General features: G+C 41.3%; 6 protein-coding genes across 7 annotated transcripts; 3 read left to right on the top strand and 3 right to left on the bottom strand.

Annotated features, from left to right (window-relative positions):
- Nucleotides 1-13565: 13565 nt before the first annotated feature.
- On the bottom strand, nucleotides 13566-15775 carry LOC134877988 (keratin, type I cytoskeletal 13-like). The gene is given in 7 exon segments (XM_063903724.1): nucleotides 13566-13659; nucleotides 13857-13978; nucleotides 14347-14508; nucleotides 14584-14740; nucleotides 14825-14907; nucleotides 15402-15469; nucleotides 15472-15775. Coding segments are annotated over 7 exon segments (990 nt in total).
- Nucleotides 15776-19210: 3435 nt separating this feature from the next.
- On the top strand, nucleotides 19211-21711 carry LOC134877869 (keratin, type I cytoskeletal 13-like). Its single transcript, XM_063903541.1, has 6 exons — nucleotides 19211-19531; nucleotides 20178-20260; nucleotides 20345-20501; nucleotides 20577-20738; nucleotides 21212-21337; nucleotides 21493-21711. Exons 1-6 carry the CDS (start codon nucleotides 19211-19213, stop codon nucleotides 21709-21711), a joined length of 1068 nt encoding a protein of 355 aa, XP_063759611.1.
- Nucleotides 21712-32278: 10567 nt separating this feature from the next.
- Nucleotides 32279-35116, top strand: LOC134877989 (keratin, type I cytoskeletal 13-like). The gene is made up of 7 exons (XM_063903725.1): nucleotides 32279-32626; nucleotides 33273-33355; nucleotides 33440-33596; nucleotides 33672-33833; nucleotides 34307-34432; nucleotides 34588-34802; nucleotides 35023-35116. The coding sequence occupies exons 1-7, from the start codon at nucleotides 32306-32308 to the stop codon at nucleotides 35114-35116; spliced, it is 1158 nt and encodes a 385-aa protein (XP_063759795.1). The 5' UTR covers nucleotides 32279-32305.
- Nucleotides 35117-40015: 4899 nt separating this feature from the next.
- LOC134877875 (keratin, type I cytoskeletal 13-like) lies at nucleotides 40016-42853 on the top strand. The gene is made up of 7 exons (XM_063903550.1): nucleotides 40016-40363; nucleotides 41010-41092; nucleotides 41177-41333; nucleotides 41409-41570; nucleotides 42044-42169; nucleotides 42325-42539; nucleotides 42760-42853. Exons 1-7 carry the CDS (start codon nucleotides 40043-40045, stop codon nucleotides 42851-42853), a joined length of 1158 nt encoding a protein of 385 aa, XP_063759620.1. The 5' UTR covers nucleotides 40016-40042.
- Nucleotides 42854-45806: 2953 nt separating this feature from the next.
- LOC134877864 (keratin, type I cytoskeletal 13-like) lies at nucleotides 45807-50246 on the bottom strand. Its single transcript, XM_063903535.1, has 7 exons — nucleotides 49810-50246; nucleotides 48841-48923; nucleotides 48100-48256; nucleotides 47551-47712; nucleotides 46884-47009; nucleotides 46215-46435; nucleotides 45807-45975 (listed from the first exon to the last, which is right to left on the bottom strand). Exons 1-7 carry the CDS (start codon nucleotides 50194-50196, stop codon nucleotides 45882-45884), a joined length of 1230 nt encoding a protein of 409 aa, XP_063759605.1. The 5' UTR covers nucleotides 50197-50246; the 3' UTR covers nucleotides 45807-45881.
- Nucleotides 50247-53549: 3303 nt separating this feature from the next.
- On the bottom strand, nucleotides 53550-57942 carry LOC134877862 (keratin, type I cytoskeletal 13-like). Of its 2 annotated transcripts, none has more exons than XM_063903530.1 (7): nucleotides 57344-57942; nucleotides 56292-56374; nucleotides 55955-56111; nucleotides 55583-55744; nucleotides 54687-54812; nucleotides 54313-54552; nucleotides 53550-53794 (listed from the first exon to the last, which is right to left on the bottom strand). In XM_063903530.1, exons 1-7 carry the CDS (start codon nucleotides 57827-57829, stop codon nucleotides 53630-53632), a joined length of 1419 nt encoding a protein of 472 aa, XP_063759600.1. In that variant the 5' UTR covers nucleotides 57830-57942; the 3' UTR covers nucleotides 53550-53629. The 2 variants fall into 2 exon arrangements, with proteins under 2 accessions (XP_063759600.1, XP_063759601.1); XM_063903531.1 differs by having other exon boundaries at nucleotides 53550-53795; nucleotides 54308-54552; nucleotides 57344-57920.
- Nucleotides 57943-70625: the final 12683 nt, after the last annotated feature.

A 70625-nucleotide genomic window follows, 5' to 3' on the forward strand; every position in this document is an offset into this window, starting at 1 on the left:
GCTGTGCGTAGAGGTGAGCCCCACCAGATCCAACTGGTAACGCTCCCCCTCCCGCACAAGCTCCGGCTCCTTCCCCCCCAGAGAGGTGACATTCCACGTCCCCAAAGCCAACTTCTGCCGCCTGAGTCTGGTCCGTCGAGACCCTCTGCTTTCACTGCCACCCTTCTGGCAGCGCACCCGACCCCATCGTTGTTTCCCGTAGGTGGTGGGCCCGCGGGACGGAGAAGCGGAGGTGTTGCCCACGTTGCTTTTTCGGGCTGTGCCCGGCCGGGCTCCGTGGCAAGCCCGGCCACAAGACGCTCGCTGACGAGTCCTCCTTCTGGGCCTGGCTCCAGAAGGGGACCCCGGGCTTCCTCCGGGCTGGGTATCCTCGCTTCCAAGTGTGTTCATTCATGAAGTCTTTTTGAACCAATCTTAGTCTGGCCCCTTACCTGAGACCAATTTGCCATGGGAGACCCTACCAGGAACACCAGGTTCCAGACAACACAGCCCCCAGGTTCATCGGGGCACACAAACCTCTCCACCACGATAAGGTGCTGGTTCTCGGAAAGGAAAAGTCAAAATTATGAGATAAAAAGTCATAATTATGAGATAAAAAGTCAAAATTATGAGATACGAAGTGCGCATGCGCCTCAATGGCAGTTTTCAATGGTCCCTTCATTCATCATCTCGCTGCCTAACCACGCTCACAATATGCAATCCTAAATGAGGTAACTATAGGTGACTTTAGTTAGATCGGATGTTAGACGTAATCGTTAAGTCTTTTACTCTGTCGTTGCTGTTAATTTAGCTTCGGATATGTGAATATGTCATTGAACCCATAAAGTTTCGTTGTAACGTTCACGCCACTAAATGGTGTCCCTGAAATGACAAGTGTGTGTTAACCGTGTGTTTACTGCGGCAGTGAGTAGCTTTATTTTACTCGAAGGCGGTTACAATACCATAGCAGCCTAAACATATCTCTGTAACCAAGAGTTGGTAAGTCAAATATTGTCATAGCTATATCCTACTGTTAATTAAACGTGACGCTGTGAAGACCTAAAGCATGCGGCAATACAGATATTTTAACGTTACGTGTGCACTAGGGCTTTGACTTTTGCCCAAAAATCATATTCGAAGTTCGTTTGTTTATTAATATTAAAGTTCGAATGTATTCGAATATTTATTAATAATATTTTGACCATTAAATGTGTTCAGTAAGACCAATATTAGTATCACACTTCAGTTCGATGTTCTGTCCACCAGAGGGCAGTGTATCAGTCAATGGCGGGTGTCCGTAATATGTACAACATTAGTGTGGGTCCCACATATGACAGTTAACGCTCCATCGGAAATACACGAGCTTACAGGAACCTTTCGTGACGTGCACCTAGTCAGTCAATGATGCTTTCGGAAGAAAAACACAGTCACTTGTTTTGGTTTTTTTAATTGTATTATTATCAGACTCTGGATTAAACACAAACAGTTTTATCCACTGTTCTCATCAAAAATAAATAAAAAAATAAGCCAGTCAGGCTAAGTAGGTTAAGGCTTACTCCTCATCAGGCGTAGTTGTCGTTGGCGCGGCCATTGTTTTAGAATATTGTTTTAAAATAAGCGCGATTGCGCGAACCAGGAGGATGCCAACGTCATAGGTCTACAGGAGCCCAGATGACCAATAATAGCCTTGATAATGAGCTCGCGGTTTTACTTCACCAGGCGTGAAAAAAACCTTGGAATCTGAATTGAAAACAACACTAATAAAAAATAATTCCCATATAGGTTCGAATATTAAGAGCTCCCTGAAATTCGTTCGAATTTCTTTATTTTTTTAAACAATCGAATTATATTCGAACAACGAAGTTCGAGGTCAAAGCCCTAGTGTGCACCGAGTTGTCCGTCGCTTTGGATGAAAGCGTCTGCTAAATGACTGTAATGTAATATAATGTAATGTAATGTCCCCTGTTGCACCCACAACACTTAAGCATATACTGGCTCGCTCTTATGGGGCACTTGCTAAAGCCATACCGATTATTACTCAGTAAAAACATCCCGTATGAATGAATAGGTGGCTCGCTCAGCTCGTGTGGATAGTTTTGATTATTGCACGGTTATCTTGGCTAATTGCTGAATCTAGTAATCAGGCTGATAACTGAGTCAGCATCAAGCCGAACAATTTCTTATAAACTACAGTTGCTACCGGTACTAGATCATCCAGTGTTGTCATAAGCTTCTTCAAAATTACATCAAATGGAGTGATTATTTATGAACTTACTAAGTATCGAAAGTTACATCTGAAAACCAAGAGACTGATTTTAGATATTTAAAGAAAAAATAAATTGAAACAATGCTCCTTTTCTTCTTAGTTGAACATTTAGACCATAATGAAAGGTTTTGTCTTATTTAAACATGAAATAACTGAAGATGCTTGGATACCAAATCCATAAACATCAAAGACTTTGAAAATCAATAGATGATTGTTTATTTATTTGAGGTCACATTTAAGTTTTAATTTTATTCTACAGAGTTGCAGAGGTTTCCTGAAATGTCACAAGATGGATGAGCTAAGTGACTACTTAAGGTCACGACATGTGCCTCAGGAAGACATACAGCGAATGGAGCAGGAGAAGGTTAGCCTAGCAAGCTAAACCCCTACAGCAAAAAGCTGTACCGGGGTCTAGTCTAGCTCGAAGGCAGTGTGGGCGGGATCAACGGTTGTCTGTCAAGTTGCCTCTGCACTCAACGCCACGCAATAGGATGGCGAACAACCAATCAGAGCTATGAAGAAGGATTACGTAGTCCGCGCGACGGGAAGTACATGGTGGAGTGTAGTCACTAGTAAACCGAACTTTGTGAAACATGGAACTGAGTGATTGTTGCCGTTTTTGCAAAAAAAACTTGAGAATATCTGGCGTGCTTTCAAATTCGGTACTTATCTTCGACAGACAGAAAGAAGACAAAACGATTGCCGAGAGATTAATGCAGGTTGGAGTGCCGGTATTAGAAACACAGGCAAATGTTCAAGAGTCGCTGCCAAAGCCAAATCGAAAGACGCTAGGAATTCGCTAGGATTAGCCATTGGGATCAGCCAGTTTACCTCTCTCTAAAACTACACACTGAAACGTCGCACCTCTGTCGTCACTAGGTAGCCCGGCCCCCGATCTCGCTCCTCACGATTTGATTGGTCCGAACCACCGTGGCCCGAGCAGCCTTGCTAACTGACGAGGGTTGACTAGACCGCCCCAGCAGCAAATTCAATTTGCGGTCGCTAGGGGCGTCTAGATTTCTAGGCTAGGAGAAGGTAGTTAGTATAGGAAATGCTTAATTTTGACAAATCAGGAATTAAAAAAAACAAAGTTTGAAAGAGCTTTGTATATAATATCTCGTGCTGTATATGCATTGTTATAATTTAAGGCACTTGACCTCAGAATTCATGAAATATTTCTTAATTTTAGATTGACTCCAGTGTCATACACCTCATGACAGATGACCAGCTAAGAGAGTATCTGCCATCTTATGGTGATCGACTGGCTGTTTTTGGATACTGCAGACGGAAGGAAAAAGAACCCAGTAATCGCAAGTCAAAAATCTTTGAGCGACTTCGAGGAAAGTTCTCAAGAAACAAAGGGGATCATGTGCCTGAGATAGAGCATCAAACCATTTCAAAGAATGCTCAGAAGAACCAGAGAAAAATAGAATTGGGATGGCTGCATTCCAGAGAGGGGGAATTTGTGCAGGTACGCACAAGAAAGGGTGGGGGAACCAGAAAAGACAGTGTGCCAAAGGACAGTAAAAAACAGAACTTGATTGAAAAGGCTGTGCAGTTGTTTTTTCCAGATGGGAAAAGTGCAGAGGGGAGTCTTTCTGATTTTGACATAGATTTAACTGACTTTCAGCAGCATCCATTAGTGGAGAGCGTCACAGTTGGGGAACTGTATGAAAAGACAAAGTTACCGCTGTTACGTTTCTATTTGACAACCAAGAAGCGAGACATCACCAGTGACATAAATGTGGAGGAGGAGAATAGTGATGCAACTGCACAAGAAGGTGACAAGACACATGACAGACAAGATACCGATCACCACACTCCAAGCACTGCAACAAACACTGTGGAGATTAATACCTCAGATGTAATTTATGTTGGAAGCAGCACAGTATTTGCAAATGCAAGCAGTGACAGTGTTTCCCTTCTTTACACCATAGTCGACCCAACTGATACATGTGGGTCTACTGAACATGAAACGTTACTTCACATGGATGCTTTAGAGGATAGTGGCATTGTAACTTTCCACACAGAAAGCATCGCTGGGATGGAGTACTCAAGTCTTGAGGATACCTTGCCTTTCTCTCAGGAACTACCTTTTGAATCACCTTTGCCTCTTCCCACAGATATGTTGCAGGAACAAGCCAACAAAAATTGTTGCTCTTCATCGTGGACAGATTCTCAAAGAACTTATTCAAGTGTTTTCTGAAGAAAGTATCATGGAGGGTCATGTTCACTTTCAAGTTATTCTTCCTGATGGAAAGCTTGAAAACGCTGTAGATGATGGAGGTGTTTTGAGGGATGTACTGTCAGAATTTTGGAATGACTTCTATGAGCAGTGCACCATGGGAAATGGATTCAAAGTGCCATACCTACGTCACGATTTCGGTAAACAAGAATGGGAAAGTGTAGGCCGAATAATCACATTTGGCTGGCAAAAGGAGAAGTACCTTCCTGTAAAACTTGCACCTGTACTTCTGGAGCAAGCTGTTTTGGGCTTTGTGGAGAGTAATCTTGTGGACTGCTTTTTCAAGTATGTATCAGAGTCTGAGCGAGTGATTTTTGAATCTTGTCGCTCAGATTTTGAAAGTGTTGACCAGGAAGAATTGTTGGAAATCATGGACATTCACAACTGCCGGAGACTTCAAACAGCTGATAACATTGAGCAAATCTTGAGGGAATTGCTCACCAAAAACTGATTCAAGAGCCCGCTTTTGTGATTGAACAGTGGACCAACACACTTGCACCTGTTAGATCAGAGCTGAAAGGGATCTCAGCAGTCTATGAAGAGCTACAACCAACATCAAGGAAGATTATGAGGTGTATTATTTACCCCAGTACCCAGAATGCCCAGGAGAAACAAATAGTCAAGTATGTAAGTGCATACCTTAGAGAGTCAGACACCCAGCACCTCTCCTTTTTCCTCAGATTTTGCACTGGATCAGACTTGTTCACAGGAAAGAGCATCACTGTCAGCTTCACACAAATTCAGGGATTTCAGAGAAGACCTGTTGCTCATACATGTGGCTGTTACTTGGAGTTGCCAGTCAGTTATGACAACTACCCAGATTTTCGACATGAAATGAACCAAGTCTTGGAAAGCAACGTGTGGGTAATGGACATAGTCTAAGATGCAAAGATTTCAGCCAACTGGAATTTGGACTGCCATCACAGGTTCATGTTTAGGATTTTTCTTTTTCACTTATGTTTTGTTAAACATTGTTTTCTGTTACAGAACACATTCTTTTAAGCAGTAAGATTGATGGCTTATATTGTTAGACCTCACAAACAACCAATGAGTTATTTCAGACAACAAAGTGTTGTGGTTATTAAGAATCACATCTGGTAATGCTGAGGGTAATTTGGGAGAGAACAATTGAGGGAATTTATTTACAACTATCAAGTCTGAATCTAGCAGGGCATTGCTATTTCAGAGAACATAGTGTTATGGTTATTCAAGGAATCAAATATTGTGATGTCAAAGGTTAATTTGGGATGAGAGAAAATGTAATTAATTTGAGTCTATGTTTACTTGATAGATTTAGAACTTTGTGTTCACAAAGTTCCCTCTTCTCTCATATCACATAGTAATCCTATCTTGTTATAATTTCCGTTTTCTTTTTCAAATTTCATATTTCAAGCACAACATGCTTTACATCTTCATTTCTTCTTTGTAACTTCAGCAAGGATTTAGAAAAAGGCCTAGTGGAAAAGAAGCAGGGCAGTCCTTTCACTGGTATTGTCTGTAGTCTCCGAAGGAAGAGGCGGGCATTGGAGCCAATGTTTCAGGTGCTGATGTTATGTACCAAAAGACAGCTTGGCACTGTCAACCTTTCCATAAGACTTTTAGATGGATAATTGTTTAAGGATCCCTACTTAAGCAAGTTGAATGCATTTAAACCAAAAGCAAGTGCAGTTTTGTATGCTGTGATTGTTTAAGTATTTGAATAAAAAGTTCATTTAACACGTGAGAATTTTGCATTTTTTTATAGTCAATGTAAAAACAACAGTACTTTTGTGTGTACATACATTTTGTTAGACAGAACTGAACATCTTTGGTACATCTTTAATGTCTCTAAAATAGCTACAATTATATTTGTCTCAATCACAAGTTAAAATATGTGTGAATATATGACAAATTTCAGTCAGTGCACAAGTTTCAGTTTGTCCTGGAATGAAACAAATAGAAAATGTGACAGGCCCAGGTAAGTTAAGGATCTACGTCTAGTTCATTGGATATCAGCTGTCTGAGTTCAATATACAGGGTAACTGTTTCAAACACATCATTTGTTAGTATCAGATTATGCTCTGACATTAGGTCCACGCAGATATGGAACACATCTTCATCACATGGGAAGTCCTTGAACACACACTCTTCAAGGCATACATTAACCTTCTCCAGGTCCACATGGTGCAAACAACCCCTGCCTCCATACAGTTGAGGGACTGCACGCAATATGGAGGGACGTCCATGAGGTGATCGTGAGTTGTGGACCTGGCGGACTCGGTGGTTGTTCCAAGTCAATACAACCTCATTAAGTTCTACCTAGGAGGTAAATAATATTCAGTCAGACAGAGTGTGTAAAAATATTGGGGATTGTTAATTAATCCTGGCACATGATTTGCTTCATTTTAAGCTTTGTCGTCTTGTTGTAATATGGTAGGTTGGCACACAATATTAATACCTGTTAAATGTATTTTTCTGCAGTGCAGCTAATGTTGAAGAGTGCACTTGTGTGCTTGAGTAGGACCAGTGCTTAAGTGTTGTGGGTGCAACAGGGGACATTACATTACATTATATTACATTACAGTCATTTAGCAGACGCTTTTCATCCAAAGCGACGGACAACTCGGTGCACACGTAACGTTAAAATATCTGTATTGCCGCATGCTTTAGGTCTTCACAGCGTCACGTTTAATTAACAGTAGGATATAGCTATGACAATATTTGACTTACCAACTCTTGGTTACAGAGATATGTTTAGGCTGCTATGGTATTGTAACCGCCTTCGAGTAAAATAAAGCTACTCACTGCCGCAGTAAACACACGGTTAACACACACTTGTCATTTCAGGGACACCATTTAGTGGCGTGAACGTTACAACGAAACTTTATGGGTTCAATGACATATTCACATATCCGAAGCTAAATTAACAGCAACGACAGACTAAAAGACTTAACGATTACGTCTAACATCCGATCTAACTAAAGTCACCTATAGTTACCTCATTTAGGATTGCATATTGTGAGCGTGGTTAGGCAGCGAGATGATGAATGAAGGGACCATTGAACACTGCCATTGAGGCGCATGCGCACTTCGTATCTCATAATTTCGACTTTTTAATCTCATAATTTCGACTTTTTATCTCATAATTATGACTTTTTTATCTCATAATTATGACTTTTTTATCTCATAATTTCGACTTTTTTATCTCATAATTTCGTAGAGTTTCTCCCTTTATCACTTTATTCTCCTTTTTGTGTGTTTTTTAATGTTTATTTTTTGGTTAAAGCAGTTTGGTATATTAAAGTTTATCCTTACTCATTGATCTAGCTAACACATACTTTTAATTGTGATTCTATAGATACTTTATAGAAATATACTGTATCTATTCATGCTGTTTCATAAAGCACATGAGAGATAGAGCTGCAGTTTCCTCTGCTGCCACACAGAGGCGCTCTTCAGAAACGTGACATTAAAGGGTCCTCAACCAGGCAGTGTTAATCAATTATAAAATGTACGCATATCAAATAATTCAAACTTGTGTTTGTCACACATACACACATTATACTCTTTGGAAAGTAATATAACTTCTTTCCAAAAATAAGGGATGTAAACTATAAAAAAACATTGTTGTAATTTATATTGGTGTTATGTAAGAATACAATTACAAATTAAATGGGAAAACTCAAGACACTGTACAAAAAATGTTATTTACAAAATACAATAAGATATACAAATTAAATAATACAATTCCCTCCTGGAACTGTAAAAAGATGTTTGTTTCCCATGGGACTCTTTCAACTGCGTACCTTGGAAGTAAGAGATAGGAAAGCACAGGTAAATGTTCATCTCATGATACACTGTGAAATATAGGTGTGCGTACATGTACTGTTCTGAAGGGTGCCTTCATATGAGGGGGTGAAAGGGGAAAAGTGTGCTGATAAACAAACAAAAATCACATCACTTATTATAACAGTTGTAGCTCAAGAAGCTGACTTTTATAGGTTAGACAAGAACTTGACCCAATAACAGCCTTCCTTGGTTTGTGTTGCCACTGTGGTCCTGGAAGTAAAAAAAACCCATTTCAACCATCCTCTCAATGTTTTACTGGTATCCCCAAAACCCTCTAATTCAATCCAGGAGAGCCCTTGCCCTTGTCCTACTTCTTGTTTCTGGTGCGCGCAAGAGAACAGGTGCATCTCACAAAAAAGTTGGTTGATTTCAGTAATTCAATTTAAAAAGTCAAACACATATATCATATACATTAGATTAATTAAAAATGAATTATTTCAAGCCAGGCTTGCTTTTGATAGTGGCCTTCCGCTCATCTGCATATTTGGGTCTCGTGTCTCTCATCTTCTCTATGGGGTTCAGTTTGCTAATTCCATGGTCATTAAACTAGGCATTGGTACTTTTGGCAGTGTGGGCAGGTGCCAAGTCCTGCTGGAAAATGAAATCAGCCTCTCCTTTTTAGAACAAGAAAACATGAAGTGCTCTACAATGTCCTGTTAGACGCCTGTGTTGACTTTGGACTTGAGAAAACACAGTGGATTTCAAGTGACTTACCACTCTTCCTCAAGACTCCAGGTCCTTGATTTCCATATGAAATGCACAATGTACTTTAATCTGAAAGAGCACTTTGGAACACTGAGTCTCTGGTTCAGGAGTGGCTTGTCACGAGTCAGTTGTAGTCCATGACCTGTTGACATTGCTGTAAGCCAAAATTATCAAGATAAAAACAAATAAATGCTTGAAATAATTCACTTTGTGTGTAATGAATCTATATAATTGGTGGATTTCACCGTTTAAATTGGATTGCTACTTTTCCACAATATTCTAATGTATTGAGATGCATATGTAGTCAGAGAGGTTGGGCTCCAAATCTTGAATGGGCTGACCAAGTGAGTCAATCGTTTTCCTGATATTTTCCAGGATAAGATCGAAGGCCGTGCTCAGAGCTTCTTTTATCATGATGGAAAGTGTTGTGCTTCGATCCACAGATCTATACAGATCCTTCTTTCTAGATTCGCAGGCAGGATTGGGCTAGAGTCAGGCCGTTCTTCCAGAATTGCCCCTATTGAAATGTGTAATTAACATGATCTGTAAAAGTTGTAAAACGAAACCAGAGACAACGCGTGGTGAAGACATGTCAATCACAAGGGAGCCTCACCATAAAGCTTACACTGCTTTATCATCTATTTAACTCTAAATGGGACCATCATCTATCAAACGTATTGTGTGCATGAGCCAACCATGCATCCAGCCTGCTGCTCGCTTTTTACTATTTTCGACTTTCAGCTTTCTTATTTGATCTTACTTACTTATTTTTTCTCTTAGTAACTCCTACCTCCCCTCCTTTACAAGCCTATTAATCATACCTTGTCCCATTCCTACATTTGGAAATGCTTCACCAACAGTATTTATGTCATCACCCACACCCGAAGCACAGCAGGGGGTAACTGATGAAATGCATTCCGCTCCTCTTCATAAGGAATACAGTGACAGCCATCAATCAGCACGGGAGGCATTGTGCCAAATTCCAACTCTGTAGGCCAAACCTGTAAAGTAACCTCACCTTATCAGCAGAGGTGTTACCGAGAACTGTAGGTTATATAATATCTGCACGGTTATTTATTAATAAAGCAGCTGACAGATTATGACTGTCTTCGCAACTTAAAGTCAGCTGCTGTCTAGAGAAAATGACAGTGGTGCTCTTTTATACCTCTAATAAAATGCACCTCATAGTTTAAACACTTGAAATGGAATGATCTCTGTTGATGCACGGATACCAATCAGGCTGAAGAGATTTTTATGTTTTGTTCTCCCTCATAAAATAGGTCAGTCAATACCCCACTGGTGAAAGCCTGAAACTTCTATGAGTCTTAAAACAGTGTTTGATAATAACAAGTGACTAAATGAGGCTACTAAACATCTCATCCAACAGTAGCCATGTTTAGCTTTAGGCAGCATGCTGGGTAAAATATTAGCTAGGGTTCATTTGATTTCAAGTCAATTTTACCCTTTACAAACAAAATGTCTGTGTTTTATGTGAATTTTATAATTATTATGTTGGGGTTCTGATGTTAACAACACTCATGCTTATATTGTGTTCATCTTTTGAAAGTAACTTCATATTTTATTTTAGTTAGTCTGTTATTGGACATTTTTACTTTAAATGTATGTTTTTTATTATGATATTTTGCTTTTTAATTTAACCTTTTATCGCACATTCTTACTTCTATTTTCTAATCAATATTTTATTTCATTTATCTTTAATTTAATTTAATTCTAAAACAGGTAATCTATCATAAATGCAGTTTTTCCTAGGATAATGATTCTGATTCTGACCAAAAATATGCTGACTTTTTATATATATTTTGTATTCATATTTTTGGTTTGACGCTATGACGGCCCTGCCTATGAGATTGAGGCATGGTATTTAATAATATTATTCTCAGACACACCTAAAAAGGTTTGGAGGATCAGTTCTTTATATATAAATGTCATTCGGTTTATTAACGTGTATTCTTACTTAGTCTTTATGTTTTATCTATAGATATTCCATAGAAATATATTCATCCACACTGTCATAAAACAGATGTTGAAGAGATGGAGCTGCAGTCTCTTTTGCTGCCACACAAGGGCGCTAGTCATAAACACCTTACATCAGGCCATGAACCTTTAATGACCGTTAGTGACCTTTAGTATGTGCTACAACAATATTATGGGTCAACAACCAGCTTCTAATGCTTTCAGAAAAACGACTAACTGTCAGATAAAATGATAAATGTCAAAATGATTGTTCACGTAACTCTTGCAGAGAGATATTGTGCAAGAGGGAAAAATGTTTTCTACGTTGTTTGTCTTATATCAGTATGATCTGCTTACACATTTTGATATTTATCATATAAGTCATAATAAATATGAACCATGTTTCTTATTTGAATTATTATAAAAAACATGATTGATCTTATTGAATTGATCTCTATTGAATAACCTCTGTAAAAGTCTGATCCTATACCAACAGGCATAAATGTTGACTACAATGAAATAAATATTCATAGAGTTGCTTCACCTGTATATGAATACAAATTTTGATTTGGAGCAAATACTCCAGTCACGTTGCAATTGAAAAAAGGTTTATGGTACAGTAAGTGCATGAAGATGTGCAGCCGCAGTTGTCATCTGAGCCACAAGGTGACGTCATAGAACTTGATCATTTCTTTTTTTCCCTCTTCATGAAGACTTTAGAGATGACCTCATGTCAGCTGGAATAAAAACAGTCAAGCACAGAAACAATGTCAGACTATATTTTTATTGAAACAGAGCAGACAGACACATTTTACAGCTGATTCTGACTTATAACGTTTCCGTATTCGTCCACTTTCTGCACGATGGTGAGCACCCTAGTGATGAGAAGTTGATGCTGCAGAAAAACAAGACACATAAAAGAAATACTTTTTTGTGAATTTGGATCTTTTTCTGTTTTACTTTTGTTTGCGTGGGTGAAATGGGTGAACAAAAGTATATCCTGTCCCTATGCAAGCATTATGAGACACTGTTTTTAAAAAATGATATGTTCATCAGTCTCTCACATCCCAGCCCTCGCTCTGAACCACAGGGTGTCACTTATGGACCATAAAAAAACTACAATTCACAAGACAAAAAAAGTCATCTTTTTATGCAAATACCTTTATGAGGAAATTCCTCTCCAGACTCCAAACCAATGCAGCATAATATTACTACAATCACGGACTATCAAACCAAGTTCAGCTTGAGGGTCTTTATCTGGTGCAGAAGTGGAGATAATCATTGGCTGTACCGCTAGTGTGCAGAAGCAGAGTTTTTTGGCCCTCAGCAGGTCTCAGACTTGCCAGGATCCTGTTGGATCCTCCAGAAGTTAGAGATGCCCTTGTCACAGGCATGAGTTCCAAACCTGCATATTTCTAATCCTTGGTTTTATAGAGACAGAGGATCACCGTTGAGCCTGGGAATTGTTTTAAATAATAACAACACCATTACCAATTCTGGTACCCTTACCTTCATACCTTTTTCCTTACTCAATCCAAAAAAACATTTAGATGCCTAAATCTATGGATGCAATCGAGTGGACAGAGTCCTTACTCACTATGAAAATGCAACACATCAGAGTTGGAAAAAAGACTCAGTTGTTGGTTGATTGCTCTGTTGGTGTCCTGCAAGGCTCAGTTTTAGAACCTCTTTGACTCTGTTGAAATGTTAATAATCTGCCACTTGTATGCCCTGAAGTCGAAGCTGAGTGTTTGCAGGTGTTGTTCTTGTACATGCTAGAGACAGAATCTTGCCTGACACTTAACATGTACTTGTAGTTAAATAAATAGGGAGTCTACTATATATATATTTGCAACATGTGAAATTAATCGGATTCACATTTTTTAATATTTGGGAAATTACTCAAATTGACTCGCAGCTGTCCTTTAAGAAGTATGTGAGGCAAGTACTGTAACAATGTATCTAAGGAACATGAGGTTTATGCGATACCGGCTGCCCTTAGATGCAGCAAAACTCTGCAAACACTTAATGCTTCCTTGACAAAGCTCATACTGTATCACAAACTGGAAGAACAACTCTTGCTCAAAGCTAAGACTTAAAGCAAACACTCAAGGCTTTCATGTTACACATCTTTGACAGCTTTGTGTATTTCTGTGATGCTGGTTTAGTCAAAGATCATCTCTATTAAACCAACAGGCTTTTGGAGCTCAGTACCATAGGATATGGTATTACTTTAATGAAAGACAAAACACAAATATTTAAGACAAGGGAATAGACATGTCAGATAACATTACAATCACTTAAGATAATATGTTCGAGAACATTGAACATGTCAAATGATTGTGTTAAATAATGGAAGAAAGATAAGTATAAAATATAAAATTGGGAAATACTTTAAATGGGATTGACAGGTTATCATGTTGTCCGTGTTTTTGTCTATCAACTTTAACCCTTTTCACAGTTGGTGTACATTCATCAGTGTGTAAATAAAACACATGGAGCTCAGGAACAATGTTACACTTGATTTTTATTGAAGAAGCACAGACAGACTCAGCTCAGAGTTTAAATCTAACTGCTGTTGATCACATTTCCAAATTCGTCCACTTCCTGCGTGATGGTCATCACCCTGGTGGTCTTGATGGTCTTTGTTGTGGTGGCAGGACTGGGAAAGAACACATTCAGTTAATACACTTCTATTTGTTACTTGTTTGTTTTTCTTCAGCACGCTAAACTCAGATTCAGTAAATGTAGGAAAAGTTTGTTATTAAAGTTAGGATTGATATCAAGATTTCAGACAGCAGTGGGATTTGGACATCGTCGAGCGTTAGAGCATGGTAGTACAATAACCATTAAAGGAACTCAGATGGCATGATGATGATGATGATGATGATGATGATGATGATGATGATGATGATGATGATGATGATGATGATGATGATGATGGATAAGTAAGTCTGGGAGTTTTTCACTGAGCAAAGCCACTACACACCAATAGTGTTTTGTGCTGGTGTTAGGAGTAGGTGGACTTCACATCCTCTCGGGGGGTTTTTAACATTTTAAAGTGAATTGCATTCATCTGGTGCACTTTGAGAGCACAATTAAGATGCTTGAATATAACGTTGGAGTCTTGGTAAGGAGAGGGGTCATAACTCTCAACACTAATATGAAAAATATATCATTCAATCAAAATATTAAAAATAGCATAACCAAGACAATTATGTGAAATATTTCACTGAAGCCCACCAAAAATAGGCCTAGCTACGCCACTGCTTGAAAGCACAATAAAAAGTAATACAAATTGTTGATAAACGTTAACAGGAAGTACTTGTGGTTTAGGTTGAGCTCTCACCTTGCTCTGGAACCAGGACTCCAGGTCTTTGCGGTTCTTGGAGGCCACGGTCTCGTAGTGTTCTCTGATTTGGGCGATGACAGCGGACAGGTCCTCCTGAGGAGCGGCGTCCACCTCCACGTTCACCTGACCTCCAATCTGGGCCCGCTGAACCAGCAGGTCCTGCAGGAACACGGCACTTAGACTTGTGTCTTTTTACCTTTTTATTGCTATTTCTGTGTGGTTTCAGGGTCTCACCTCCTCGTGGGTCCTCTTCATCATGATCAGGTCGTCCTTCAGAGCCTCGATCTGCATCTCCAGGTCAGCGCGGCTCAGGGTCAGCCCATCCAGGACCTTCCTCAGCCCGGTGATGTCAGCTTCCACAGACTGCCGCATGGCCAGCTCGTTCTCATACCTGCATCACAGCAGAGTTGAACATTTAACCAGATTCAATCAGGTTATCTCAAGAGTGTTGAAGGAAACAGAGTCTCTCACTCACTTCATTTTGAAGTCCTCGGTGGCCAGCTGGGCGTTATCGATGGCGAAGACCAGGGCGGCGTTTCCACGAGCAGCGAAGTTTATCTGAAAGATCCAAAAGTTAGAAAAACTGAAAACCTGAAAGGAAAAAATGAAACAACAAAGTAAAAATATAATGCTAAAATGTTTTTCATTAAGTATGTTATCAAAATCTCAATTAGTTAAAATATAAATAATGTAAAAAAGTTATACAGTTTTAAAGATATACAATTTCTATCTTTAAACCCCCTCTTAAGAAATCCAAAAATGTATACATATATTTGTATCTTGTGAAATTGAGGTTAAAAAATGAAGAAAAAAACAAAACGTTAATATTGTAAAACCCAGAACCCCAAAACGTATTAAATGGACTATTAATGTAAGACTTGTTACTTATATTTGAAAATTCCTGCCGCAAAACCAAACACATTTAACTTTTCAAACTATCACTTCAAGATGGAATATAAATCTAAATTTTAAACCCCCAGCACCTTAGAGGACCTGAGCAGCCTGAGTCTGTGTATTCTGTGGTTTCGTTCAACTCCTGTCTCCGTTCTCACCTGTTCCCGCTGGTCTGTGATGGGGCCCCTGAAGGCGGAGCAGTTGTGGGCCTCAGGTCTGCTCTTGCTCTGATCTTCAGCTCCAGGTCTCCGCTGGCTTTCTCCAGGCTGCGCACCTTGTCCAGGTATGTGGCCAGGCGGTCGTTGAGGTTCTGCATGGTGCCCTTCTCGTTGGAGGATGCATCCATGCCGTCTGCCAGGTTGAAGGGCCTGCCGGGAGAGCAGTAGCTGGCCAGGGAGACACGGACTCCAGACCCTCCGGCTCCGCCGTACACACTGCCGGCCCTCATGCTGCCGGCCCCCATGCTGCCAATGCGGCGGGATGAGGAGGTCACGGAGGGGGCCCTGTTGATGCTGCGGTTGTTGTTGTACATGGCTGAGTGTCAGTTGGTCGTCGACTCTGAGTGAAGAGTGAAGAGCTGTTGGGGCCACTGGCTCCTTTTATGAAGCCGGACAGGGGTTGGGCAGGGGCCACCGTGAAGCCCTGAGGCCCTCAAACCAAACCTGTCCGAGCTGAACGGGAGGTGTCCAGCGGTCCACACACCCATCCAAAAGCAGGATTTCACTGCTTGTACTTTCGAGGTGGGGCTCATTTTAAACATTCTTCAGTAATATATCTCAAACTACCAGAGGTGGGAGTAGTACTCAGTTCTTGAGTAAAAGTAGAAGTACCAGAGTGTAGGAATACTCTGTCACAGTAAAAGTCCTGAATTCTAAATATTATTCAAGTAAAAGTAAAAGGGTATCAGCATCAAAATGTACTTAAAGTGGCGACAGTAAAAGTAGTCATTGTTTGATTGGTCCATTTCAGAATAATATCTCTGATATGTTTTATAATTATTGATCATTAAAGTGTTCTCAGAGCTGGTAAAGGTGCAGCTAGTTTGAATGGCTTTGTATACTGCAGGGTAGCTGCTGGATTTACTCCAGGTGAACTAAAGTCTGATTTAAGGGCTGATTATATTTACCATCAGTAATCCAGATCTGTAAAGTAACTGAAGGTACATAAAATGGAAAAACTCAAGTAAAGTACAAGTAACTTAAAATTGTAATTAAGTACAGTACTTGAATAAATGTACTTACTTTCCAATGCTGCAATGTACTTTGATATTCGATGAGAAATTGCAACACAATAATGTATTTTAATGCTGTTTGGGGCATCTCAAATACAGAGATTTGCTGATTTTCTGAGTTTAGTGTGTTATACATCTTTCAAAACCTGGCATTTTGATTGTTTTCTCACATTTTAAACACCAAAAAGCAGACAATAAACGAAACACACAATCTGCAGTTAAAACATGACAACATGTTAAATGTTTGGATCTGGACAGCTGTCTGTAGCTGATGGGCCAGTCCGGTCAGTCCACACAGAGACATCCAGTCGCTGCAATTATTAAGGTGGGACTCGTTTTTAAAATGTGTACATGTTTTTTGTAACTTTTCAAAGACGTTAGTGAACGTTTTTGACAGAAGGCCAACTTTCAAATGTTGTTTCTCTATCTGATGATAAAACTGGCCATTAAAACACAACATTTACAACAGGATAAAAGAGTTTAGAGGAGTATGACAGAATCATGCAGGAAGGGCAGAGATAATTAGGTGATCAACATATAATCTCATACTACTTTGAACATCTAATATGTGGTTAGTTATTTCTGATGCAATAATGTCTCTAAATGCTGTTGACAGTTTCTCAAATACAGATGTTCATTCTTTCTCTGTTTATATAATATTAAAGGGAATATGTTTGGATTTGGTCTAACTAAATTACATTTAAGAAAACCACTTTACACTGTGTAACCCAGGATTTCCTTCCAGGCTCTGTGCTCACAATGAGGGCATCAGTGACTCTTCTACCCGATGGCTCTGCATTATAAGGTATTTAAAAAATGTTACGGCATAAGGCAACTAATTGCTGCAAATAAGAGATGGATGCAAGAATAAATGTTCGTATCACACCTCTGTGGACTGATACCTGTGAACACCTGATGGACCGGACCTGTCAGTCCACATAGACACATCCAGTCACACCACACACACCTCCAACAGCAGGCTTTTACGTTTGAATTGTGGCAAAATTAAAACATTTATTTTACACATTTCACAAATGTGCCAGTTTGCCATTTTTAAATGTTGCTTGACATGATGTTGAAAACAGCCACTAATGTCAAACTACTATAAAAATCGCTCGGTCATTTCTGATGCGATGATGTCTTTTAATGCTGGTTGCAGCAGGATTTATGATTGTTCAGTTTTGTATCTTATACATATTTAAAAACCTGGCATTTAAATTTGTTTCTCACATTTTATACATCCAATCATGAATTGTACTAACTTGCAGCCATATGCAAACTTTTAAAAAACAGCCAATAAATAAGGCGGACAATCTGCAGTTAACACAACAACATGCTAAATGTTTTGATTTGAAAAGATGTCTTTAGCCGATGGACCGGTCCTGTCAGTCCACATAGAGACATTGAGTCACACCACACACACACCTCGAATAGCAGGCTTTCACTGCTTTTACTACGGCTCATTTGAAACATTTTTATGTTAATTTTCAAAGACAGATTTAATGAAAGTGTTTGACAGAAGGCCAATTATCACGTTGTTCCTCTATCTGATGCTGATACTTTTTATAAATGTTTTTGTTACTAAAGTACGATGCGCATTTAATGGTTAGGGTTAGGCTTAAAACATAAGAGGATTTAAAAAATGTGGTCCCGAAAATGGCCATTAAAACTAATAAAACTTCAAATAAATGGATAATCGATTAAGGGTTAGTGGAATTTTAAATGCAAAAATGTTTTGTTAATGGTGCTTGCAACCTCTAATATATAGACATTGTCTGTTTTATGCCTTTTACACAAATGTTTCACTTTTTACTGACATTTTATACATCAAATTATGAATTGTTAGTTACCCGTAACATCAAAAAGGAAAATCAGAAAGCAGCAAATACATTTCAACGATTGAAACCTCACAACATGAATCACATACATAATGTATTTGAATGAATATCTATGGGACACTGTTGGAAAGTTTTTTCACAAATGTGTGATATTTTATACAATACCATGATTAAGGAAACTCATCCAGATATTATTAAATGAGGAATGTCATTGTTAGTTGCAGAAGTAATGCAAAATAGGGCGTTTTAAAAGTAGCCAATAAATACCAACAATGTGATGCAGATGATCAGAGGAAACCGATAAAAAACGAGACAGAGATGCAATCTGACCAAAAGCCAAAAAACAAGAGCAGAGACTGCTGTTACCTAATGATTATTATCATTTAAATCAAATAACCAAATAGCACACATTTCCAATTCTCTATCTGGATACGCGCTCTGTGATCAGGCTGTAATCATAGAGCGCGGATTGAGATGGAACATGATAACGTATTTGGATATTTCAAACAGATATTTAACGTATAACAATCGGGATGTCTCTGTGTGGGCTGAACGGACTGGCCCATCAGGTATAAACCGCTTTTGGGCCCCTCATGCTGCTTGCAGGCCCTGGGACATGATCAGAAAAAGTGTTATTCTGGAACAGCCCCGCCCCGCTGGACACCGCCCACTCAGCTCACACCGGTTTGCTCTGATGGCCGCGGGGCCTTACGGTGGCCCCGGCCCAACCCCTGTCCAGCTTCATAAAAGGAGCCAGTGGCCCCAACAGCTCTTCACTCTTTGCTCAGAGCCGACGACCAACCGACACTCAGCCATGTACAACAACAACCGCAGCATCAACAGGGCCCCCTCCGTGTCCTCCTCATCCCGCCGCGTCGGCAGCATGGGGGCCGGCAGCATGGGGGCCGGCAGCATGAGGGCCGGCAGCGTGTACGGCGGAGCCGGAGGGTCTGGAGTCCGTGTTTCCCAGGCCAACTTGTCGTTCTCCGCTGGCAGGCCCTTTAACCTGGCAGACGGCGTGGACGCGTCCGCCAACGAGAAGGGCACCATGCAGAACCTCAACGACCGCCTGGCCACATACCTGGACAAGGTGCGCAGCCTGGAGAAGGCCAACGGAGACCTGGAGCTGAAGATCAGACTTTTCCTGGAGAGCAAGAGCAGACCTGAGGCCCACGACTGCTCCGCCTTCAGGGGCCCCATCACAGAGCAGCAGGAACAGGTGAGAACGGAGAGACAGCAGCGCTGCAGTCTGAGCGAAACAGCAGAATACATAGACTCAGGATGCTCAGGTCCTCTCAGGTGCTGGGTTTTATCTGATTGGTTCCTCTGAAATGTTAAGTCGAATTCTATAAAGTTTAGAAAATAAATACATGAATACAACGCAAAGGGAAAAAGTGCCTAGCAGTGCAAAGAAGGCTTTGGAAATTTAGATCATAAAATATCAAGATAGTCTGTAAATGAATAAATCAGGAGGAGGTTAAAGGTTTTCGGTGGGTTGTGCTTGTAGATTTTCCATTACAAGTGAAAGTCCTCTAGGGGCTCGTGGTGAAGGGGAGGACAGATCCCAACTGAGAAACAAGAAAAACGATTAGATAAACAGTATATTATATGAAACATTTTTATAAATAGGCTTTAATTTTGAATTAACTTAACACATTTTACTTTTTAATATTTAAGTTTTAAAGGTTTAAACGTTATTGTAACTTTTCTTAACAATACTGTCTTTCTAACTTCCCATTTTTAGATTATAAGGATATTTAATAATTGAGACTAAGTTTTACAACATAATGTTTTCTGCTATGTAGATTGAACTTAAAACATTTCTTTTGAAAGTTTTCAGTTTTTCTAACTTTTGGATCTTTCAGATAAACTTCGCTGCTCGTGGAAACGCCGCCCTGGTCCTCGCCATCGATAACGCCCAGCTGGCCACCGAGGACTTCAAAATGAAGTGAGTGAGAGACTCTGTTTCCTTCAACACTCTTGAGATAACCTGATTGAATCTGGTTAAATGTTCAACTCTGCTGTGATGCAGGTATGAGAACGAGCTGGCCATGCGGCAGTCTGTGGAGGCTGACATCACCGGGCTGAGGAAGGTCCTGGATGGGCTGACCCTGAGCCGCGCTGACCTGGAGATGCAGATCGAGGCTCTGAAGGACGACCTGATCATGATGAAGAGGACCCACGAGGAGGTGAGACCCTGAAACCACACAGAAATAGCAATAAAAAGGTAAAAAGACACAAGTCTAAGTGCCGTGTTCCTGCAGGACCTGCTGGTTCAGCGGGCCCAGATTGGAGGTCAGGTGAACGTGGAGGTAGACGCCGCTCCTCAGGAGGACCTGTCCGCTGTCATCGCCCAAATCAGAGAACACTACGAGACCGTGGCCTCCAAGAACCGCAAAGACCTGGAGTCCTGGTTCCAGACCAAGGTGAGAGCTCAACTTAAACCACGAGTACTTCCTGTTAAAGTTTATCAACAACTTGTTCGGTTTTTTTATTTGTATAGCTGCTGAATTTACTCCAGGTGGAACTACAGTCTGATTTAAGGGTTGATTATATACATTATGCAATATATATAATATTCAGATATACATAATACTTTTTTTTCTGCTGTTGTTTTTTATTTCTATTTAATTTTATGATTTATCTCATTGTTTTAACTTTGAAATGTTTTTTCAAAGTATTTGAATTTTCACCATTTTTTTGAACTTATATATATTTTTTTGTTTTTAGTATGACATGTTATAATTAATATACATAAGTGACTTTTCATTTCATTTTTGGGGTTTTTAAGGCTTTATAATTTTACTTGGTTGTTCTTATGCTCGGCGATGTCCAAATCCCACTGCTGTCTGAAATCTTGATATCAATCATAACTTTAATAACAAGCTTTTCCTCACAGACAGCCGAGCTGAACCAAGGTGTGTCTGTGACCACTGAGACGCTGCATACCACCAAGTCTGAGATCGGAGAGGTCAGACGATTAGAGCAGAGTCTGGAGATCAAGCTGCAGGCGCAGATCAGCAAGGTGCATTATTTACATCCAATAATAAATACAAACATTGCTGATTTAAAGTTGTTTAAACAATCATGAAAATGGATGTATAAAAGTGTTCCCTCTGTCCTGACAGTTGGAGGAGTTTTTAAAGTGTTAAGTGAGTCCTCCCTCTTCTTCCTGAACAGAAAGGAGCAGTGGAGATGTCTCTGGCTGAGACCCAGAGCCGCTACTCCATCATGCTGGAAGGTTACCAGAGGCAGGTAGAGGCTCTGGAGGATCAGCTGGGCCAGCTGAGGGGCGATCTGGAGAGGCAGGGACAGCAGTACCAGATGCTGCTGGACATCAAGACCAGACTGGAGCTGGAGATCGCCGAGTACAGGAGGCTGCTGGACGGAGAGAGGTGAGCCCAAGGAAAAGGGTCGTCAGTGCGTCTGACACTGACGATGTGGAACGTGCACAAATACAAATTATATGAGTTTAGTGTTAGCATGCTAACATGAGCTAATTATTAGGAAACATTTACTGAATCTGAGTTTAGCGTGTTTGCATGCCAACATGAGCTGAAGAAAAACAAACAAGTAACAAATAGAAGTGTATTAACTGAATGTGTTCTTTCCCAGTCCTGCCACCACAACAAAGACCATCAAGACCACCAGGGTGATGACCATCACGCAGGAAGTGGACGAATTTGGAAATGTGATCAACAGCAGTTAGATTTAAACTCTGAGCTGAGTCTGTCTGTGCTTCTTCAATAAAAATCAAGTGTAACATTGTTCCTGAGCTCCATGTGTTTTATTTACACACTGATGATCAGCTGCTACTCTGACATCATTAAAGAAAGTCATCTCTGAAACATTTGGATTATTTTATATACATTTTCTTTCCACACAATGTGTTTCAATATTAGTTTATTAAACATATATATAGTAGACTCCCTTTTTCTTTAAAAACAGCTACATACAAGCCATTTTACTTATGTTAAGTGTCAAATCAGGAATTGAGGCATTGCTGGTGTTCATTTGGCTGCAACTTTATGTCTGTCTCTAGCATGTACAAGAACAACACCTGCAAACACTCAGCCTTCGACTTCAGGGCATACAAGTGGCAGATTATTAACATTTCAACAGAGTCAAAGAGGTTCTAAAACTGAGCCTTGCAGGACACCAACAGAGCAATCAACCAACAACTGAGTCTTGTTTCCAACTCTGATGTGTTGCATTTTCATAGTGAGTAAGGACTCTGTCCACTCGATTGCATCCATAGATAATCTAAAATCATTGGCATTATAGATAACTAAAATGTGTGATTTGGATAGACTAATCAAAATGAAATCATTTGTGTAACCCAATATCAGAAAACACGTTTGTCTCAGTGGGCTGTAAAGATTAAAAACAAACAACAAAATTGTAAAAAATAAAACTACAGCAAAAAAAAAAGACAAGATAGTGAGTAAGGGTAAGGGGAAAGGTATGAAGGTAAGGGTACCAGAAAGGGTAATGGTGTTGTTATTATTTAAAACAATTCCCAGGCTCAACGGTGATCCTCTGTCTCTATAAAACCAAGGACTAGAAATATGCAGGTTTGGAACTCATGCGTGTCTGTGATATGGGCATCTCTGACTACTGGAGGATCCAACAGGCTCCTGGTACGTAAGAGACCTGCTGAGGGGGCCAAAGTACTCTGCTTCTGCACACCAGCGGTGTATCTGGTGATTATCCCCACTTCTGCACCAGAAAAAGACCCTCAAGCTGAACTTGGTTTAATAGTCCGGGATTTGTTGGTTCACCTTCTAGGGTATGTTGTACCTCCAATAGCTTGTGGGGGATTAAGCCAAAGGCCTTGGTATGATGAAGCCAATTATCACTTTTATTGTTTGGAAAAGGCCAGGGAATTTCAAATACTACTTGGCAGATGATGGGATGGGTAATTGAACTTTTACCAAAGCCAGTTGGGAACCTTCAGTGCCATTCTTTGCTCTTCCTTCAATAAAGACATTCCCTCCAGTTCTTCCATAACTGAAACAAATGCAGCTATCCTCTGAAGCAGTTGGCAGTGGTTCCCACCATGAGGAGTTAGGACCCCAAAAGTGATTGCTAGATAGATTGGTCAGAGATTGACTATTGCATTTCAATATGTGTGGTTTTCTTTAACATTTGCTTTTTTCTGTGAAGTTTGGTCCATTTCAGAATAATATATCTGATATGTTTTATAATTATTGATCATTAAAGTGTTCTCAGAGCTGGTAAAGGTGCAGCTAGTTTTAATGGCTTTGTATACTGCAGGGTAGCTGCTGGATTTACTCCAGGTGAACTAAAGTCTGATTTAAGGGGTGATTATATTTACCATCATTAAGCCAGATCTGTAAAATAACTAAAGGGATTAAATACATGTAGTGGAGTAAACTAAATGAATGGCAACAATAAAACCTATAAAGAAAGTGACTTATATAGCAACAACAAGAAAATGACCAACAATAAAAGTATCTATAGGCGTCAGAACCACATCAGCAGGAGCAGCCACGATTCATGAACCAATCGTGGCTGATGGCTTTGTAAAGTTCACTGAGTGCCTCCTCTCTGTCCTTGTTGTTGGGGCTCGGAGGGATATAAACATGCACCAGTAGAATGGTAGAAAACTCCTTCGGCAGGTAAAAAGGACGGCACCTTAGAACCATAAACTCCACCAGCGGGGAACATTCAAACTGTAACATGCATTTATTCATGTGTACAGATAAAGAGGAATAAGAGGAGAGAGGATTTCTGTGTGAGCGCCTTGGTGTCAAGAGAGGAGCAAAACAGTGTGGACCCAAATGCAGGATATTTTGTCCTCACTGCAGTGTAGCAACTGTAGCTATACAACTAGCTAACTCTGATGCAAAATGACGACAAGTCGTAGTGAACGTTTACTTGCTGTTTACTGTGGCTTCCAAAATCATCTTACATGACAGAGTGAAAACTGTAACAAAGGAATAAAGTTCGACTGTTTTAGCATAAATGGAATATAGTTGTAAATATATGTAAATAAAACGTTGTACCTATGTGTAGTCTTTCCTTTTTAAACAGTATTTTAACATTAACTTATTAACCTAACAATGAATTTGTACTTACGACATTGCTTCTAGTGCTAACAACCGATGTATTTGACGTGTATAGATTCTGTCTGTTTACTTTCCACTTTACAGGAAAATGGCCGTTTCTTACCCCAAACAGCTTGTCAAAATAAAAGTCCCTTAAACATTTAGCCTTAATGGCAACACACTCCCCGCCTGGCCTCTGTGAGGTCACTATACAAACAAATTATGAATCAACTGAACTACACATCACTCTTTACTCAGAAGCAAAACCAGTTCTGTAACTGGTCTTAGGTAAGTTTTTGAATGTCCTTGATCTGTGGTCTTCAATTCCACCTTACGGACTTTACCATCTTCTCCAGGAGTAGCCTTTGTGATTACCGCCAAAGGCCAGTTATTGCGGACAGCTTGGTTGTCTTTGAGAAGGACAACGTCTCCTTCTTGCAGATTTTGGTGGGACTTAGTCCATTTTTTCCGGCTGTGCAAAGTTGACAAGTATACTTTTCTCCAACGGCTCCAGAACATGTTGGACTAGGCTTGTACTTGTCTCCACTGCTTGGTGAGGAGGTCTCTGTCCGTAAAGTCTCCTGGAGAAGGTGGGACGCAGACTTTCTGAGTTAATAGGAGGGATGCTGTGAGAATGAATGGATCCTCTGGGTCACTTGAAACCGGAACTAGTGATCTTGCGTTCATAATTGATGCCACTTCTGCCATTAATGTGCACAAGACTTCAGGTGTCAGGTGAGTGCCCTGTTCAAGAAGCATTGAATCCAGGATCCTTCGGGCTACTCCAATGAGACGTTCCCATGAACCACCCATATGCGAAGCATGTGGTGGGTTAAACACCCAGGAACACCCTTGTTGGTGTAGGTACCTCTGCACAGTGGTGTCTGGTTGGTCTGCATTGGTTGTTAATGTATCCGAGGACCACTTTGCTCTCCGTGTAGAACTTAGTGGAATCTAGCTTCAAGTCCAATTCATCCTGAATCAGTTCAGCCATTTCAACAGCCAAAACCGCTGCACAAAGCTTGAGTCTCGGTATGGTTGGCTCAGATTGAGGAGCAAGTTTAGACTTCCCCATGACAAATCCAATGTCAACAATGTCTTCTTGGATGGTCTTCAAATAGGCTACAGCACCAATGGCCTTAGTAGAAGCATCACAGAACACACAGAGTTCCACTTGTTCGGCCTTGATTAGAGAGATGCCTGTGTACATCCTCGGTATATGGAAATGCTTCAACTCTTGAAGGGAGTTTCGCCAAGCCTCCCACTTGCCTAATTTATCTTCAGGTAATGGGGTGTCCCACTCTGATGTCTCAGAATTCAGCTCTCTGAGAAGGGCTCTTCCTTGGAGCGTGACCGGAGCCAAAAAACCCAAGGGGTCAAAAACACTGTTCACCATGGAGAGAATTCCACGGCGGGCTTACTGTCAGTTGACACAGAGAAGGTGAATGTGTCACTCGCTATCTCCCACAGGAGGCCTAAGCTGCGTTGAGTTGGCGACTCATCTCCACTGAGGTCTACATCTTTCCTAGCTGCCACACAGTCCTCACTTGGGAAGGCCGCCAAGACAGCCTGACTGTTCGATGCAAACTTGTGAAGCCTGAGGTTGGACCCAGCAAGTGAAGCCTGAGTCCTACGCAGCAAGTCAATGGCTTCAGCATCAGTTGGGAAAGACCAAAGACCGTCATCAACATAAACGTGGCGCTCAACGAAGGTGACAGTGTCTGCTCCATGTCTTTGCACACCCTCTCTGATGGCTCTTCTAAGCCCGTAGATAGCCACTGCTGGAGATAGGCTATTTCCAAAAACATGGACCTTCATCCAGTAGTTTATGACTTCATTCGTCACATCATTGTCCTTGAACCATAGAAATCTCAGATAGTTCCTGTGCTTTTCCTCTATGAGGAAGCAGTAAAACATCTGCTGTATATCAGCCATGATAGCAACCTTTTCCTTTCGGAACCGCATAAGTACTCAGAGAAGGGAGTTGTTAAGATCAGGGCCAGTCAAGAGCACATCATTTAAGGAGATTCCGGAGTGTTGGGCACTCGAATCGAACACCACCCTGATTTGACCAGGTTTTTGTGGATGAAATACTGCAAAGCTTGGTAAGTACCAGCACTCTTCGTCTTCCCCTAGTCCTGGCGCCACCTCAGCATGGTCATTTTCCAGCAGTTTACCCATGAATGCCACATATTGATGTTCTACCTCTGGCCTCCTCCTCAGGTTGCGTTGAAGTGATTTAAACCGTGTAAGCGCTTGATCACGGTTGTTAGGCAACCGTTGTCTAGGCTGCCTGAACGGTAACGGAGCGACCCAACTGAGTGAATCATTTCTGTAGACTTCTTTGTCCATTTTTCTCAAGAAGATCTCATCTTCAACTGAAGGTGCCAGCCTGTTGTCTTGTTCGGTGCGGTCAAATGCATTTTGACCCAGCCGATCTCCTTTAGCCCTGCTGGGCCCTAAGACACCGTTCCTAGGCTCTTTGCCATGAATCTCTTCTCTGACATGCAAAAAGCTTGTGCAAGGTTGGAGGAGAGAAGGCCGACGACAATCAAACACTGTTGTCCTGTAAGTGCTGACATTTGGTTTGTGTGCGTTCCCTAGACAGACCTCTCCAACTAACACCCATCCTAGGTCAAGGCGTTGAGCAAAGGGGGCGTTGAGAGGGCCGTTTATTTGCTCCCTTACCTTATGCGCTCTAATTATGTCTCTACCAAGCAGCAGGAGGATCTCAGCAGTGGGGTCCAACTCCGGGATGTGTTCTGCTACTTTGACGAGGTGAGGTTGATGAAGAGCGGCGATCGGCGTGGGGATTTCAGCCCGGTTGTCAGGTAAGTCGTTACATTCAATAAGCGGGGGGAGAGATTGTAACTTTCCCATTGAGTGCTTCGACCATAAAATCTTCAGCCCTTCTGCCAAACGTTTCTACTGTGCCGGAACATGTTCTCAGTAGGTAAGGATAGGACTCACACTGAATGTTGAACAGGTCAAAGAAACTGGACCTAGCCAATGACCGGTTGCTTTGGTCATCTAAAACAATGTATGCTTTGATGGCTTTATCTGGACAGCTCTTGTGATACACCTTTCCTAGACATATCTTGGAGCATGACCGCCCAACTTGTCCTGCACCACAGGCACATACTTCAGTGCAATTTGAGACTTCCGTGCTGTCGTCATCCTCCTATCCCTCCCCACCATTCTGTGATGAGGGTACAAGAGCCGTGTTTTGAGGTGCAGGGCCCGGATGCATAGCTGATACATGTTTTTTGCTGTCACACTCAGAACATTTCACTGATGCGGTGTAGTGCTTTGCCACATGACTATTTGAGCCACAGCACTTAAAGCAGAATCCTCTCTCTTTCAGAAAGTCTCTCCTGTCTTGAAGATCTTTGGCTCTAAAGGCTTTGCATTTGTTCAGTGGATGTGGCTTTACGTGTATTGGGCAGCTCTTATTTGGATCACTGGAAGTGCTTGACTCTGCTGGGGAGACATTGGTCTTATGAACTGCAATGGGGTTCTTGGTGCTTTTAAAATGGGAACTTTCAGCCTTCAAAGAGGGCCCACTAGCATTTAAAAAGGCAAAGCTGGGATCATTCCTTTTCTTTGCCTCATAGCACATGAACCTAGAAAAGAAATCAAATGGTGGAAACCGTCCTCCATTTCCTTCTTTGTACCTTGAACCCGCAGAGATCCATTTTTCTTGAAGTCCATGAGGCAGCTTGGCTACTATAGGTTCAATGCCGCGTGCAGTATCTAGGTAAGACAAACCTGGGAGGTAGCCGTCTTCCTTAGCACACTGCACTTCCATCAGCAGATCTGCTAACTCCCTTAGCTTCAGATTTTCTTTCACCGAAAGCCTAGGGAATTTGTCCAGACGAGTGAAGAGGGCCTTTTCAACTACCTCTGGTGCTGCGTAGCATTCCTGAAGACGTTCCCAGGCTTTCCTGAGTGCTATGTCTGGACTTGCTATGTGCACTGAACGTAAGCGTTTCACATGGTTGCTGGATTCTTTGCCAAGCCATCGAGTCATTAAGTCCAGCTCCTCGGTAGCAGTGAGACCCAGGCCTTGGGTAGCACTTTTATATGAAGACTGCCAAGCACGGTAATTTTCAGGTTGATCATCAAACTCATACAAGCTTGCACTCACCAGGTCACGTCGAGCTCAATATTGTGCGAGATGTTCAGTTGTGCGCACACTTTGGTCAGTTTTTAGCTGAGGGAAAAAGTGCGGAGCAGAAACATTCAAGTCAGTGTGAAATGTCTTTGAATTTATCTGAACATCCTCTCTGTCATATATGTCTGACAGTTTGACTACCGTTGGAACATACGCATAGTCTGGGCCATCCTCAACTAAGTCCACATTACCAGTGTTATTAGCCTGTGGTGGCTCATGTGAATAAACAGGAACCTGCTGGTATGAAGAAAAAGGGTTATTTGGACTGAAACATAGAGTGGCAGCTGTAGCAGGCTGTAAAGTCTGAGGGCTAGCCTTCGTAGCTGCTCGCTCTGGGGAGCTAGTTGGGGCAAAATGAGCTTGGATGTATTCGCTTGTCCGCTCCATTTTAATTTCTTCTGATGGGCCCGTTTCATCCAACAGAATACACCTCTCCATTGTGTGAGCTGATTCCCAAACGGCTACTTCAGCCTCAGCAGCCGCTGCTTCACGGTACATGGCGAGTGTCTCAAGCTCAGTCTCTCTTCTTACTCTCTCTAACTGTGATTCAGCTTCTTTAGCTGCTTTATCCATTTTAGCTTTAGCTTCTTGTTCCGCATATGTAGCGCGTACTTTAGCAGCTGCTGCTTTTGCACGTGCATGGATTAGTGCACTGTTTGATGATGCAGATGAATGAGAACTTCTTCCACTTGCTACAGAAGCTCTAGCACTTTGCTTCTAGTGCTAACAACCGATATTGACGTGTATAGATTCTGTCTGTTTACTTTCCACTTTACAGGAAAATGGCCGTTTCTTACCCCAAACTCCGCGACAGCTCGTCAAAATAAAAGTCCCTTAAACATTTTGCCTTAATGGCAACACACAGGACAAACACTATTTTACTGAAAAATACCTTAAAGGTTAGCTTCTCTGGCATAGCAGGGCAAGGCTAACAGAACCAACCTCTTTGACGCACAGCAAAAAAGAATCCAACAAACAATAACACGTAAAACCAGAACTTGAATACAGGCAGGACTAATCCCAAAGTCAAAACACAGCTGGGGAGGGCTGAGAAAACACAGGGGCTTCAGGTCAACACATTCAGGCATCAAAAAGGAGGGAAAACACAGAGACAGGGAGTGAAAACAGACATGACACAGGGGGTGAACACTCTTCGAAATAAGACAGGAAACAGACGGATCATGACACCCAGATGGTTAAGCCAATAGCAGCATAACTGCGCCTGAAATCTCAGTTTGTCAGTCCATAATCCAAATATGTTCAATTTGATCTGATATCAAAGAGAGAAAAGCTGAACATCTCCAAATGTCAGAGGCTGAAAGCAGCATTGAAGACATTATAGCATCGAAAACTCTTTAACAAAATAGTTTCAATTTATTTTCTGTGGATTGACTCGTTTTCTTTTTTCCATGACGCTGCCATTCTCATCTATACCCTTCCTCTTGTTGTATGTTGTATGTTTTCTGTTTCAATGGCTAATTTTAACATCAGATTAAAGCACAACATTAAAAGATTTGCCTTTTGGCTAACACCAGCACATTTGAGCTATTGTGTTCCACTGTGCAGCATAAAATACGAGGGTTGCCAACTCTCACGCATCTGGCGTGTGACAAACGCTTTCACTCTCAATCTGACGCTCTCACGCTGCCCAAACTATTCTCACGCCAAAAACAAGATGAACCGGCGATCGTTTTTGGATGGTTATTTACAGTGTTGAGTTGACAGCTGTCGATCCACTCCCTTCCCGCCCCCACCACTCTTAACAACGCTAACAGAAAGCAGAGCAGTGGGAGCCGGTTGGTCAACCCCGACCCTGGTGTTAACCCCTGGCCTTTCATCAGTCGACGGCGAACTTTACTGAAGGAAATGTGGGTTTGCACAGTGCACTTATCGATATCGGTGAATAGGTTTGAAAACATGATTAGAGTATGATAACCTGTTCTATAAATATATATATATATATATATATATATATATATCCGTAGCGGGACCTTAGCCTATATATATATATATATACATATATATATATAGGCTAAGGTCCCGCTACGGACAGGATAGCAGTCATTTACTGCGCATAAGTGTAATTAAACCCATGATATCAAAATCTCACTCCAGCCAGGAACCCAACGCTGGCAACCCTGAAATACTTTAATTTGACTTGCAACATTATGTCTATTGCACTATTTTATTTCTTTATTATGTCTTTAACATACTGTTTGTTGCTTTTTTTGAAGAGCCTGTGATTTTAACTCCCACCCTGAAGCTTGAATTTGCAGAGACTATGATCAATGTCCGCAGCCCCTGAGGATAAACACAAACATTTGTAAAATGTAAAAAATTAGCCGCATCTTAACACCTACAGCTGTAAAATCCTGTTTTTGCAGCGTGAGCAGTGTGACTGGATGTGTCTGTTGGCGGCGACTGGAGGCCTTTTTCCTATACACTCCTATTATTTTTAAATATGGATGTTGTAATGTTATTATGTTGTTTGATGCGTGACTCTACATCCAACACATGTGTGTGCTTAGTCTCTCTCCCTGAGGGTTTCTTACATTTTCCTCCTTTCCTTTCTTTTGAGTTTCTCCTCTTATGCTTCAAGGGTCTAATCACAGAGGGTGTGTTCAGATGGAACATTGGTAATATGTGGTATTTGGATATTTCAATAAAAGGTGATTTGATTTAAATGATAATAATGATTAAATAACAGCAGTCTCTGCTCTTGTTTTGTGACTTTTGTTCAGATTGCTTTTCTTCTGGTTTCACCGGTTTCCTCGGCTGATAATCTGCCTCACATTGTTGGTATTTATTGGCTCCTTTTTAAATGTCCTATTCTGCATTACTTTTGCAGCTAATGATTACATTCCTCATTTAATTAACGCTGGATTCGATCCTTAAATGTCAGAAATGTGTGAGAAAAGTCCAACCCTAGTCTCCAACAGTGCATAGTGATTTTATTAATGTCCTCCTGCGTTCTACCCTCTCGGGCCCCGTACCTACCCACTTAAATACAATATAAATCAGAGAAAAGACACAAGTCTATGTTTTAGAAACTGATAACAGCATTTAAAGAGATTATCTAGAATGACCTACTATTTATTTATAAAAAAATAAAATGAGTGTGAGATTATTTCATTTTGATCACCTAATTATCTCTGCCCTCCCTGCATGATTCTGTCATACTCCTCTAAACTCTTTATCCTGTTGTAGGTTTCATGTTTTAATGGCCAATTTTAACATCAGATAGAGGAACATGATTTGAAAGTTGGCCTTCTGTCGAAAACGTTCACTAACGTCTTTGAAAAGTTACAAAAAACATGTAGAAACTCAAAATGAGCCCAGCCTTAATCATTGCAGCGGTAATCCTGCTTTTAAAGGTGTGGCTGGATGTCTCTGTGTGGACTGACGGGACTGGCCCATCACGTATAGACAGCCTTTGGGCCCTTCATGCTGCTTTCAGGCCCCTGAGGCCTTTGAGGACATGATCAGAAAAAGGTGTCTTTCTAGAAAAACGCCCCGCCCTGCTGGACACCGCCCACTCAGCTCAGACCGGTTTGCTCTGATGGCCGCGGGGCCTTACGGTGGCCCCGGCCCAACCCCTGTCCAGCTTCATAAAAGGAGCCAGTGGCCCCAACAGCTCTTCACTCTTTGCTCAGAGCCGACGACCAACCGACACTCAGCCATGTACAACAACAACCGCAGCATCAACAGGGCCCCCTCCGTGACCTCCTCATCCCGCCGCGTCGGCAGCATGGGGGCCGGCAGCATGAGGGCCGGCAGCGTGTACGGCGGAGCCGGAGGGTCTGGAGTCCGTGTCTCCCAGGCCAACTTGTCATTCTCCGCTGGCAGGCCCTTTAACCTGGCAGACGGCGTGGACGCGTCCGCCAACGAGAAGGGCACCATGCAGAACCTCAACGACCGCCTGGCCACATACCTGGACAAGGTGCGCAGCCTGGAGAAGGCCAACGGAGACCTGGAGCTGAAGATCAGACTTTTCCTGGAGAGCAAGAGCAGACCTGAGGCCCACGACTGCTCCGCCTTCAGGGGCCCCATCACAGAGCAGCAGGAACAGGTGAGAACGCAGAGACAGCAGCGCTGCAGTCTGAGCGAAACAGCAGAATACATAGACTCAGGATGCTCAGGTCCTCTCAGGTGCTGGGTTTTATCTGATTGGTTCCTCTGAAATGTTAAGTCGAATTCTATAAAGTTTAGAAAATAAATACATGAATACAACGCAAAGGGAAAAAGTGCCTAGCAGTGCAAAGAAGGCTTTGGAAATTTATATCATAAAATATCAAGATAGTCTGTAAATGAATAAATCAGGAGGAGGTTAAAGGTTTTCGGTGAGTTGTGCTTGTAGATTTTCCATTACAAGTGAAAGTCCTCTAGGGGCTCGTGGTGAAGGGGAGGACAGATCCCAACTGAGAAACAAGAAAAACGATTAGATAAACAGTATATTATATGAAACATTTTTATAAATAGGCTTTAATTTTGAATTAACTTAACACATTTTACTTTTTAATATTTAAGTTTTAAAGGTTTAAACGTTATTGTAACTTTTCTTAACAATACTGTCTTTCTAACTTCCCATTTTTAGATTATAAGGATATTTAATAATTGAGACTAAGTTTTACAACATAATGTTTTCTGCTATGTAGATTGAACTTAAAACATTTCTTTTGAAAGTTTTCAGTTTTTCTAACTTTTGGATCTTTCAGATAAACTTCGCTGCTCGTGGAAACGCCGCCCTGGTCCTCGCCATCGATAACGCCCAGCTGGCCACCGAGGACTTCAAAATGAAGTGAGTGAGAGACTCTGTTTCCTTCAACACTCTTGAGATAACCTGATTGAATCTGGTTAAATGTTCAACTCTGCTGTGATGCAGGTATGAGAACGAGCTGGCCATGCGGCAGTCTGTGGAGGCTGACATCACCGGGCTGAGGAAGGTCCTGGATGGGCTGACCCTGAGCCGCGCTGACCTGGAGATGCAGATCGAGGCTCTGAAGGACGACCTGATCATGATGAAGAGGACCCACGAGGAGGTGAGACCCTGAAACCACACAGAAATAGCAATAAAAAGGTAAAAAGACACAAGTCTAAGTGCCGTGTTCCTGCAGGACCTGCTGGTTCAGCGGGCCCAGATTGGAGGTCAGGTGAACGTGGAGGTGGACGCCGCTCCTCAGGAGGACCTGTCCGCTGTCATCGCCCAAATCAGAGAACACTACGAGACCGTGGCCTCCAAGAACCGCAAAGACCTGGAGTCCTGGTTCCAGACCAAGGTGAGAGCTCAACTTAAACCACGAGTACTTCCTGTTAAAGTTTATCAACAATTTGTTCGTTTTTTTAATTTGTATAGCTGCTGAATTTACTCCAGGTGGAACTACAGTCTGATTTAAGGGTTGATTATATACATTATGCAATATATATAATATTCAGATATACATAATACTTTTTTTTCTGCTGTTGTTTTTTATTTCTATTTAATTTTATGATTTATCTCATTGTTTTAACTTTGAAATGTTTTTTCAAAGTATTTGAATTTTCACCATTTTTTTGAACTTACATATATTTTTTTGTTTTTAGTATGACATGTTATAATTAATATACATAAGTAACTTTTCATTTCATTTTTGGGGGTTTTAAGGCTTTATAATTTTACTTTGTTGTTCTTATGCTCGGCGATGTCCAAATCCCACTGCTGTCTGAAATCTTGATATCAATCATAACTTTAATAACAAGCTTTTCCTCACAGACAGCCGAGCTGAACCAAGGTGTGTCTGTGACCACTGAGACGCTGCATACCACCAAGTCTGAGATCGGAGAGGTCAGACGATTAGAGCAGAGTCTGGAGATCAAGCTGCAGGCGCAGATCAGCAAGGTGCATTATTTACATCCAATAATAAATACAAACATTGCTGATTTAAAGTTGTTTAAACAATCATGAAAATGGATGTATAAAAGTGTTCCCTCTGTCCTGACAGTTGGAGGAGTTTTTAAAGTGTTAAGTGAGTCCTCCCTCTTCTTCCTGAACAGAAAGGAGCAGTGGAGATGTCTCTGGCTGAGACCCAGAGCCGCTACTCCATCATGCTGGAAGGTTACCAGAGGCAGGTGGAGGCTCTGGAGGATCAGCTGGGCCAGCTGAGGGGCGATCTGGAGAGGCAGGGACAGCAGTACCAGATGCTGCTGGACATCAAGACCAGACTGGAGCTGGAGATCGCCGAGTACAGGAGGCTGCTGGACGGAGAGAGGTGAGCCCAAGGAAAAGGGTCGTCAGTGCGTCTGACACTGACGATGTGGAACGTGCACAAATACAAACTATATGAGTTTAGTGTTAGCATGCTAACATGAGCTAATTATTGGGGAACATTTACTGAATCTGAGTTTAGCGTGTTTGCATGCCAACATGAGCTGAAGAAAAACAAACAAGTAACAAATAGAAGTGTATTAACTGAATGTGTTCTTTCCCAGTCCTGCCACCACAACAAAGACCATCAAGACCACCAGGGTGGTGACCATCACGCAGGAAGTGGACGAATTTGGAAATGTGATCAACAGCAGTTAGATTTAAACTCTGAGCTGAGTCTGTCTGTGCTTCTTCAATAAAAATCAAGTGTAACATTGTTCCTGAGCTCCATGTGTTTTATTTACACACTGATGATCAGCTGCTACTCTGACTTTATTAAAAAGACTCAGCTTTGAATATTCTCATCTACATTCTTTAGACATACTTTGGACAATCAATTAGTCATCGTTTTAGTATAATCTAGGGGTTAAGAGTGGAGCTGCAGGCTTAGACACTGTTACTGCTATACAACACAAAAAAACTGCACATCATGGTTTTGTCGGTCCGCTGCCATCTTGGTTCTCTGGAACGTGAAGTGAGGCTGAACAGGACTTTTTTAATGAAAAAAACATCTTAATATAATAACCAAAATGAAAATTACTGTTAAAGGTTTCAAAGTTGAAGGGCAATATTTTCATGTGTCTGCTCAATGAATTATTTATTTTTTTACAGTTTAAAAAAATACTGTCTTACCTTCTTAAATTCCGGAGGATACAAAATTATTTATAAAGGTTCAGCCGCGTTTAAGTACTCACATTTAACAATCTGAGTGGGATAATCCTTCTCTGGTGACGTTTTTTTGAATGTCATAAATGTGAAAATTGTAAGCAAGATCCAGTTAGAATATCTTAGAATTTACTAATCATATCAACGTCGGAGTAAAAGGCACTCTTTTTTTGATTTTTTTTACGGAAGATACCACTTTCATGTTGATTGACGTAAAGACATTATCAATACACTGTTCAAACTTCTTGTTTCATATTGTTGTCATAGAGGTAGTCAAAGGTTTTTACGGAGGGGATTTAGCATCTCCCTTTTGCTCCACCATTCTGTCAAAACCTTTGATCAGAAAATACTGTATTTAGTAATAGAAGGCTATCAAAAACTCTGAATGATATCCGAAGAAGGCTTCTGTAAAAACTGTAAAATATAGATGGTAATGAAACCGAAATGATAATGTATAGTGTGTATATATGCTACTGAAGTGGAGATTTCTGGCTCACAGTATCAGAAATAACACATTTTCAGCTGTTTTGATAACAGCTTTTAAATACATTGATTGTAAATGTAACAATAGTATTGTTATGTAGTGTTTGTTTCAACACGGACTTGTTAGAGTGTGACACCTAGGAACGGTAGCTGTTAAGAGTTGCAAATACTATGTTGTGAGCCAGTGATGGATTGAAATAAACAGTGTAAGCAAACTGGAATATGCTTTAATCGTCCATTCTGTGTCGGGTAGAGACAGGGCAGAATGAAACAGTAAAATTGATGCATTTCATACACACTAGAAAAGACAATAGATATCAAAATGAAACTTCCCCAGTTGATTATTTCCTAAGGAAGGCTGAAGGGGTAAAACCAGAATTTTGTAACTGGGTTTGAAAACAAAAAAACATGTACTGTTTTTTTGTTTCATGGTGTCGCCAGGGAGTTCACAGACAGGTTTGTGGGATTGTGATGACTGTTTGGTTTGTCTTTACTTTCTGTGGTCTCCTCTCTTTTGAGCCATGAGACAGGTTGTGACAGACACCTTTTTTTAAAATGGAAATAAAAAGTTAATTCAGAAACAGGAGGGACAAACGAGTTGTGACTTAGAATTATATATACAAATAAATGTTTATTTTCTCCTACTTTAGCTCTTATGTTCTTTTTTTCTCTGAAATTATTTGTCATTTGAGCAATAACTACATTGTAGTTTGGCCAATGAACATCTTAAGTGTCCCAGGCAGTGCAAAATACAATATACTTGAGATAAAAAGAGAAAAGACATAGTAGTGCAAGAAAATATTACAATAGACTTGCAAGTAAGCTTGAATAAGAAAAATGTATGAATACAAAACAGAATGAGATAAGACAGAAGGTAAAATGATATACTGTAAAAACGTGTACTTAAAGATGTTTACTTTAGCACAAGTTTAAATGCATAGTGTTAATATTCTCCATTGCAATTAAGTAATCAAAATTGTACCCATGTAAAAGTTTTGGCATCAAATTATATTTAAGGCACCAAAAGTAAAAGCATGTGTTATGCAGATTTCAAAATATTAGTATATTATAGTATTAAGTTATTGATGCCTTATTGTGTTCATCACTCTAATGATGCAGCTGGTAACGAAGGTGTTCAATGGAAACACTTTATATACTGCAGAAAACTAAACTGTTATAATACCTCATAATTTATTTGCTTTTTTCTGTGAAGTTTGGTCCATTTCAGGACTAATCCCAAAGTCAAGACACAGCTGGGGAGGGCTGAGAAAACACAGGGGCTTCAGGTCAACACATTCAGGCATCAAAAAGGAGTGAAAACAGACATGACACAGGGGGTGAACACTCTTCGAAATAAGACAGGAAACAGACGGATCATGACACCCAGATGGTTAAGCCAATAGCAGCATAACTGCGCCTGAAATCTCAGTTTGTCAGTCCATAATCCAAATATGTTCAATTTGATCTGATATCAAAGAGAGAAAAGCTGAACATCTCCAAATGTCAGAGGCTGAAAGCAGCATTGAAGACATTATAGCATCGAAAACTCTTTAACAAAATAGTTTCAATTTATTTTCTGTGGATTGACTCGTTTTCTTTTTTCCATGACGCTGCCATTCTCATCTATACCCTTCCTCTTGTTGTATGTTGTATGTTTTCTGTTTCAATGGCTAATTTTAACATCAGATTAAAGCACAACATTAAAAGATTTGCCTTTTGGCTAACACCAGCACATTTGAGCTATTGTGTTCCACTGTGCAGCATAAAATACGAGGGTTGCCAACTCTCACGCATCTGGCGTGTGACAAACGCTTTCACTCTCAATCTGACGCTCTCACGCTGCCCAAACTATTCTCACGCCAAAAACAAGATGAACCGGCGATCGTTTTTGGATGGTTATTTACAGTGTTGAGTTGACAGCTGTCGATCCACTCCCTTCCCGCCCCCACCACTCTTAACAACGCTAACAGAAAGCAGAGCAGTGGGAGCCGGTTGGTCAACCCCGACCCTGGTGTTAACCCCTGGCCTTTCATCAGTCGACGGCGAACTTTACTGAAGGAAATGTGGGTTTGCACAGTGCACTTATCGATATCGGTGAATAGGTTTGAAAACATGATTAGAGTATGATAACCTGTTCTATAAATATATATATATATATATATATATATATATCCGTAGCGGGACCTTAGCCTATATATATATATATATACATATATATATATAGGCTAAGGTCCCGCTACGGACAGGATAGCAGTCATTTACTGCGCATAAGTGTAATTAAACCCATGATATCAAAATCTCACTCCAGCCAGGAACCCAACGCTGGCAACCCTGAAATACTTTAATTTGACTTGCAACATTATGTCTATTGCACTATTTTATTTCTTTATTATGTCTTTAACATACTGTTTGTTGCTTTTTTTGAAGAGCCTGTGATTTTAACTCCCACCCTGAAGCTTGAATTTGCAGAGACTATGATCAATGTCCGCAGCCCCTGAGGATAAACACAAACATTTGTAAAATGTAAAAAATTAGCCGCATCTTAACACCTACAGCTGTAAAATCCTGTTTTTGCAGCGTGAGCAGTGTGACTGGATGTGTCTGTTGGCGGCGACTGGAGGCCTTTTTCCTATACACTCCTATTATTTTTAAATATGGATGTTGTAATGTTATTATGTTGTTTGATGCGTGACTCTACATCCAACACATGTGTGTGCTTAGTCTCTCTCCCTGAGGGTTTCTTACATTTTCCTCCTTTCCTTTCTTTTGAGTTTCTCCTCTTATGCTTCAAGGGTCTAATCACAGAGGGTGTGTTCAGATGGAACATTGGTAATATGTGGTATTTGGATATTTCAATAAAAGGTGATTTGATTTAAATGATAATAATGATTAAATAACAGCAGTCTCTGCTCTTGTTTTGTGACTTTTGTTCAGATTGCTTTTCTTCTGGTTTCACCGGTTTCCTCGGCTGATAATCTGCCTCACATTGTTGGTATTTATTGGCTCCTTTTTAAATGTCCTATTCTGCATTACTTTTGCAGCTAATGATTACATTCCTCATTTAATTAACGCTGGATCCTTAAATGTCAGAAATGTGTGAGAAAAGTCCAACCCTAGTCTCCAACAGTGCATAGTGATTTTATTAATGTCCTCCTGCGTTCTACCCTCTCGGGCCCCGTACCTACCCACTTAAATACAATATAAATCAGAGAAAAGACACAAATCTATGTTTTAGAAACTGATAACAGCATTTAAAGAGATTATCTAGAATGACCAACTATTTATTTATAAAAAAATAAAATGAGTGTGAGATTATTTCATTTTGATCACCTAATTATCTCTGCCCTCCCTGCATGATTCTGTCATACTCCTCTAGACTCTTTATCCTGTTGTAGGTTTCATGTTTTAATGGCCAATTTTAACATCAGATAGAGGAACATGATTTGAAAGTTGGCCTTCTGTCGAAAACGTTCACTAACGTCTTTGAAAAGTTACAAAAAACATGTAGAAACTCAAAATGAGCCCAGCCTTAATCATTGCAGCGGTAATCCTGCTTTTAAAGGTGTGGCTGGATGTCTCTGTGTGGACTGACGGGACTGGCCCATCACGTATAGACAGCCTTTGGGCCCTTCATGCTGCTTTCAGGCCCCTGAGGCCTTTGAGGACATGATCAGAAAAAGGTGTCTTTCTAGAAAAACGCCCCGCCCTGCTGGACACCGCCCACTCAGCTCAGACCGGTTTGCTCTGATGGCCGCGGGGCCTTACGGTGGCCCCGGCCCAACCCCTGTCCAGCTTCATAAAAGGAGCCAGTGGCCCCAACAGCTCTTCACTCTTTGCTCAGAGCCGACGACCAACCGACACTCAGCCATGTACAACAACAACCGCAGCATCAACAGGGCCCCCTCCGTGACCTCCTCATCCCGCCGCGTCGGCAGCATGGGGGCCGGCAGCATGAGGGCCGGCAGCGTGTACGGCGGAGCCGGAGGGTCTGGAGTCCGTGTCTCCCAGGCCAACTTGTCATTCTCCGCTGGCAGGCCCTTTAACCTGGCAGACGGCGTGGACGCGTCCGCCAACGAGAAGGGCACCATGCAGAACCTCAACGACCGCCTGGCCACATACCTGGACAAGGTGCGCAGCCTGGAGAAGGCCAACGGAGACCTGGAGCTGAAGATCAGACTTTTCCTGGAGAGCAAGAGCAGACCTGAGGCCCACGACTGCTCCGCCTTCAGGGGCCTCATCACAGAGCAGCAGGAACAGGTGAGAACGCAGAGACAGCAGCGCTGCAGTCTGAGCGAAACAGCAGAATACATAGACTCAGGATGCTCAGGTCCTCTCAGGTGCTGGGTTTTATCTGATTGGTTCCTCTGAAATGTTAAGTCGAATTCTATAAAGTTTAGAAAATAAATACATGAATACAACGCAAAGGGAAAAAGTGCCTAGCAGTGCAAAGAAGGCTTTGGAAATTTATATCATAAAATATCAAGATAGTCTGTAAATGAATAAATCAGGAGGAGGTTAAAGGTTTTTGGTGAGTTGTGCTTGTAGATTTTCCATTACAAGTGAAAGTCCTCTAGGGGCTCGTGGTGAAGGGGAGGACAGATCCCAGCTGAGAAACAAGAAAAACGATTAGATAAACAGTATATTATATGAAACATTTTTATAAATAGGCTTTAATTTTGAATTAACTTAACACATTTTACTTTTTAATATTTAAGTTTTAAAGGTTTAAACGTTATTGTAACTTTTCTTAACAATACTGTCTTTCTAACTTCCCATTTTTAGATTATAAGGATATTTAATAATTGAGACTAAGTTTTACAACATAATGTTTTCTGCTATGTAGATTGAACTTAAAACATTTCTTTTGAAAGTTTTCAGTTTTTCTAACTTTTGGATCTTTCAGATAAACTTCGCTGCTCGTGGAAACGCCGCCCTGGTCCTCGCCATCGATAACGCCCAGCTGGCCACCGAGGACTTCAAAATGAAGTGAGTGAGAGACTCTGTTTCCTTCAACACTCTTGAGATAACCTGATTGAATCTGGTTAAATGTTCAACTCTGCTGTGATGCAGGTATGAGAACGAGCTGGCCATGCGGCAGTCTGTGGAAGCTGACATCACCGGGCTGAGGAAGGTCCTGGATGGGCTGACCCTGAGCCGCGCTGACCTGGAGATGCAGATCGAGGCTCTGAAGGACGACCTGATCATGATGAAGAGGACCCACGAGGAGGTGAGACCCTGAAACCACACAGAAATAGCAATAAAAAGGTAAAAAGACACAAGTCTAAGTGCCGTGTTCCTGCAGGACCTGCTGGTTCAGCGGGCCCAGATTGGAGGTCAGGTGAACGTGGAGGTGGACGCCGCTCCTCAGGAGGACCTGTCCGCTGTCATCGCCCAAATCAGAGAACACTACGAGACCGTGGCCTCCAAGAACCGCAAAGACCTGGAGTCCTGGTTCCAGACCAAGGTGAGAGCTCAACTTAAACCACGAGTACTTCCTGTTAAAGTTTATCAACAATTTGTTCGTTTTTTAAATTTGTATAGCTGCTGAATTTACTCCAGGTGGAACTACAGTCTGATTTAAGGGTTGATTATATACATTATGCAATATATATAATATTCAGATATACATAATACTTTTTTTTCTGCTGTTGTTTTTTATTTCTATTTAATTTTATGATTTATCTCATTGTTTTAACTTTGAAATGTTTTTTCAAAGTATTTGAATTTTCACCATTTTTTTGAACTTATATATATTTTTTTGTTTTTAGTATGACATGTTATAATTAATATACATAAGTAACTTTTCATTTCATTTTTGGGGGTTTTAAGGCTTTATAATTTTACTTTGTTGTTCTTATGCTCGGCGATGTCCAAATCCCACTGCTGTCTGAAATCTTGATATCAATCATAACTTTAATAACAAGCTTTTCCTCACAGACAGCCGAGCTGAACCAAGGTGTGTCTGTGACCACTGAGACGCTGCATACCACCAAGTCTGAGATCGGAGAGGTCAGACGATTAGAGCAGAGTCTGGAGATCAAGCTGCAGGCGCAGATCAGCAAGGTGCATTATTTACATCCAATAATAAATACAAACATTGCTGATTTAAAGTTGTTTAAACAATCATGAAAATGGATGTATAAAAGTGTTCCCTCTGTCCTGACAGTTGGAGGAGTTTTTAAAGTGTTAAGTGAGTCCTCCCTCTTCTTCCTGAACAGAAAGGAGCAGTGGAGATGTCTCTGGCTGAGACCCAGAGCCGCTACTCCATCATGCTGGAAGGTTACCAGAGGCAGGTGGAGGCTCTGGAGGATCAGCTGGGCCAGCTGAGGGGCGATCTGGAGAGGCAGGGACAGCAGTACCAGATGCTGCTGGACATCAAGACCAGACTGGAGCTGGAGATCGCCGAGTACAGGAGGCTGCTGGACGGAGAGAGGTGAGCCCAAGGAAAAGGGTCGTCAGTGCGTCTGACACTGACGATGTGGAACGTGCACAAATACAAACTATATGAGTTTAGTGTTAGCATGCTAACATGAGCTAATTATTGGGGAACATTTACTGAATCTGAGTTTAGCGTGTTTGCATGCCAACATGAGCTGAAGAAAAACAAACAAGTAACAAATAGAAGTGTATTAACTGAATGTGTTCTTTCCCAGTCCTGCCACCACAACAAAGACCATCAAGACCACCAGGGTGGTGACCATCACGCAGGAAGTGGACGAATTTGGAAATGTGATCAACAGCAGTTAGATTTAAACTCTGAGCTGAGTCTGTCTGTGCTTCTTCAATAAAAATCAAGTGTAACATTGTTCCTGAGCTCCATGTGTTTTATTTACACACTGATGATCAGCTGCTACTCTGACTTTATTAAAAAGACTCAGCTTTGAATATTCTCATCTACATTCTTTAGACATACTTTGGACAATCAGTTAGTCATCGTTTTAGTATAATCTAGGGGTTAAGAGTGGAACTGCAGGCTTAGACACTGTTACTGCTATACGACACAAAAAAACTGCACATCATGGTTTTGTCGGTCCGCTGCCATCTTGGTTCTCTGGAACGTGAAGTGAGGCTGAACAGGACTTTTTTAATGAAAAAAACATCTTAATATAATAACCAAAATGAAAATTACTGTTAAAGGTTTCAAAGTTGAAGGGCAATATTTTCATGTGTCTGCTCAATGAATTATTTATTTTTTTACAGTTTAAAAAAATACTGTCTTACCTTCTTAAATTCCGGAGGATACAAAATAATTTATAAAGGTTCAGCCGCGTTTAAGTACTCACATTTAACAATCTGAGTGGGATAATCCTTCTCTGGTGACGTTTTTTTGAATGTCATAAATGTGAAAATTGTAAGCAAGATCCAGTTAGAATATCTTAGAATTTACTAATCACATCAACGTCGGAGTAAAAGGCACTCTTTTTTTGATTTTTTTTACAGAAGATACCACTTTCATGTTGATTGACGTAAAGACATTATCAATACACTGTTCAAACTTCTTGTTTCATATTGTTGTCATAGAGGTAGTCAAAGGTTTTTACGGAGGGGATTTAGCATCTCCCTTTTGCTCCACCATTCTGTCAAAACCTTTGATCAGAAAATACTGTATTTAGTAATAGAAGGCTATCAAAAACTCTGAATGATATCCGAAGAAGGCTTCTGTAAAAACTGTAAAATATAGATGGTAATGAAACCGAAATGATAATGTATAGTGTGTATATATGCTACTGAAGTGGAGATTTCTGGCTCACAGTATCAGAAATAACACATTTTCAGCTGTTTTGATAACAGCTTTTAAATACATTGATTGTAAATGTAACAATAGTATTGTTATGTAGTGTTTGTTTCAACACGGACTTGTTAGAGTGTGACACCTAGGAACGGTAGCTGTTAAGAGTTGCAAATACTATGTTGTGAGCCAGTGATGGATTGAAATAAACAGTGTAAGCAAACTGGAATATGCTTTAATCGTCCATTCTGTGTCGGGTAGAGACAGGGCAGAATGAAACAGTAAAATTGATGCATTTCATACACACTAGAAAAGACAATAGATATCAAAATGAAACTTCCCCAGTTGATTATTTCCTAAGGAAGGCTGAAGGGGTAAAACCAGAATTTTGTAACTGGGTTTGAAAACAAAAAAACATGTACTGTTTTTTTGTTTCATGGTGTCGCCAGGGAGTTCACAGACAGGTTTGTGGGATTGTGATGACTGTTTGGTTTGTCTTTACTTTCTGTGGTCTCCTCTCTTTTGAGCCATGAGACAGGTTGTGACAGACACCTTTTTTAAAAATGGAAATAAAAAGTTAATTCAGAAACAGGAGGGACAAACGAGTTGTGACTTAGAATTATATATACAAATAAATGTTTATTTTCTCCTACTTTAGCTCTTATGTTCTTTTTTTCTCTGAAATTATTTGTCATTTGAGCAATAACTACATTGTAGTTTGGCCAATGAACATCTTAAGTGTCCCAGGCAGTGCAAAATACAATATACTTGAGATAAAAAGAGAAAAGACATAGTAGTGCAAGAAAATATTACAATAGACTTGCAAGTAAGCTTGAATAAGAAAAATGTATGAATACAAAACAGAATGAGATAAGACAGAAGGTAAAATGATATACTGTAAAAACGTGTACTTAAAGATGTTTACTTTAGCACAAGTTTAAATGCATAGTGTTAATATTCTCCATTGCAATTAAGTAATCAAAATTGTACCCATGTAAAAGTTTTGGCATCAAATTATATTTAAGGCACCAAAAGTAAAAGCATGTGTTATGCAGATTTCAAAATATTAGTATATTATAGTATTAAGTTATTGATGCCTTATTGTGTTCATCACTCTAATGATGCAGCTGGTAACGAAGGTGTTCAATGGAAACACTTTATACTGCAGAAAACTAAACTGTTATAATACCTCATAATTTATTTGTTGATTTATATTTTTGTAGTAAATAGAAACTAAAGCTGTAAAAGTAAAGTAAAAAGCGATGTATCAACCAAAAATCTAAAAGTGAAAATACTGTATTATGGAATTTTCTCAAGGTACTTGAGTAATTGTATTAGTTACATTCCACAACAGATCATGCCTGCACATGAATCCTCAGATTTAGATGAATACAGTTTAGCACAGTTCATCTGTTATTACATTCTAAGTGCCTTTTACAGAACATTAAATGTGGGTGTCCTCTGCATAAGCTTAAATATTCCTTTAGATTTTTGTACACTGAATGTTTTCATTTAGCCACTTTTTAAGTGCATCCCATAATTTTTCGTCAAACTTCCATCAAATCAATAGAAAAAGTGCTTTTTTTTTAGCCATCCGACCGAATGAAATAAGGAACAACGTATTGTCCCCAAAGGATCAATACAGAATGTGACCGTAGACACCTTCCTTATCAAATATTTCAAAATCAATTCATAATAGAGATGTCAAACTTGGTACTCTGGTTCCCCATAACTTCGCACATTAGATCTCCAAACGTGATCCAAATAGCGCCAACATCTGGCCAACTTTAAAGCACTTTGCATTATTTTTGCATTGCTACCGTTGCCCATTTATTGTAAAAGGGAAAGTTTTATAGTACTTAAGTGAAGGATCTGAATACCTCCTCCGGCATTTGTGTGACTTAAATGAAGTTTTGGGAAGTAATACAACACAAAACACAGTACGTTTGGCTTACACAGAAAACACGCATATTGTTTTAGTTAATCAGAAGTATTTTATTTATGTTTCTGGAAAGGTTTGCTTGGTGTCGACAGATGTTTGTTGTCTCACACCTCCTGACTTTCAGAACTGATCTCTTCATCGTCACTGTACTCTTTGGTGATGATCAACACTTTCTGGGTTTTGGTGGTGGCTGGCGGGCTGCAGGAGGAAACAAACAGTTAGTTTTTATAACAATACATAATAAATATAAATATATATATATAAATAGTGCCCTCATTACAACATTTTAGGGCACACAGATAATTATGTTAAAAATAAGTTGTACGTGATAGCCTCTTTTATGTAGTTTTTTCCCAGTTTTAACCCTTCTACAGACTTTGTATATCCTCCAACAAAGAACTTTAAAGTTAACTCCCAGTATAGGCCGTTTAATTCACCTGAAAAACTCTCCATCCATCAACCTCCTGTACTCGGAGATCTCCATCTCGAGCCGGGTCTTGGTGTCCAGCAGGATCTGGTACTCTTGTCCCTGCCTTTCTAGGTCGGACCTCAGCTGAGCTAGCTGGCCCTCAAGGACCAACACCTTCTTCTGGTAGTCTCCCATCATGTTGGAGTAGCGGCTCTGCGTGTCACCGAGGGTTCCTTCCAGAGACGCTTTCTGAAGAAGGAACGGAAAGAGTGTCAGGATTCAAAGATCCATAGGGTTTATTGTCATATGCAGAATAGCAATTGAATAACAATAACAATAACCAAATGCCATACTTCATTGGGACTTTTAATTATGGTGCTAAAATATAATTCAATAAAGATTGAATCCACCTTTATTAATTCCCAAATGGGAAATTCATGCATTTTTCTGATGTTATTTTACATTTATACAAAGGCATACTGGCCCTTCTCCAGCTACCGGTCCACACTTGTTATTTTTGGTCCGATCCAGTGACCCTTCGGTTCCCAAGCCAAGTCCCTATGATCCGAGCTACTGCAACCCAATTTTGATGTGAATACTCTCATTTTTTACTTGAGTAAAATGTTTATTTCAAGACTTTTTCTTGTTAGTTAAAACCAGATGTGTTCTTCCTCCATTGATTGAATGCTGTACCCACCATGCTGAGCTGTGCTTGGAGCTCAATCTCCAGACCCTGCAATGTTCGTTTAACTTCCGTTATCTCAGAGCGAGAGAACTGAAGCGTCTCTGTGCTCACCGCCACCTCCTTATTGAGTTCTTCAGACTGCAAAAACCACAAGAAAACATGGAAAAGTACATTAGAAATCAGACCTGCTAATAAATCAACCTGTATGTAGATGACACTCTTCTGTCACTTTTAATTCAACATTTTTGTATTGCCCTCTGTATCTATTTCAATAACTTAATAGGACATTTGGAATTCCTAATCATGACTTGGTAGGTAAAAATGTTGACCCACAATCTCATGTTATTTTCCTGGTATATCAAATAATATTGATATTAATTGTCATTCCTTTTATGAAAATGCCTTTATTATAGACAGAAAGATAGACTTTACAGCAAAGGTTCACGAGTCGTAGTCTATCCCTAGTTCACTGCCATAGTTTTTTTGTGTTGTATAACAGTGTCTAAGCCTGCAGTTCCCCTCGTAGCCCTTAGATATTGCTCAAACTTTCAAATGAGTTGGTATATATGCAGACAAAACACAATCTTGCTAGAAATGATCCTGTTTGACAAAGATGATTTCAAAGTAATGCATGTAAAGTCATAAAATGTTTTTTCATCAGAGGGTTAATTTCACTCACCTTGGTCTGGAACCAGACATCCAGGTCTTTGCGGTTCTTGTTTGCCACGGTCTCGTAATGTTCTCTGATTTCGCTCATAACAGCGGACAGGTCCTGCTGCGGTGCGGCATCCACCTCAACGTTCACTTGACCTCCTACCTGGCAGCGCATGGCCAAGAGGTCCTGCAGGAAACGGGTCGATAATAAAAAATAGGTTGGTTGGTTAACAGAATACAAATCCAAGTGTTCATTGCATGCTTTTCTATTTTCATGTCATTTTTAAATGAATCTTCTTTTAATTGCTTAAGACTTTGGATTTGTCATATTTTGGGACATTACCTGCACCTAGTAAAAAAGATTGCATTTAATCGCAGTCCTTTTCCAAGATACTGGGAAGCTGAAAGATAACTAAATTCCTTTTTATTTTCTCATCCTGTCATATTGACTATTTATTTCACTGGATTTTGTTGATCATCATGACTTGTTTTATTCTTTGTTACTTTCAATATTTAACTTTGTTTGTAAATTAAGCTGATTTGAATCTTATTGAGTTTGCAGGTTGTCGCGTACCTCCTCGTGGTTCTTCTTCAGCTGGATGAGTTCATCCCTCAGAGATTCGATATTCATCTCCAGATCTGATCTGCCCATTGTCAGCTCATCCATGACCCTCCTCAGCCCGGCAATGTCCCCCTCCACCGATTGACGCATGGCCAGCTCGTTCTCATACCTGTAACACACCAACCATTCCATCAGCTCCATGCCCAGAGAATTCACAGCAAATTCTCATTTTGGTACCTAGCACTTCAAATTGTTTGGCTAGTGCATCAGTACTTCAAAAGGTTTGGATTATTTGAAGATAATGTACTTACAGGATTCTTGCTGTTGTGAGATTGGATCTTCAAAGTTGATTAAACAACTATGAAGATCCAATCATAATAATAATGACTTTAATTACAGAGATACAGATACAATACTGTAATGTTATAATCAATAATACAAATAAATAACATTTAGAGTTGACAGAAAGAGAGTCATATATAACTGGGCTAGAATATGTCCTCCTTAATTCATTCAGCAAGGGGTGAATAACAAGAAATAAAAACAAAAAGCAATTCATGAATAAACAGAAAAATTCTCAGATAAAGTGAATAAAAAGATAAACATGGACAGTAAACTAGCAATAAAGGTATATTTTAGTGACCATTTTCCTATCTATTATATCTGCTTGGTTTCAAATTACCTTAACTAGGCTAGGTTTTCACAATACATTAAAAAAGCTCCAATACATTTAATAAATTATCATGAACTCACTTGACCCTGAAGTCATCAGCGGCCAGCTTGGCATTATCGATGGCCAGGTACAGAGATCCATTTGTTTTGGTGGCGTAGAGGATCTGAAACACAGAGGAGAACTCACCTTTAGTCTTTTATTCATCAGTAGACTCTCTGAATGTAATGTGTACAAAGAAATTTCTACATTAAAAATATCAAGTCCCTATTTCCTAAAACACTGCAACAATGTGAAAAATATTTGCAATAAAACTAGTGCAATTACATCAAGGACAGTAAAACAGCACACTGAGGCAGGTCTTTCCTGTTTTAGACTCACAATGAAAAGAGCAGAGATCATTCTATTCAAATATAAGTCAAATTTCTGCCTCGTGTTTTTGTGTTTCCTGTATGTACATCATGCAAAACTGGAGACCGAGCCTGAACCTGCTTCAGGAAGCCTCTGTGTATTTAGGGTGTGGCTGCACCTGAATACATCCTGCGGGAAACACATCAATGTTGCTCCGTCTGTGTGTTTGCAGGCTACACACCTGCGGGGCTTAACATTGTCAGGGAGGACGAAACTCTGAGCTGAACAAAATTCATTATCACATGATCTCACTCTTTATTGTGGCTCTGCTTCAGGGTTATATGTTTGCAGCATCCATTCCTGCACTCTACCTACGCTGAGGCAACTGTTTGTAATTATTTTGGTAATGTGAATGCTTTAAGATCACTTAGATTTAAAAGAAAAGATAGATACCTGTTATCCCTTGGATTGCTTTATAAAACATTAAATATGAAAACGAACAAAACTACATTTTTACTTGAAGCTTTATCACTGTCACCACCTTGCAGCTTCCTTAGCAGCTGTACTTGTATAATGTCTCTTGTACCTCTCTTTGTCTTGTATTTTCTGCATGTGGATAGTGTTTTATGATGTGGGTGGAAGCCCAATCCAAATACCCTACAATGCGGGACAATAATGTGAAACCTGACTCCTTCCCTCACCTGTTCCTGCATGTCGCAGATGGCTGCCTTAAAGCCGGTGCAGTCGTGGCCTTCGGGTTTGGTCTTTTTTTCCAGGAACTGTCTGATCTTCAGCTCCAGCTCTCCATTGGCCTTCTCCAGGCTGCGCACCTTCTCCAGGTATGTTGCCAGGCGCTCGTTCAGGTTGGTCATGGTGGCCTTCTTGTTGTTGTCATTGACATTGATGGCGTCAGACAGGTTGAAGCCGGACCCGGCTCCGGAGGAAAACCCTGCTCCGGCCGAGGAGAAGCTCCTGGGGGCACTCATGCTGGAGATGCGGACCCCGGAGCCGCCGGCACCACCGTACACGCTGGGGGCCCTCATGGAGCCCAGACGATTGCTGGAGGAGAAGCGAGCGTAGGATGTCATGGTGGAGGAGGTCTGCTGCTTGGGATCCAGAGAAGAGTAGAGCACAATGTGTACTCAGATGCTTTATAGTGCCTAGAGGGAGGGGAGAGGTGCGGGCGCGGGGTCCGGCAGGAGGACGACAAACACAGGGACCAATCATAGCAGGAATTCAAAGCATCTGTCTGATGTCACTCTAAAAAGCCTCTGTTTGTTTCTGAAAACCTCTCTAGGGTAACACAATCATCGTGTTTGTTCAGGTGTATCTCCTCCTGAACCTGCAAGAATCTACTTTTTTATCTATTTTATCATGTGGAACTTGTTCAGACCCTCGACCCTCCTAGCCCCCCCTCCAATGAATTCCTGTCAGCATGTTGAAACCTGTATGAGTTATTTCCCCCTGCAGATCCTCACACATGTCTCTTATTGTGCAACAAACAATGGAGCTCTTTGTTGCCGACGCTCTGTTTGCTGTCACTTGAGCACACATTCCCCCTGCTGCGGTTTTATGGTGAAAATTGTTGAAACTCAAATACAACAATCCCATAAACCCACTTTATTGAAACTAGGTACAAGTTTAAAAGAAAAATCGTGCTAGATATTTAAGTTGAGAAGAATGTCAATATACTGTAAATATTCTGATCCTGTAATTGTACATTCAGCTATCAAATAATGACAATATTTATCACTATTTCCACTTGCTCTTTCATATATCTGCAGCTTATAAAGGTGCATACTTGGTTTTTATTTACAGATAAAAAGTATTTGGAACAGGTTTCAGTATTTTGTAACCCTTGTTTGGACTTTATTCTGCCTGTCTACACTACATCTCCCGTGAGGCTTTTTGATTCATTCATTCTCAAAGACAGTTCTGGATAGTGTGTCTGAGTTTTATTTTATAGACAATGCTTATCAGAGGCAAAATAAGTCATTTTAGATATTGTGGAACATTGCATCCATGTATGTTAGGACTACTGTTCTTGGGTAGCACGTGAAAACTAATTGGGAGTTTAGTTAGTTTCAGGTAAGGTAGTTAGAGGGGCAGAGCTGCAGTTATTTGACTCTGTATGGGCTGTTTAAGCTCTGGCTGCAAATGTGTCAGTGGTTTCATTCTATATACATCAGTTTTGGATTTGAATGTGCTACTAACTACTTGGCCATAGTTAATTAAACAATAGCTTCTGATGTGGGTGTTTTCCTGTTGGCGGTGTCATTCTGGTGTACTGTCTGGGCTTTATGTTGGTAAAAAAAAAAGCATTTCTTCTGGTTTTTGTACTATCAATGTGAGCTAGGTAGTTTTGGACCTAGCTAACTGAAGGTGCGTGAGATGGGCCTGAAGCTGACAACTGCAGAGTGCAAGACGATAGGGTTGTTTAAATGGAATAAGTAGATGGTACCAGGAGAAAAATGGTTGGCTGCAAGGCCAGATTAGTATCTCCAGGAGCCCCTGGGCACTGAGATTTCATGGGCCCCCAACTTAGCCCCAACAAACGTGCTTGCACACGTAACAACACGTGAAAAGTTGAGTGCATAGATACTGAGTATAGTGCTATTTTTATAAATACCGGAACACACCTATGTCTCTAGGGGGTATGGGGCAGGCTCCACAGGGAAGATTTCTTTTAAATGTTCAAGTTAAATGCATCAATCTGGTGCACTTTGAGGGAGAAATAAGAGATCTATGGATACATCTCTCAACACCCATATGAAACAGAACTTTATACAGATTTTCTTTTCATTTATGCACACTTTACTCATCACTCCACTTTTAAACTGTTTCATCTTACTGTCCTATAGTACACATTGAAATGATTTCATACCTGTTTTTCATTTATTCTCTTATTCTTTTCTAACTATAATGATCATATAAAGATGTGCCTTGAAAACTGGTTAACAAAATGTTTGAGAAACACTGAGATCACTGAAACTAACAGTAACTATCTACCACTCCTTTACTTCACCTCAGTCCTTTACCTCACCTGAGCTGAGGTTATCAGAGCCTCTCAGTCTGACAGGAGAGAACTCTCCCTCCGTCTTGTTCTAGAAACAGATCCTTATATCCCAGAGTTCAGATAGCTAATTAGATGCTAACAACAACAACAACAATCCCCAGTACCGGTGCGCAATCTCTTTCTCTCTTTCGCTCAATCACTCACACAGAATGCGCTCGCCACACACACACAGCCGAGCTTGAATGACACACTTTCGCAGTGACACAATGTGACATGACCGCAGTTGACTGCAGTCGACTGTGCCGGCTACACATAGATAGTGAAGTGAGACCCTATCAGGGACAGTTTAGGAAGAATATTTGAAGCTATCAAAAAGCAGAGTTATTCATGGCGGTGAAGACTGAGTTTTATTCAATTAGTTTTATGATGAGTGAGGTTGTGCCGACAAAAATACATATATGTATATATATATATATACTTAATATATATATATATATATCTTGTAACTGAGGCACCCTTTTGCTCAAGGCCGCCTGGGCACCATATGGTAGATCCGGCCCAGTTTGGCTGTAATTTGTTATGATGTTGTTAGTAGCTACAAGTTAGCTTGAACAAGTAGTTAACATTGCTTGCTTAGTCAAATGTTGTATGTAGTTTCTCAATAACAAAATATCGTTTCAACTCTTAACTTTGATTCTTTGTGCTAAGCTAACCAGCTGCTAGCTGTAGCCTCAAATGTAATGGGCAGGAATTTCAGTGATATCATCCCAACTACATCTTGGATTGACTGAAAATATACATGCTTCCCAAAATTTCCAAATATTCTTTATTTATATGGTCCAGACTAGTGAAAAAAGTCAATATCTTTACTTAACATTACAGAAAAAGCAACTACGTGTACTACTACGGATAATAATAATAATAATAATAATATTAATATTAGTCAAATGTGTCATGTATTATGCAGACAATATACCAAAAGGAATATGTATTAAATATAATTAATAATGTAATTATATTTAACCATCTATAAAGAGAATTACATTATTAATTATATGTTATTAATGATATTTATTTTCCAAAGAAGGAGCTTGCTAAATGTATACAATAATAATAATTTGTGATAAATGATGGTATTTTTTTTATGGAGAAAATATTTTATAAAAAGGAGCCTGCTACATATATATAATGATAGTAATACAACTATTAATTTACAATTGGCCAAAAAGGATTGGGCGATATGTTAAAAATAATTGTCAAAATAAACCAATTATACAATTTAATTCGTCATCTGGTCTATGATTGGCTCTCATCGAGGATATTATATTACACAATGTTAACGTTGCATCAACACTTTTTGTTATAGCAGCCCCTTGTGGCCCTCAGAGGAATTGTGACCTTAATTTGAACAGAACACAAAAGACATTTTTATTTTGAAGCACCTCAGAAGACTTTTATTGAAAAATGCTGAGAGAGCTGTGAGTGAGAGCGCCGCCTGCTGCAGCTCATTCCTTGATGACGCTCTCTGTGGAGGAGCTTACCACCACTCCATCCACGACCTCCTCTGTCACCATGACATATTTGGTGACGGTCTTGGATTCACTGACGGAGCCCGAACCAGAACCTGATTGGGTGGAGGACATGGTGGAGGAGGAGGAGGAGGAGGAGATGCTGCAGGAGAGAGACAAAATGTTTTGTTTAAAAAAAACCAGTCTTTTTGAGTTGTTACTTTCCTCCTTTAGATCATTCTGGTTGTATAGTAAATTAAAGGGGGAAAAGAATATCCATTGAAAGAGGGATGAATTACAAAGTCAAGACAGAGGAATACAACATTGTTTTTTAATATTTTTTTTTAGACATTCCCAAACTAATTGGTTTCCTTAAAAAAGATCATCCGATGCAACAAACCTTCATTTCTTTCAGGATTACGTCCCACATAAACAGTGTTCACCCAGGTCCCTAAATCAATTTGTATTATCTAATGTACTTAATTAAAATTTTTAGGTAAAAAACTGAGATTTAAACAACTCCAAACAAGCCATTTTATTGCCGTTCTTGTGTTTTAATTTCAAACTCCAACTTTAGAGAAACAGTTAAGAAATAAATGTAAAATTTGTTTCTACATTTAGAATATTTCTTAACTACTGGTCAGAAGTCTGTTGGAGAACGTTTTTAATTCTCACCCGCCGCCGCCGCCGCCGCCACCACCGATGCCTTCTCCGTCCAGCAGCCTCCTGTACTCAGCGATCTCCATCTCCAGGCGGGTCTTGATGTTCAGCAGCATCTGGTACTCCTGTCCCTGCCTCTCCAGGTCAGCCCTGAGCTGCATCAGCTGCTCCTCCATGCTGCTCACCTGGTTCTGGTAGCCCGACAGCTTCATGGAATAGCGGTTCTGAGTCTCAGCCAGTGTGCCCTCCAGTGAGGATTTCTGGAGAAGCACAGAGAAACAGTTGGTTAGTTTGTCAACCCTCAGGAGGAGATGTAAAAGATAGAGGATGTTACATTACAAAACAGATTGGTTTTCAGTCTGCAAAGAAAGTATATCTGTGGTGTGACGCTCACCATGCTGAGCTGTGACTGCAGCTCGATCTCCAGCGCCTGCAGCGTGCGCTTCAGGTCCGTGAGCTCCGATTTGGACGTGTTGATGCTTTCGGTGCTTTCTGCGACTTCTTTCTGTAGCGAGTCTGTCTGTATGCAAACCCGATTTATTAGTACAAATTTGTAATCTGTTTTGCCATTGATCGTTCAAAGAAATAATAATTAAATTATTTTAAAAAAGAAGTTTTTAATGTCTCAAAATACCCACACTAGATGTTAGGGTTGTCAATCGATTCAAATATTTAGGTCGTGGTTAATCGTCAACTAATCACACATTTCAAGGAACTATTTTCAAAGTTTATAATTCTTATACATAAAAGTGGGCCGAATAGGCTTGCTTTATGCTAATGTATAATTATTTGTTATTGGAAATAAATAATGACAACCAATACTAGTTTTAGCTGATTATAGCCTAAACCAATAATATCATAATATCACTCAATGGAACCACAATTAGCTTTAGCTGTTAGCTGCAAAAAAAAGGCGCCATAAAAAAAACCATCCATTTTAGTAACTCTGACAGCCTGACAACATCTACATTAACAGTGACAATAATTGGCAGATCTGACTTTACTTTGTGATGAAATAATGTTAGCTAGCTATCATCACAGACTTTTCGTGTATCTGTAAATAAAGTATAGCCGATTTCTGTTTTAACAATTGAAATATCTCTCACAGTTTTACATTTGGTAAATCACCACTTAAATGTTACAAGAACAGATGTTTTAAAATAAACGAGTGAAGGTAGAAAAAACATTTTGAACTTTTGACACTTGCCAGAAGTTAGCTGTATGCTAACAAAGACCGGTATACCCATTCACTCATCTTACCATCGGTGGTTGAACAATTCCTTTCCTTACCTTTGCTTTGAACCAATCCTCCAGTGCTTTGCGGCTTTTGGCAGCGTCGGCTTCGTATTGCTCCCTGATCTCCTCCATGACCTTATTGAGGTCCACACCAGGAGCTGCGTCCACCTCTACGTTCACCTGGCCGCTCAAGTTTTGTCGCATTGCCAGGAGCTCCTGCAGGGAAAGAGAAACAGGAAACGAGTAGTTAAGAGTGGGGCAGCGATGATGAATTATGTAGTCCATCCCTGAAGTGAGCATTTTCCTGGTTCCCCCCACAAAAAGACAATTAGATTTCTCCTAATTTAATAATGAATAATAATTATAAATGTTATTTATAAGCGCACTTTTCATTTGAGTAAACAAAAACTCAAAGTGCTCTCTGACCTCTTCGTGGTTCTTCCTGAGGAAGATCAGCTCCTCCTTCAAACCCTCAATCTGCATCTCCAGGTCGGACCGGCTCATGGTCAGATCGTCCAGGACTCTCCTCAGGCCGGCGATGTCTGCCTCAACGGACATACGCATGGCCAGCTCGTTCTCATACCTGCAGTAGGACGATACTTTTTCATTTCCGAATCTTTTAAAATTCACGATATAACTCTTATTTCCTTTATGAAATACTGGATATTAAGGGGCCCTATTATGCTATGTATGGGCCCATTGCCTTTTTGTAGCGGTCTGCACTTACCGAGTGATGTTTTAGTTTATTAATGAATTCACGTACTTGAGCCTGAAGTCGTCAGCAGCCAGCTTGGCGTTGTCAATGGAGAGGTAAATGCTACCATTAACCGAGGTAGCATCTAGGATCTAGAAGATAATAAAAAACAGAAGAAAGAAATGCTGTTAGGTTTTAAATGGCTTGGGCAGCATGTTACTCAGCAGACAGAGTTACCGTCCACCAATAAGAGAGTCAGTGATTTGATCCCTTGCACCGGTAGCAACATGTCAAACCCCAAATTGCTCCCAATGACATCAGTGTGTGAGAAGGGGGAATGCTGACATATTTAGATTATCCTCAAATTATAACTATTTTTTTTTTACTTATAGAACTTACTGGACTTGCCCTTTTGAAGTGCGTACTGTTGCACGCTTTATGCATACAATCCGGACATATTACTTGAACCTAACATGATGCAAAAGGATTGTGGATTAAAAAAGCCAGAAAGGCATGCTGGCTTGCAAAGTGTGGCTGTTTGCAGTATAACATCCTGGTATTTTTCTCATGATGCATAATATACTTAAACATACTATTATATTTACTATTAGTAAACCACAGAGCTGGTATGCTGTGGCAGGAAAAGACAAATACAATTTATTCTTGATTCGACTTTAAGAGCAAAGGTTAAAGGTGAACGTAGATTTATCTTTATCAGCTTAAAGATGTGGATGTGTTGACTGTTGTTTAGCTCATGATTGAATCAGCAGGTGACGCTGGCATGTGACTTTTTGAACTTTTACTGTCCTTTGAAACTTCTCTTTTTTCTTGTGTTGCACAATGAGAAGAAATTAGAAACAAGACGCCTTTTTAGTGTCCTGTTACACTCTCTTGTTAGTTGCAGTCCCTATATTGTACGTGAAAACAATTCACCGTCAATTCATTTTACTACTACTTGACACCTTCTACAGAACTCCTCCTACAGTAATCTCATAAATGTTTCTGATATTTTATAGACAAAACAACTCATCAAGATGATAACGGGAATAACCGTCAGTTATCATACCATCGTACAATAGCTCTTCAACATACACGTGACCAAATGTTAAGGGGAGGCCTACCTTTCCCTGCAGCTCTGCAATGGTGGCATAGTAGGCGCTGTAGTCTCTGGAGGACGGGGAGGTCTTGCTCTCCAGGAACTGTCGAATCTTCAGCTCCAGTTCGGCATTGGCCTGCTCCAGGATGCGTACCTTTTCCAGGTAGGTCGCCAGACGGTCGTTGAGATTCTGCATGGTTGCCTTCTCGTTGGCGGAGATGTCCACGCCACCCCCACCGCCTCCGCCACCTCCACCACCTCCAGCGCCGAAGGAAAACATGCTTGCCCCACCTCCACCACCTCCACCTCCACCGCCACCACCGAAGCAATACATTGCTGCCCCACCTCCTCCACCTCCTCCACCTCCTCCACCGCCACTTAAATTGAAGCCATAAGCACCTCCACCTCCACCACCAGAGGATATTCTCACAGAGGAGCCTCCAGAACCGCCGTGCATGGATCTGCTGGTGTAACTCCCAGATCCACCAGACTGGCGCATTTTGAACGACATTCTGAGTGCAGGTGAAGGGGAAATGTCTATCTGCTTCAAATTCAGAGGAGAAAGTGAAGAGCTCAGAGCGGCTGTTTCTTTTTTATACTGTTTGATGAGGAGGAGGAGGATGGAGGAAGGCAAGCTCGTGCCAAGCCTTCAGAGGAGGAGACACCTGTCTCTGTTTAACCTGGCATGAAGTCTAATAGCTCTGGGTGTGTCTGGGATACCCACCCATCACACTTTACATCCACCTGCATGGCCATCACGCCAACTCAGGCGAGTTCAGACATGGATAACATTTAGATCTAAAATCCCCTCCCAGCATTAAAATACACATAAAGTATCGGCAGCAGTAATATGCAAAACAGCCTTGGAGCATCTTACACTTTTTATTAGTGCAGTATTGAGTAACTCTTTGTTACTGAGTAGTGACGAAGGACACTAAACCTTCTGTTTGATCAGTCTTTGTGAGCTGCCTAATCTTAAGCAAACAGACTGGTTTATATTCTGTCAAGAATGCAAAGATCCTCCACAGAGGCCTGGAAATGTGTCCCCTGCATGGAGGATTTAGAGCTTATTGTACTTAAAATGTGTTGTGGGGTATTTTATTAAAAGCATTACCAGATTAATTCAAGATTTCTTCTTATGTTGTGAACAAGCTTTGCTAATAAGAAGTTGTTGGGTGAGCCCTAACAGGATAATTAGAATACAGTGGAGGAATTCATATTAAGGATGATTAATATACTTAATTTGACTTATACTTCAGTCGTCTCTTTTAATGCTACTCGTTTTTCATGTACATTTACACATATACATCAAGGAATGTAAATATTAAAGGGGCCTTATTCTGCTCATTTTCAGGTTCACATTAGTATTTTGTCCATCTACTGGGACATATCTCCATGCTTTAATGTTCAGAAAGCTCTTTATTTTACTCATACTGCCTGTGCTACAACACTTCTTTTCACCCTCTGTCTGAAACCAGAGCCCATTCTGATTGGTTGGTTTTGTTGTGATTAGTCAACCACTTGGAGATGTTCAGCCCTTTAGCCTATCACTTCGAACAAAATGACAGTCCCACCCACTTTCCGGCAAAAATAATGCATTATCTTAGTTTCAGTGTAAGCCTGCTGCCTGCCACTCGTCCACCGGCAGACCAACTTGACATCCATCCCCTATTTATTCTCCGTAAAAACAAAGCTGTCACTGCCGTTTGGCGCTCTGTTTGAAACGCTTTTATGTTTATGAAGTAATTATACCATTTTGACCTGGTTTAAACAAGACCCTGCCACCACTAAGAGAGAATGTATTCACCAGTTTCCCCAACCATCTCCTTGCATGCAGAGCCCTCTTTAAATCTAAATGATTGATTTAGATGCTCAACTGCAGCAACATATACTGATGTTTGTGCATCATATATGGCTTATGGTTTATTTACCCATTGTTGTGGTGTAACATGTTAGTTCGCAATTCAAGTTATCTGTTAATAAGTTAGGTTTCTAAATCAGAAATCAGTTGACATCAGTGAAATGCGGTCTGGTATCATTCAGACAGAAGAGAATCACACAATCATTGTCTGTAAAAATTTAAAATTGGGAGCTGCAAACGTTTTTAAAGAGAGAAAGTAAAATAGAAAACTAAATAAAAAAAAGATTTAAGGTGGGCAGTTAACTGTCCATGTTCTATGAGGGTTACACTGGAGACACCAATGCAATATTTTGCAAAATGTTAAAAAAATTGAAAGGTACACATCACTTTCCGGTACATGCTGGGTCAGCTGGTCCAACGTCCTTATGACCCCTGACTTTTCCTACTGTTAGCGTAGTGTAATGCTCAGGCTGCCTGCTAATTTAGTTTATTCGTTCAACACATCGGAAGCAGCCTACACTGACATAGTGGCAAAAAATGATTCAGCTGGACCGATTACATCGACTAAGCAAATAAATAAAGAGAACTGGATGCACATGAAGCTAAAAATGGACTGACTGGAGGTACAAAATATACCAGGGACTTTGGTTTTCCTTAATCCTCCCCTCTGACCGACCGGTCTCATGAATACAACTCTGGATTAGGCTTTTAGAGCATTTTTTTTCATCTTTTGGGTTCGAGAGACTCCCATTTTTTTTGCGTAACTCGGCAAGTTTGACTTCTGTGAGGACATGAACTTATATAATAACAGCGATTACAAAACAGGCACATCAACAGATGGCTGCGTTCATATAAATGAATTCTTGAGCAATGTCAAAAATTCATATTTAACGATTTGAAAAAATGTTTGTGAAGTTTGGGTGTGACTGCTTGGTTTTCTGCTGCAGGCTTGTTCCCATCATGTACAGCAGCTGCAGGGGAAACTGACAGGTGGGGCAACACCCACTTTCTTAACATTTAATTTAACTTGAATACAGACTATGTGGAACATGTTTGTTAAAGAGGTGTTACCTTTTATCGTTTGGCTTTGAAAGGAGGAAAAACTCCTGTACCTACACCTGTAAAGGAAGAGGTGAAGTGAAGAACATTGATTATCTAGGGTGGGGGGGGGGGGGGGGTATAAGGCAGCAAGTGAACACTTGGGTCTCACAGTTGATGTGTTGGAAGCAGGAAAAATGGGCAAGCCTAACATTGCGAGCGACTTTGACAATTGCCAAATTGTGATGGCTAGCTGACTGGGGTCACAGCATCTCCAAAACTGCAGCTCTAGTGGGGTGTTACCAGTATGCAGTGGTCAGTACATACCAAAAGTGGTCCAAGGAAGGAAAACCGGTAAAGAAAAATTCACAAGGGGAGCGAATGCTGGCCAGTGTGGTCCGATCCAACAGAAGAGCTACTGTAGCTCAAATTGCTGAAATATTTAATGCTGGTTCTATTAGAAAGGTGTCAGAACACACAGTGAATCACAGTTTGTGTTATGATGTGTTTATTTTGCATTCTAATTTTGAAATGTATTCACTCTTTGTCAGAGGTGTAGTGCTGTAGAAGAATTTATTTTAAATGTTGAAGTTAAATCTGGTGCACTTTTGGAGGCAAAATTAAGAGACAAGATCTATGGATACATCTCTCAACACCCATATGAAACAGAACTGTATCCAGATTTTCTTTTTTTGTTGCATATTTTACAAATCTGTCCAATTTTACACTGCTGTTTGTTTTACTCTCCTAAAGTGTGAATTTGAATTATTTCCCTTTTTTTTTTTTTCATTTTTTGTGCCTTTGAAAAACATGTTTACACAAATGGTGACCAAACCGTTTGAGAGTCATTGAGATAACCTAGACTAAGTTAACTATCAAAACACTCCTTTACCTCACCTGAGCTGAGGTTATCAGAGCCTCTCTGCCTTCCCACGTCCACTCATCCCAGTTTCTCACGTTGTTTCTTCAGCTTCCTAAGACATTCTTTCGATTCCGTTACCTTGGGTCTAGGGATCAAGCTTATCCAATCATTTACCTCTTTTTCTAGTTCATAAATCTCCCGTTCCAGGCTCTATTCATCAGGTCGCGTTGTCTCCTGGTCATCTGATGGTAGTCGGTTGCCTCAGCCTGATTTGTTCAGTGTCGTCAAACCTACGGTCGCACTCAGGGCTGTTGCATACTCGAACCCTGCATCTCTTACTGTCGAGTGCTCCGATTTAAAGCTCCTCCACTCACTTATCATTTCTGCCATGTTGCCAACTTTTCTTGCGTTGACCGAAAGTAAAAGCTTTTAATGCCACCTGGGCTTTAATAGCCTCTGCTGGACTTGTAGACTTCCTCCCTTCTTCTGGCTTTAGCTTATTTGTCTTCCCGGCTAGCAATTAGCAGATGAGCAGACAGCGTTATGAAGGGCTGTTAACTTACCGTCAGATTGGTTAAACAGTCTTTTAATTTCTTCTGGTCTTAGGGCTTTGTCCGTTGTTAAACTGGATGTTTATGTCCTCAGTTGAGATTTATGTATATAGATTGTGTCTATTCTGTGCTTAAGTTGACAGGAGGATGCAGTGTTATTGTTGTACCACTGTGGGGCACTAAAGTGTAAATGTGTAGGTTTGCATCATATGCAAATGAGGGCGTGTTCACTTCATGCACCTGTCCTGATCTGTGTTGTGTTCCAAGTTGGCTCGGCTGAGCGAAGGGTACAATAAACCATGCCTAAGAGCTAAACAGTTCACCGTCTCTGCATCAAATATATCTCTCCGAGTGCAACGCAGGATGAAGCTGCAATCCTTAACTTAACACGATTCTAAGAGAACCAAATGATGAAGCCGAGATAGCGGCAGACGGCAAGAAAAATGCTGACGCCTATGCTGAGCTAATACAGCTTTTAGACGATAAAAGCCTCTCGCTAATTATGAGGGATGCGCCTGACAATGCAAGAGAAGCCCTAAAGATATTAAGGGGATATTATGCCGCGAAGGGAAAACCCCGGATAATAAACTTGTACACCATGTTGACGTCGCTTCAGAAGACGAACAGTGAAAGTGTCACGGACTATATCATAAGGGCAGAAACCGCCATCACCGCGCTACGTAACGCAGGTGAAACGTTGGGCGACGGCCTACTGATAGCCATGGTCTTCAAAGGACTGCCTGAGGGGTTTAGGCCATTTGCAATACACGTGGCACATAATGACGACAATATAACGTTCGCAGAGTTCAGGACAAAACTCCGGAGCTTTGAAGACACAGAGAAATTAAGCATGACGGAGTCGAGTGATAACGTGATGAAGACTCAAGCGAGAACCGGACGGAGGCCCGCCAAACAAGGTGCATATGACAGGAACAAGGACGATGTAGATATTGTGTGTTATAAGTGCGGCACAAAAGGCCACAGAGCAAGAACATGTCGGCAGAAGACATGGTGTAGCCAATGCAAAAGTGACACACACAAAGACGCCACGTGCAGGCGTAAAGACAGACAAGATGGCGCGAGAAAAGTCTCAAAAAAAGATGGCAGCGGCGACCCAGAGTACGTCTTCAGGATCAAAGACGGAGAAACCAGTGTCCAACTGCAGCCAGCACGCGGCATCCAGGAGAAGGGCCTGATGGTCGACACAGGAGCTACCTCGCACATCATCACAGACATTACCAAGTTTACAAACTTTGATGACACGTTCAAGCCAGAAACGCACTGCATAGAGCTGGCAGACGGTACCAGGTGCAGCGGCGTCGCTCAACGCAAGGGAGATGCAGAGTTTTGCCTGGTTGACAGCAGAGGACGACGACATACCCCTACGCTGAGAAAGGCGTTGTTTATACCGTCATAGGACATCTTCTCAGTGAAGGCAGCGACCAACAGTGGAGCCACGGTCATTTTCAAACAGGACAAAGACGCCTTGATACACAAAGATGGTACCAGGTTTAACATTCATGTGTACAACAGGTTGTATTATTTGCATTCTGAAGGTGAGAATAGTGACAAGTGCAGCGCTTGTCATGATGTACAGACGTGGCATGAAATACTAGGCCACTGTAATTATGACGATGTACTAAAATTGCAAAATGTGGTTGAAGGTATGCAGATCAAGGGCAAATCAGATAGACCCGACCAAGAATGTGAGGTATGTATTCAGGGAAAATTTGCACAAACCAGAAATAGAAACCCTGATAGCAGAGCAAAGGCTCCCTTACAAATGGTACACACGGACCGTAGCTACAGAGTCAATAGATGGTTACAAATATGTACAGTCATTCACTGATGACTACTCAGGTGCAGTATTTGTATATTTTCTAAAAACTAAAAGTGACACAGTACAGGCAACAGAAAAATTCCTAGCAGATACAGCCCCATACGGGAAAGTGAAGTGTATAAGGTCCTACAACGGCACTGAGTTCACATGCAGGGATTTCCAAACGTTGTTAAGGAAAAACGGGATTAGACATGAGACGTCGGCCCCGTATTCACCCCACCAGAACGGTACAGCTGAGAGGAGCTGGCGTACTCTTTTTGAGATGGGTAGGTGTATGCTAATTGAAAGTCAGCTACCAAAACAGTTATGGAACTATGCAGTTCAAACAGCAGCCATAGTACGTAATAGATGTTTTAATAGGCGTACAGGACAAACCCCTTACCAGATGCTGACAGATAAAATGCCTAACGTCTCTACAATGCAAAAGTTTGGGTCTGTATGTTACACATACAAACAGGACAAGGGAAAACTTGATTCCAGGTGTGACCAGGGGTGTTTTGTGGGTTATGATAAGAACAGCCCTGCATATTTGGTCTATCACCCAGACACTGCGAGAGTACAAAAGCACAGGCTAGTCAAGTTTGTGAACAAGGTAACCGTGGAAAAACAGACAGACATTTGGGCCAGATCCAAATGATGAAAATGACAGTGTGAGGCAGCCTAGGGCTAGCAGGATCACACAGGAGATAAATGAGAGTCTAGAGATTGCTCAGGAGACTAGTGCACAAAGTGATAGTCCAGCAACTATGTCAGACGACAGTAAACAAACGCAACCAAGTGTGGCAGGTGGTGAATCTGAGAGTGGGAGGTACCCTGCTAGAGAGCGACGGAAACCAAGTCACTTAAAGGACTTTGTAACTGAGGACAGTGATAGTGATGGGATTCAAACTACTGTAGACTACTGCTACAGAGCAGTATGTGGCATTCCACAGACATTTGAGGAGGCTATGATGTCAACAGACTCAAAGGAGTGGGTCAAAGCCATGGATGACGAAATCCAGTCATTAAACGACAACAACACATTTACCCTGACAAATCTGCCAAAAGGCAAAAAGACAGTGGGGGGTAAATGGGTTTACTCTATCAAAAGTGATATTGAGGGAACGGACAAGTACAAAGCAAGGTTTGTAGCCAAGGGCTATTGCCAAAGGATGGGAATTGACTATGGAGAGACTTTTTCTCCCACAGCCAACTTGTAAAAGTGTTGTTACAGAAAGCAGCACAGGAGGATTTGCTACTGCATCAGATGGATGTAAAAACGGCGTACTTACACGCTCCTATAGATTATGAAATCTATATCGATCAGCTAGAGGGTTATAAAGAAAGAGGTGAAAGTCTAGTATGTAAACTAGAAAAATCTCTGTATGGTCTGAAACAATCCGGTAGAAACTGGAATAGGATTTTGCATGATTGTTTAACTGAAGATGATTTTGCACAGAACCCAGCAGACCACTGTGTCTATGCCAAAGAGACCAAAGATGGGAAGGTAATAATAGTCATCTGGGTCGATGATCTGATAATTGCAGCTAGCAATGACAAAATACTGAAGGAAGTGAAAGAGATGCTCTCTGAAAAATTTAAGATGAAAGATTTAGGCAGGCTCAAACACTTCCTCGGTATCGATTTCAAACAGTATGATGGATGTGTAAAGATGTCACAGGAAAAGTATGTCAACAAGATACTGGAGAGGTTTAACATGCAAAACTGTAAACCCAGAGAAACACCCTGTGATCAAAAACTTGACTATACAGAAAATGCTGTAAAAATGGATGATGTCAGGATGTACAGAGAGGCGGTAGGCAGCCTTATATACCTGACCACATGTACAAGGCCAGATTTAAGCTTTGTTGTAAGCAAACTATCACAATATTTTGCTGAGCCTACAGAGGACCAGTGGGTAACTGTGAAACACGTGTTAAGATACCTCAGAGGCACTACAGAGAAAGAGTTGTGTTTCAGAAGAAATGACAGTGAGAAGCTAGGCCTACTAGCCTACAGTGATGCTGATTGGGCAGCTGATGCCACCGACAGGCGGAGTACCACAGGATACTGTGTAAGCCTCAGTAAGAACAGCTCTTTAGTCTCATGGAAGAGTAGGAAGCAGCCTACAGTGGCACTTTCCACCTGTGAGGCTGAATACATGGCTCTGGCCTCAACTATAAAAGAGTGTATATATCTAGAGCAGTTAATGGAGGGTATCGATGATTACAAATATACACAAACAGTAGTGTATGAGGACAATCAAGGAACAATCGCCCTAGCCAAAAACCCGGTAAGCAGACAGCGGTGTAAGCACTGGGACATAAAGTACCACTTCATAAGATCAACTGTGAATGACGGAAGAGTAACTCTGGTGTACTGCCCTACTGAAGAAATGGTGGCAGATATAATGACAAAACCTGTATCTAAAATGAAACTGAAGAAGTTTACTCGTTTTTGGAGTTTAAAATGTGTGAGGAGGTCCACATTTTCTTTTTGTTGTTTCTCTGTTTAAAATTGTATGTATAGCGTATAGAGTATAGCAACCTGAGTACAAGTTGGGGTGTTAAGCTGGATGTTTATGTCCTCAGTTGAGATTTATGTATATAGATTGTGTCTATTCTGTGCTTAAGTTGACAGGAGGATGCAGTGTTATTGTTGTACCACTGTGGGGCACTAAAGTGTAAATGTGTAGGTTTGCATCATATGCAAATGAGGGTGTGTTCACTTCATGCACTTGTCCTGATCTGTGTTGTGTTCCAAGTTGGCTCGGCTGAGCGAAGGTTACAATAAACCATGCCTAAGAGCTAAACAGTTCACCGTCTCTGCATCAAATATATCTCTCCGAGTGCAACGCAGGATGAAGCTGCAATCCTTAACTTAACATCCGTGCTTCAAGGTTATCCAGTATATTTTTCTGTAGAGCTGGGGCCTTGATTTATGACTGTTCGGATTTTTAGAATTCGGCCCTCCGAAAAGGCATGACAGGAAGCACACCAGGGTTTCCCACAGCGCTTTCCTGTTAAGGCGGCCGCCTTAACAACACGGGGTTGCCGCCTTGACTAACGTCACGTCTCCAGAAAAAAAAAAAAAAATTATATAGATAGCCTATAGGCCTATAGCGATATTTGCCGTTTTACTCTTTCATGTTTTCTACCTTTCATTCCAAACCGTGACTGACAGTCTATCTTCTCTGCAGAACGCATTTTAAAATAAAAAACAAAAAACAAATAAAAGAAACGTTTTAAAATGTGGGGCTATGCCTCCAAATATGCCTCTGAATCGCGTGATGCGTCCGAACAGCGGCATCTAGTGGTATATGTCATTGTGCTATCATCGTTCGACCAACATCCTTCAAAACCAGCATTTTTCGGAAAGACTACTATTTGGATGGCTGACAACCTGTCGTATCAAGGTAAGATTATTATTGAATTCTATACTAGTCTAATAATAGTCTGTCAACTGTTCACTACCTGGATAAGCGTAATGTTTTCTTATCAAGGCTAATTGTGTTTAACGTTTACACGTGGCTATATTATTATAGCCTAGCCTGCCTTTGACATTTGCACGTAATTTTCTCTCGCAATGTTCACAGCCAAATGGATCGAAAAACTCAGCCCAAAATCGCCGGCTTCTTCATGCGACGTAGCCGGCCGACTTCCGGCCCCCCCCCCCCCCGGAGATGAGTACGTCCCCCCCCCCCCCTCACCACCTCGACTAACACATTTTCTGGGGGAAACCCTGCACACTGAAGCAATAACTCGTGTTTTTATCCTCGGTCTTCTTTTATTTTTTATTATGAAATGACCACAAGTGACTACCGGTCATCAATCTGAAATGATCAAACCACATACAACAGGTTACATAAAATAATACTAATGAAATTGCTTACATTAATAATAGCTTTAGCGCTCAGCGCTAGCCTGGAAAGCTAATAGCGTTAGCCTGTTATTTTAACCGGAGCTAGCTGCGAGTGCTAAATAACACTCTCTCAAGACTGCCTAACAGTGCGGCAAACATCAACACATTATATTTATAAACTACACATCATTAGCAGGCTATTTCCCAGCTAGCTTCAGCTTACCAATGGGCCGTGTGCTTCTGTCGAAACCTGGTTACAACTGCCGTCATCGATAACACCGGAAGCCACACAGATTTTTCAAAATAAACCGAAGAGGCACAAAACCCTTAAATTATTCAGAGCTAAAATAATGATAAAATAATAAAAGTCTTGACATATATATAATGATAGTAATACAACTATTAATTTACAATTGGCCAAAAAGGATTGGGCGATATGTTAAAAATAATTGTCAAAATAAACCAATTATACAATTTAATTCGTCATCTGGTCTATGATTGGCTCTCATCGAGGATATTATATTACACAATGTTAATGTTGCATCAACACTTTTTGTTATAGCAGCCCCTTGTGGCCCTCAGAGGAATTGTGACCTTAATTTGAACAGAACACAAAATACATTTTTATTTTGAAGCACCTCAGAAGACTTTTATTGAAAAATGCTGAGAGAGCTGTGAGTGAGAGCGCCGCCTGCTGCAGCTCATTCCTTGATGACGCTCTCCGTGGAGGAGCTTACCACCACTCCATCCATGACCTCCTCTATCACCTTTACGAGTTTGGTGATGCTCTTGGATGTACTGACAGAGCCGGAGCCAGAACCCGAGCCGGAACCCGAGCCGGAACCGGATCCAGAGCCGGAGCCGGAACAAGAACCAGAACCTGATTTGGCGGAGGACATGGTGGAGGAGGAGGAGAAGGAGACGCTTGCAGGAGAGAGACAAAATGTAATTTATTCTTGAAGAAAGTCTTTTTGAGTTGATATTTTATCCTTTCGATCTATGTCGTTGTAAAATCAGATAAAGAAAAAAAAAGCACATCTATTATTATTAAAAGACGTTTGTGAGCAGGATCGCTCAGGTTGAAGACACGAGACGGAAGGGTTCTGGGTTGGGCAAAAATAATAGCGTTTATTCCACAAGAAACGTGCAAACGAAAGACAGCTCCCGGCACTTCCAGGACGGGCAAGGCCAGGACGGTGTGTGTCGGCTTCCCAGGACCCAGCCTACTGCAAGACAGACCAGAACCAGGTTACCAACATGCTTTATATTAAATGACTGATTACCTGATTCTGATCAGCTGTCTGGTCTCCGGCCGAGCCACTCCCCTCACCCCAGCAGCCGGCGCTCTAACCACACCCGGCTGCCACATACCGCCACCGCCCGACTCAGGCTGGGATCCCGCCGGCCGAAAGCTGACTCCCCACCCCCTCCGCCGAGCGGGAGAGGAAATCAGCCACGACCATCCGGTTACCCGGCCTGTGGATCACCTTGAAGTTAAACGGCTGTAACGCCAGATACCAACGAGTGATCCGGGCGTTGGCATCCTTCATGCGGTGGAGCCACTGGAGCGGGGCATGGTCCGAATAGAGGGTGAAAGGGCGCCCCAGGAGGTAGTAACGGAGGGCGCCGACCGCCCACCGTATGGCGAGGCACTCCTTTTCCACCGTACTGTAGTTCACCTCCCTCTGAGCCAGCTTACGGCTAATGTACAGTACGGGGCGGTCGACCCCCTCTACCTGCTGGGACAAAACGGCCCCCACCCCACTGTTCGAGGCGTCGGTCTGCAAAACAAAAGGTAGAGAGAAGTTAGGGGTGAACAGAAGCAGCTTTCCACAGAGGGCTTTCTTAACCCTCTCAAACGCCAGCTGACATTGCTCCGTCCACTGGACCGGATCTGAAGCACCCTTTCGGGTCAGGTCGGTCAGAGGGCTGGTCAGCTCCGAAAAGGTGGGGATGAACCGCCTGTAGTAACCGGCCAGCCCCACGAACCTCCTGACCTCTTTTTTCGTCTTGGGCACCGGACAGGCAGAAATGGCGGCAGTTTTCTCTATCTGTGGCCGCACCTGCCCGCCGCGCAAGTGGTACCCCAGATACCGTACCTCCCTCCGCCCAACCGCACACTTCTTCGGGTTGGCCGTGAGCCCCGCCTGCCTCAGGGACTCGAGCACTGCCCCCACCTGCTGCATATGCTGCTCCCATGTCTCACTGTGGATGATGACATCATCCAAGTAAGCAGCAGCATATGCAGAGTGGGGACGCAGCACTCGGTCCATGAGCCGTTGGAAGGTGGCTGGAGCCCCGAACAACCCGAAAGGAAGTATGACGAATTGGTACAACCCGTACGGAGTGGAGAAGGCCGTTTCCTTCGACTCTGGAGAAAGGGGAATCTGCCAATAGCCCTTGGTTAAATCCAGTGTGGTATAAAAACGAGCAGTGCCTAGCCGATCCAGGAGTTCGTCGACCCGGGGCATTGGATAAGCATCGAATTTGGACACGTTAACCCTGCAGTAGTCCACACAGAACCGGATTGACCCGTCAGGCTTATGTAACAGCACGACAGGGCAACACCAGTCACTGGTGGACTCTTCTATTACTCCCATCTCTAGCATAGCCTGAAGCTCCGCCTGAACAATTTTCCTCTTGTGTTCAGGCAGCCGATAGGGCCGTGAACGAATGGCCACGCCCGGGGGCGTTTCTATGCGGTGGTTTATGAGAGAGGTGCGCCCTGGCAGCGGGGAGAACACATCGGCAAACCGCCCTTGCAACGCGGGAACGTCTGCCCTCTGACCGGGTGAGAGATGGTCGCCGCAACAGACCGGGGCTAATTCGGTGTTAATAATGACCTCCGGTCCCAACTCATCTCTCTCTATCACCGTGGTGGCCAGAGAAGCAGACGCCACTTCCCTCCATGTTTTAAGGAGGTTTACGTGGTAGATCTGTGTTGCTCCCCCCCTGTCAGAACGCACCAGCTCATAACGTCCCCCACTCGTCGTGTGACCACGAAGGGCCCTTGCCACTTGGCGAGTAATTTGGAGCTAGAAGTCGGGAGTAATACAAGTACTTTATCTCACGGTGAAAATTGTCTCAGTTTCGACCCTCTGTTGTACAGGCGCTGCTGACGTTCCTGAGCCTGCAGCAAATTCTCCCGTGATAACTGCCCCAGTGAATGGAGTTTTGCTCGCAGGTCCATAACGTAGGCCTACTGAATTTTGTTTTTACTTGTGCTCGGACCCTCCTCCCAGTTTTCTTTAAATAGGTCCAAAACACCCCGTGGCTTCCTGCCAAACAGCAGTTCAAAGGGAGAAAATCCCGTGG

Source organism: Eleginops maclovinus, chromosome 16 (genome assembly GCF_036324505.1).
Source record: "Eleginops maclovinus isolate JMC-PN-2008 ecotype Puerto Natales chromosome 16, JC_Emac_rtc_rv5, whole genome shotgun sequence".
In the NCBI taxonomy this organism is placed as follows: Eukaryota; Metazoa; Chordata; class Actinopteri; order Perciformes; family Eleginopidae; genus Eleginops; species Eleginops maclovinus.

Bases quoted from the DNA above. Each gene is read 5' to 3' on its own strand.
- LOC134877875 (XM_063903550.1), top strand. From the start codon at position 40,043: ATGGGGGCCGGCAGCATGAGGGCCGGCAGCGTGTACGGCGGAGCCGGA. The intron at 41,571-42,043 runs GTGAGAGCTCAA...TTTTCCTCACAG, and splicing joins AGTCCTGGTTCCAGACCAAG to ACAGCCGAGCTGAACCAAGG. The intron at 42,540-42,759 runs GTGAGCCCAAGG...GTTCTTTCCCAG, and splicing joins AGGCTGCTGGACGGAGAGAG to TCCTGCCACCACAACAAAGA.
- LOC134877864 (XM_063903535.1), bottom strand. From the start codon at position 50,196: ATGACATCCTACGCTCGCTTCTCCTCCAGCAATCGTCTGGGCTCCATG. The intron at 48,924-49,809 runs GTGAGGGAAGGA...TCTGTGTTTCAG, and splicing joins TCTGCGACATGCAGGAACAG to ATCCTCTACGCCACCAAAAC. The intron at 45,976-46,214 runs GTGAATTAAACG...TTCCTCCTGCAG, and splicing joins ATGGATGGAGAGTTTTTCAG to CCCGCCAGCCACCACCAAAA.
- LOC134877989 (XM_063903725.1), top strand. From the start codon at position 32,306: ATGGGGGCCGGCAGCATGAGGGCCGGCAGCGTGTACGGCGGAGCCGGA. The intron at 32,627-33,272 runs GTGAGAACGCAG...TGGATCTTTCAG, and splicing joins TCACAGAGCAGCAGGAACAG to ATAAACTTCGCTGCTCGTGG. The intron at 34,433-34,587 runs GTGCATTATTTA...CTTCCTGAACAG, and splicing joins TGCAGGCGCAGATCAGCAAG to AAAGGAGCAGTGGAGATGTC.
- LOC134877869 (XM_063903541.1), top strand. From the start codon at position 19,211: ATGGGGGCCGGCAGCATGAGGGCCGGCAGCGTGTACGGCGGAGCCGGA. The intron at 20,261-20,344 runs GTGAGTGAGAGA...GCTGTGATGCAG, and splicing joins ACCGAGGACTTCAAAATGAA to GTATGAGAACGAGCTGGCCA. The intron at 20,502-20,576 runs GTGAGACCCTGA...GTGTTCCTGCAG, and splicing joins TGAAGAGGACCCACGAGGAG to GACCTGCTGGTTCAGCGGGC.
- LOC134877862 (XM_063903531.1), bottom strand. From the start codon at position 57,829: ATGTCGTTCAAAATGCGCCAGTCTGGTGGATCTGGGAGTTACACCAGC. The intron at 54,553-54,686 runs GTGAGCGTCACA...GTGCTTCTCCAG, and splicing joins TGCAGTCACAGCTCAGCATG to AAATCCTCACTGGAGGGCAC. The intron at 53,796-54,307 runs GTGAGAATTAAA...TCTCTCCTGCAG, and splicing joins GGCGGCGGCGGCGGCGGCGG to CATCTCCTCCTCCTCCTCCT.